The sequence below is a fragment of the Siphateles boraxobius genome, unplaced genomic scaffold, assembly GCF_051911475.1.
Source record: "Siphateles boraxobius isolate OS27281-9 unplaced genomic scaffold, OSU_SipBor_1 13, whole genome shotgun sequence".
Lineage (NCBI taxonomy): Eukaryota > Metazoa > Chordata > Actinopteri > Cypriniformes > Leuciscidae > Siphateles > Siphateles boraxobius.
Window position 1 is genome coordinate 28,776,239 of NW_027508733.1, and position 72,089 is coordinate 28,848,327.

At 40.0% G+C, this 72,089-nt stretch overlaps 1 protein-coding gene, 2 long non-coding RNA genes and 1 pseudogene across 5 annotated transcripts; 1 reads left to right on the plus strand and 3 right to left on the minus strand.

The window, feature by feature from the left end:
• Positions 1-15,065: 15,065 nt before the first annotated feature.
• LOC143736257 (U6 snRNA-associated Sm-like protein LSm3) lies at positions 15,066-18,612 on the minus strand (annotated as a pseudogene). Its single transcript, XR_013203404.1, has 4 exons — positions 18,553-18,612; positions 18,247-18,350; positions 17,657-17,752; positions 15,066-15,409 (listed from the first exon to the last, which is right to left on the minus strand). The product of XR_013203404.1 is annotated as a U6 snRNA-associated Sm-like protein LSm3 (transcript).
• A 4,907-nt stretch (positions 18,613-23,519) lies between these two features.
• Positions 23,520-25,553, minus strand: LOC143736259 (uncharacterized). Its single transcript, XR_013203406.1, has 4 exons — positions 24,818-25,553; positions 24,597-24,719; positions 24,395-24,522; positions 23,520-23,873 (listed from the first exon to the last, which is right to left on the minus strand). It is a non-coding gene; the product is annotated as an uncharacterized LOC143736259 (long non-coding RNA).
• Positions 25,554-25,557: 4 nt separating this feature from the next.
• LOC143736261 (uncharacterized) lies at positions 25,558-49,270 on the minus strand. Its single transcript, XR_013203408.1, has 4 exons — positions 49,171-49,270; positions 46,527-46,626; positions 27,137-27,759; positions 25,558-26,551 (listed from the first exon to the last, which is right to left on the minus strand). It is a non-coding gene; the product is annotated as an uncharacterized LOC143736261 (long non-coding RNA).
• On the plus strand, positions 35,641-41,786 carry LOC143736243 (V-set domain-containing T-cell activation inhibitor 1-like). Of its 2 annotated transcripts, none has more exons than XM_077226964.1 (5): positions 35,641-35,973; positions 38,431-38,474; positions 38,641-38,964; positions 40,401-40,718; positions 40,860-41,786. In XM_077226964.1, the coding sequence occupies exons 2-5, from the start codon at positions 38,459-38,461 to the stop codon at positions 40,943-40,945; spliced, it is 744 nt and encodes a 247-aa protein (XP_077083079.1). In that variant the 5' UTR covers positions 35,641-35,973; positions 38,431-38,458; the 3' UTR covers positions 40,946-41,786. The 2 variants fall into 2 exon arrangements, with proteins under 2 accessions (XP_077083079.1, XP_077083078.1); XM_077226963.1 differs by lacking the exon at positions 35,641-35,973 and adding an exon at positions 36,286-36,446.
• Positions 49,271-72,089: the final 22,819 nt, after the last annotated feature.

A 72,089-nucleotide genomic window follows, 5' to 3' on the forward strand; every position in this document is an offset into this window, starting at 1 on the left:
GGCAACCATTTAAAGGTGTCGAAAACAAGAATTTACCGTAATATTCTCTGAGCAATGTAAATTGCTCTGTTTACGCCGAACGTGGCCTCCAAACGACACTGTTGAACCTAAAACTCCCAGCATGTCTAGGAAAGTCATCAAGTCAGGAATCCCTGGCAAGCGTCCACAGTCTCTCCAGACCCTTGGCAGTCGTGTGTAATAAAGTTGTGGAAAGGGAGCTGTTTTCAAATTGTAAATTCCTTTCAAGTATTAGCTCAAATATGCCCATTTGAGGGTCAACAAAAATGCAGCTGGTGAATTTTTGAGCACAACTGGAATGATAGGAATCGATTCATTTTTTCCACACAAAAATAAGAAAATATTTGTTATTGTTTTCAAAGACGCAAAAAAAAATCATATTAAGGATGTCGATTTAACACGTTAATATCATTAATTAGCTATGGAAAAATAACGTGAATACAATAATTTAGAGACCTAGGTAGATCATCTTACATGTCATAAAGGTGACCAACATGAAGCAGGGAAACGACTCACTTCTGTGAGACCTTAAAATTCAAGATATCAGGGCAAAAATGCCCCTGTATGGGTTTTTGTCTCGTTTTAATATAATATGATTGGCAGTTTTAGTTTGTTATTTAGATCATTTCATTAAAAAAATATTTTCCAAAAAAAAAAAAAACTCTCATCATTACCGATTTAAAACCTCATTGCACTAGTTATACAATTGTAATTGCAGTGTAAATGCATTCATGCCACCTTTGAGCAGCAATAAACGGCCTGTAAATATTTCTAAATACCAATTCAGATGCAGCTTTTAAAATTTGTAATAAAAGTATGGCCGTTGTTGCGTAAAAGTTAAATGTTGAATCAAATAAAATATTTCTTTCTAAATCTGCTTTTTGTAATTTCTATATTTGATGCTTTACTCATTTAACATAATAATGACTTTAAATGATCTTGTGGGGGTAATTTCTCAGCTAAAAAATTAATGGCACATTCTGTAATTTTGCCACTTGACGGCCCTAATTATTATATATCCGCCTTAAAGCTATACTGTAAGTAATTTCTTCACCACTATGTTGTACAAAACTAATTTATTATTACAATGACTTAATAATTTTTTATTATATATTCGGGTTTTGTTTTAGTTTGTATAGCCTAGATTTTTGTTCGGTTGTTTTTATTAGTTTTTGATTTTTTTTATACATTTTTATTCGTATAAAATGTATTCGGCACCACCAAGAATTTGTGCTTAGGGCACCCAAATGGCTAGCGCCGGCCCTGTGCATATGCTTTCTTCAGGCTTTAAATCACACGTCATGTATTTCTAAAGTTCATTTGTGAGTGAAATAAGATCTCTAGCAACGGTTCTTCTTTTGGCCTGTTTCTTTTTTAATACCACCACATCTCACTCAACTCAAAGCTGTTTTTCATCAGGATCTTGTCTGAACACTGGCCAAGATGATAAATCTGATTGTAGGCCTGTGTGTTTGTCTGTTCAAGCTAAATTAAATCAAAGTTTTAAGATACAGAGCAGCAAAACAATCATTAAAACAACAGCATGCCATTGTTTATCAGTTTGCCTGGGAACTGTTTTCAATAATTCACAATTCTAACTTTATGTCTGCTATTTAAGAAGAAATAAAAGCAAGGAACCTCCAAACAATTGTATGTCGAGGAATCTATTTAAATGAGTTTTATGGCTTTTTTTTGTGAGACCACAGAAGCTACTGAAGTTTGAGGCTGCCGAGATGTAAATCTCTGACTTTATGAGGAAATAATTTGTTTACTACATTTCTTTGGATGCGATACTGATACAAACACGGTCTGGACACTTGAACGGTTTCACGCTGACATTTTATGGTCATATTCATATTCAACAGATGAAAAACACATGGAAGGAGCACAACAATAAGAAATGTGTGATAAACTACACGAGCAATGTATATGCATATTCATAAACAAACAAGTGCATCAATAAGTTATGACAACAAATGTTTTTACATTGTTTTAACTCGTTAATATAAGTTAAGCGGTTTTCAACTTTTTTAAGTTATACAAGATTCAGCTCTTTAAAAAAAAAATCTGTTTAATGTAATTTAAGTTGAAATTACCAACACTCCAAGATACTTAATTTAAGGCAGCAACTTTTTTTTTTGTCTTTCTACAAAATCATACTGAACAAAGAGAATTACAAACAAAAAGATTAGACTGTGCCCTTATAGATTATGGGGTAAAAGTAGGTTTAACTGTTTAATCAGCTTAAAATAATCTTAAACAAAAGCTGAAATCAATATTACTACTTTTAGAAGGTTTTACACCATATTACTATATCAAAAAGAGCTGAACATATGATTGGTTGCTTTGCCTCGAACACAAAAGAAGATATTTTGAAGAATTTTGGGGTCCAAACAAAATTGGACCCCAAAACACTGACTTTTTTTTCCTTCAAAATATCTTCTTTTATGTTCCCCAGATGATGAAAGAAGTTATATTTGTGGGTAATCTGTTGTTTTTTTTGTTTTGTTTTTTAAGCTTGAAGAGTTATAAGTATAACTTACCATATAAGGTAATTCTGTTAAATAATGTAAGTGGAACCAACTTCTGAAAAATGATGTCAGAACAAGCAAAGCAAGGGGGATAACAGGACTGAATCGAAATAGAAAGACCAACACGAATTAGAATGCAGCATTTCACACTTAACAGCATTAAACACATCAAATAATATGACTATGTTCAGTATCATATATATAATCAATAATATGACATGGACACACTAGAACACAAATGAATAACCACCAATATCCATTTGCCAGTAATAAAACACTTAATTTCACTCTGTTCATGCAGAGATGAGTAAAGATGTAAATTGACACACCTGTGCAAATATGTTTGTGAGATCATTATATTAGCCTTGGACAGAAATGGACTTTGCACTGACTTGCCAACATCTTTATTTGCACATTAGTGTAACGTCTTACAGTCCGAGTGTCTATGTTTAGCACTGCTATTTCCAGCTTAGGAGGATTTGCTGGACACTCCAGCCAGTCTAAGATTAGAGCCGCGGGTCTTTGATGTCACGTCCCTCGCGTCCGTAAGCCATTCTCAACAGCTCAACGTGCTTTTCACACTGGTTATAGGAAAAACTGATCCTGAAGGGTGTAAACTAAGTGTGGATTCAAAGCCCAGCAGTTCTCAGCCAAAGAGAAAGCTATGCATTAAAGGAATATTCCAGGTTGAGTACAACAAACATATTTCTTTCTTTGGGCTACTGTGAGGCACTTACAATAGCAGTGAATGGAGCCATTTTGTAAACATTAAAATACTCAAGCTGCTTCCGAAGCTGAATACTTCCTTACCGTATAGTATGCGAAAAACTGTACGGCAGCAGAGTAGTATATGTGCGTTTACTCCATGTTGTAATTACAGTAAATATTCTGAAATGTAAAAGGCCTACACTTTTAATTAAACCCGTAATTTTCTGAGAGCGACGACTTGAACCATGTGACTGCTGAACCACCTGGGGCCCGTTTCAATAAGGAGGTTCAACCAACTCTGATTTAAAACTTGAACTCTGAGTTGACTTACCCTGAGATGGGAAACTCTGAGTTTACGGTTTCAGAACAGCTGAGTTGAACTCTAAGTTGACTGACTCTGAGTTAAGCGCGTGCACCACAACTATAAAAAGCCATTATCAATGGAGCGCAGATATTATGACTCACCATGGTAACAGCGCCAGACAAAAAGAGGTCTGCATATTTCTCACCAGCAATACACAAACATTTTTTTTAAGCAACAGGGCAGCAGCGGTGATCGAGAGAGTTAGTTTGGGAGAAAATAGTTGCTCGAGTCAATGCGTAAGTTTACATTTTAATTACTGTTATACGGTGTTGGGTGTAATTACCAAGTAATCTAAATACTGTAATGTAATTAAAGGGATTACTCTTAATTCTTCTGTAATATAAAGTAAAATATGATGTCATTGCATTAAATACTGCATAGACTATAGAACAATTCTCTATAAAACAATAGTGGATTTAACATAACATTTTTTAAAGGTATATTTTTAATGTAACTTTCTCTCTCAACACACTTTGGTCAATTCAAGAATAATTCATGCAATTGTATATTGTTAATTTGAAAGAATTAAAAGTGCAGTTTATTGTCTCTTTTTGTATTGTTCAAGTGGTTGAGGTTGATATGGGATTTAATAATAAGTAATAAGTAGACCAATACTTTCTAGAGATAGTAATTATTACATTAATCTAATTACACTGTTGAAGATGTCATTTGTAGTTAGTAATTAATAACTATTTTAGAGTAACTTACCCAACTGTTATAATATCAGAGGTGAAACTGAACATAATTCAATCAGGTAAGGCTTGAGCATATCATGGATGTAGGCTACCTCTTTTTTTTGTAATGATACATCTTCTGATGCTAAGCTAGGGCACATCATCAGTGATGTTTCTGATCTCATTGGGTGTTTCGGGTCTTTCGAAACATCAGACACCCTCCTTCAGGCTGAGGTTGATCAGGCCTCAGCTTGTGCCCTAGCAGCATTTAACCACGGATCCGCTCTTTTGATCCAGAGCCACCTCGACGCCTTCTCTGCAGCCTCTGTGGTATTGCTGATAGCCCTTCTCCTTCTCTCACCTGTGATGCAGAGTGCAGTGTAAGCCTCGTAGAGGGACTTCGCTGCAAAGCCTCTCCACCCCACCTCCACAGGTAAGCACCTTGCCTTCCAGCCTTGGTTGTGGCAGTCGCTGACGAGGCCATCATATTTCTCCTTCTTCCTCTCAAAGGCTTCCTCCATTCGGTCTTGCCATGGCACAGTGAGCTCCAACATGACCAGGTTCTTTGTTGCCTCTGATATCACGACAATGTCAGGTCTCAGGGTGGTCTCGACGACATGCTGGAGGAACTTATGTTATTTGCCCAAGTCCTCTTTCAGTTGCCAATCCTGTGCCATGTTCAGAAGCCCTGCTGTTGTCCTGAAAGTTTTTCCTGGCTTTTCTCCGACCCTGATGACGCTGATGGTTTGTTTGCAGGGCTTTGACCTCCGGCAGCTGCTGATAGTAACCTGGATGCTCTCTGCAATTGTTTTGAGCACCTGGTCATGCCGCCAGCGATATCGGCCTTCCCCCAGAGCTCTTGGGCAGCAGCTCATGATGTGCTCAAGGGTTCCCTTTCCCTGGCACAGGGCATATCCTGGTGTATCGACCAGCCCCCAGGTGTGCAGGTTGGATGGGCTGGGGAGGACGTCATAGACTGCCTGGACCAGGAACTTGATGCGGTGTGGCTCTGCCCACCAAAGGTCAGTCCACGTGATCTTCCTCTCCACAGCTTGTTCCCATCTAATCCAGGCACCCTGACGTGCCATTCCCACTGCTTTACTGGACCTATCCCCCTCCACCGCCACCCTCACCTCACTTTGAACTAGCTGCCTCCTCTCCTTCCCCCGAGCCTTTTTGAACCGGGGCCCTTGAAAGGTTCCTAGCCCAGCCCTTCCTCTGGCCACTGCTCCCACTAGGACTCCATGGTGCAGCCGTGACTCTGCCTGGTCTACTGCCGCCTCTGCCCTCCATTTCCTGCCGTCTTGACCTCTACACCTGCCCCAGAGATTTTGGGGTCCCTAGACTCACAGAGCTGCAGCACCTCTCTTGCATGCAAGACCTTGAACTCCTCTTCGATGGATTTTAGCGGGAGCTGCAGCTTGCAGGTGTTTCCATAAAGGGCGATACTGCTTAAGCTCCTCAGGAATCCCAGCCATCTTCTTAAGTAGCGGCTGACTCTCCTTTCTAATTCTGAGATAGTGGAGATCGGAAACTCGTACAGAAGCAGAGGCCACAGTATTCTTGGCAGAATCCCATGTTGGTACACCCATGCCTTAAATTTTCCAGGGAGCCCAGTTTTATCGACATTCTTCAGCCACCTCTCGAGCTCCTCGCAGGTGTTTTTGATGTATGTTGTATCCCTGAGGCTGCTGTCGAAGATCTTTCCCAGGCTTTTTACTGTTTTTTCAGACAGGGTCGGGATTTGAGTTCCTGAGATGATAAAATGAAACTTCTCCACCATCCTGCCCTTCTTTAGCACTAAAGATCTGGATTTGGTTGGCTTGAATGACATCCTGGCCCATTCAATCACCCTCTCCAGACCCTTCAGGATCCATCTGGCTCCAGGCACTGACTCCGTTGTCACTGTGAGGTCATCCATGAAGGCACGGATTGGTGGTTGCCGGATTTCAGTCTTTGATTTGGGCCCTCTGTACTCCGGTTCAGCAGATTTCAGCAACATGTTCATTGCCAGCGTGAACAGGATCACTGAAATGGTGCAGCCTGTGATGATTTCCACCTCCAGCCTGTGCCACTCTGATGTTGTTGACCCAGATGAGACTAAAAATATATAAAAACATAATTCAATCAGGTAAGGCTTGAGCATATCATGGATGTAGGCTACCTGACTTTACAAACATTTGACATATTGGTCTAATTAACACAATTAAATGCTTGTTCTCATTTGACTTCTACTCAGCCAACAAAAAGAAGGAAGAGGCTCACAAGGATGGAGATGGAGATGAAGATGCAGAGGAGATGGAGATGCAGAGAAGATGGAGATGCAGAGGAGATGGAGATGGAGATGCAGAGGAGATAGAGATGCAGAGGAGATGGAGATGCAGAGATGGAGATGCAGAGGAGATGGAAATGAAGATGCAGGGGAGATGGAGATGCAGAGAAGATGAAGATGGAGAGGAGATGGAGATGAAAAAGCAGAGGAGATGGAGATGCTGAGGAGATGGAGATGCAGAGGAGATGGAGATGGAGAGGAGATGGAGAGGAGATGGAGATGCAGAGGAGATGGAGATGGAGAGGAGATGGGAGATGCAGAGGAGATAGAGATGGAGAGGATATGGAGATGGAGATGCAGAGGAGATGGCGATGCAGAGGATATGGAGATGGAGATGCAGAGGAGATGGAGATGCAGAGGAGAAGGAAGATGCAGAGGAGATGGGGATGCAGAGAAGATGGAGATGCAGAGGAGATGGAGATGGAGAGGAGATGGGAGATGCAGAGGAGATGGAGATGGAGAGGAGATGGAGGTGGAGAGGAGATGGGAGATGCAGAGGAGATGGAGATAGAGAGGAGAAGGGAGATGCAGAGGAGATGGAGATGCAGAGGAGATGGAGATGGAGAGGAGATGGAGATGCAGAGGAGATGGAGATGCAGAGGAGATGGAGATGGGAGATGCAGAGGAGATGGAGATGGAGAGGAGATGGGAGATGCAGAGGAGATGGAGATGGAGAGGAGATGGAGATGCAGAGGAGATGGAGATGCAGAGGAGATGGGAGATGCAGAGGAGATGGGAGATGCAGAGGAGATGGAGATAAAGAGGAGATGTGAGATGCAGAGGAGATGGAGATGGAGAGGAGATGGGAGATGCAGAGGAGATGGAGATGGAGAGGAGATGGAGGTGGAGAGGAGATGGGAGATGCAGAGGAAATGGAGATAGAGAGGAGAAGGGAGATGCAGAGGAGATGGAGATGCAGAGGAGATGGAGATGGAGAGGAGATGGAGATGCAGAGGAGATGGAGATGCAGAGGAGATGGAGATGGGAGATGCAGAGGAGATGGAGATGGAGAGGAGATGGGAGATGCAGAGGAGATGGAGATGGAGAGGAGATGGAGATGCAGAGGAGATGGAGATGCAGAGGAGATGGGAGATGCAGAGGAGATGGGAGATGCAGAGGAGATGGAGATAAAGAGGAGATGTGAGATGCAGAGGAGATGGAGATGTAGAGGAGATGGAGAGGAGATGGAGATGCAGAGGAGGTGGAGATGCAGAGGAGATGGAGATGGAGATGCAGAGGAGATGGAGATGCAGAGAAGATGAAGATGGAGAGGAGATGGAGATGCAGAGGAGATGGAGATGCAGAGGAGATGGAGATGCAGAGGAGATGGGAGATGCAGAGGAGATGGGAGATGCAGAGGAGATGGAGATAAAGAGGAGATGGGAGATGCAGAGGAGATGGAGAGGAGATGGGAGATGCAGAGGAGATGGAGATGGAGAGGATATGGAGATGGAGTGCAGAGGAGATGGAGATGCAGAGGATATGGAGATGGAGATGCAGAGGAGATGGAGATGCAGAGGAGATGGGGATGCAGAGGAGATGGAGATGTAGAGGAGATGGAGATGGAGAGGAGATGGGAGATGCAAATGAGATGGAGATAGAGAGGAGAAGGGAGATGCAGAGGAGATGGAGATGCAGAGGAGATTGAGATGGAGAGGAGATGGAGATGCAGAGGAGATGGAGATGGAGATTCAGAGGAGATGCAGAAGAGATGGGAGATGCAGAGGAGATGGAGATAGAGAGGAGATGGGAGATGCAGAGGAGATGGAGATGCAGAGGAGATGGGAGATGCAGAGGAGATGGAGATAAAGAGGAGATGGGAGATGCAGAGGAGATGGAGAGGAGATGGGAGATGCAGAGGAGATGTAGATGGAGAGGATATGGAGATGGAGATGCAGAGGAGATGGTGATGCAAATGAGATGGAGATGCAGAGGAGATGGGGATGCAGAGGAGATGGGGATGCAGAGGAGATGGAGATGTAGAGGAGATGGAGATGGAGAGGAGATGGGAGATGCAGAGGAGATGGAGATAGAGAGGAGATGGGAGATGCAGAGGAGATGGAGATGGAGAGGAGATGGGAGATGCAGAGGAGATGGAGATAGAGAGGAGAAGGGAGATGCAGAGGAGATGGAGATGCAGAGGAGATGGAGATGGAGAGGAGATGGGAGATGCAGAGGAGATGGAGATGGAGAGGAGATGGAGATGCAGAGGAGATGGAGATGCAGAGGAGATGGAGATGCAGAGGAGAGGGAGATGCAAAGGAGATGGAGATGGAGAGGAGATGGAGATGCAGAGGAGATGGAGATGCAGAGGAGATGGAGATGCAGAGGAGATGGAGATGGAGATGGAGATGGAGAGGAGATGGAGATGCAGAGGAGATGGAGATGCAGAGGAGATGCAGAGGAGATGGAGATGCAGAGGAGATGGAGAGGAGATGGAGATGCAGAGGAGATGGAGATAGAGAGGAGATGGAGATGCAGAGGATATGGAGATGGAGATGCAGAGGATATGGAGATGGAGATGCAGAGGATATGGAGATGCAGAGGAGATGGAGAAGAGGAGAGGGAGATGGAGATGCAGAGGAGATGGAGATGCAGAGGAGGTGGAGATGAAGAGGAGATGGAGATGCAGAGGAGATGGAGATGCAGAGGAGATGCAGATGCAGAGGAGATGGAGATGCAGAGGAGATGGAGAGGAGATGGAGATGCAGAGGAGATGGAGATAGAGAGGAGATGGAGATGCAGAGGATATGGAGATGGAGATGCAGAGGATATGGAGATGGAGATGCAGAGGATATGGAGATGCAGAGGAGATGGAGAAGAGGAGAGGGAGATGGAGATGAAGAGGAGATGGAGATGCAGAGGAGGTGGAGATGAAGAGGAGATGGAGATGCTGAGGAGATGGAGATGCAGAGGAGATGGAGATGCAGAGGAGGTGGAGATGAAGAGGAGATGGAGATGCTGAGGAGATGGAGATGCAGAGGAGATGGAGATGCAGAGGAGATGGAGATGAAGAGGAGATGGAGATGCTGAGGAGATGGAGATGCAGAGGAGATGGAGATGCAGAGGAGATGGAGATGCAGAGGAGATGGAGATGAAGAGGAGATGGAGATGCAGAGGAGATGGAGATGCAGAGGAGATGGAGATGCAGAGGAGTTGGGATGCTGAGGAGATGGAGATGCAGAGGAGATGGAGATGGAGATTGCCCTGAGCCTGAATGCTGGAAGGCCAATGGCTGAGGGAATTCCTGGAGGGACTTCATCAGAGCCAGTCACTTCCGAAGATTCAGTGCCTTTATCAAATGTAAGAGGTCTACATATGTGTTATTTTTTATATAGGCTGTTCTTGATATTTCCATATATTTTACTTTGGGTTGGGTTTTTTGTTGCTCCCAACCGATTCTGATGGTAATATCTGTCTTTTGGAGCCTCCTGTCCCAACAGAACCCCAGACATTTGTAAGTCAATACACCAGAAATTATGACAAATAGTATTACAAAATGTGCTCAACCAAATGCTCATCTTCACAGGACGATTGGGATGAAGAAACAGTTTCTGCTGCCACAGAGATGCCTACAGAGGAAATGTTAATATTATGTGTCTACACATCAAAAAATCTACACATTGACATTTCTTCACATTATTTGTGGAGTAGCCTATAGAATCTAAGTTTATATCTAAGTATAAACGGATATCCGTATCTCTCCCCCGTCCCCAGAGTGTGGAAGAACAGCAGGAGGAAGGTCCATCAACTTCTGGTGCACAGATGAACACAGTTTGGTGATTGTCAGTGAATGCCACAGTTTAATTCTGTAGAATTTGTTAGAACTACATGATTTTGGGGGGAAAACAGCAATGAATAAATGTACCGAAAGAATGAATGAGGTGTTTAAACACCGCTTCCTCTTTAAAAAAGGGGAGGAGACCGAAATAAACTCTGGGTTTACGGAAGTAAACCTGCTCCTGACCATGTTAGGTTCACAGAGTAAGTTACCATTTCTCTCCCGGGAAACATGTAAGTATCTTCTGTTGCTGTCGAAGGGAAGTAAAAATTTTTTTTACATATATATTTAAAGAAAATACATTCGGATATCTGCATCCTTCTCAAAAGTTTTCACCCCCTGCCTCTTAATGCATCGTGTTTCCTTCTAGTGTATCAGTGAATGTTTTAACCTTTTTTAATATTTGTCTTTGAGTCACTCAATTGTCCTCAGTGTGAAAGGGTGGATCGCATAATCATGCAGTCATTACTGGAAGGGGTTCAAATATGCAAAAGATGCTGGAAAACTGAAGAATTTACGGGACCTTGTATGATTTTTCCGAAGAAGATTGTGCAGTTTCACTGATCAGGACAATCAAGGGACTCAACCATCACAAAAAAAAGAAAAAATCGTAGATCATCCAAGTAACAACACAGTATTAAGTATCAAGGGTGTGTAAACTTTTGAATTATTTTTATAAATTCAGCTATTTTTTGTCTTGTGAACTATTATATAAACATATTTTATGTAAAATATCTTATTCAGGACAGTACTAAATAAAAAATGACTCGCATCCTCTTATATTGCAAAAAGAATTAACATTTAGCAGATTCTGCAACTTTTGAGCACGACTGTATATCAATAATATATTATATAAAGAGTACATGTTCAGTAATATACACGCAGCCTCCGTCATTTTTATATGGGATGCATTTAGTCATGTATGAGCATTCACCTGGAGGCCATTCTTGTTGGATTGTTTCAGGTTCAGCAAACTGAACAAGGGGGGAACGATCACATGGAGATGCTCCAGTGTTTCTCTTATGTAATCGGTGGAAACACGCTTGCAATATGAAACAACACACAAGAAAAGATGCAGAAAACATTCATGCAAACTGCCAGCCTTTCTTTCTCACGGGAATCTGAGTTTAGTTACAGGATAAAGTGAGTTACTGGCAGTATTACAGTATAGCTCTAAAATATTCACCACAAATTCAATTTTAAAAATGCATCCTCAAAAATTATCCTGTGTTTCAAGTATATCCAAGCACAATACATTTAAGAGCATTTGGTAGAAGTTAGAAAAAATATTTAAACCATCTTGAGGCTATGGTTATATTTCTATCCAAATATTTGAGCTAGTATTTGTTGGAGCAACACAGTGTTCCTCTACAGGAATCTCAAATAAGATTGTTGGTTTGGCGTCATATTTTTGTCTGATAATATATATATTTTTAAAAACATTCAATTAACATTGTATTGATAATTAAATGGCTAATATTTCACCTTTTCGTCATCTTATTACAGTTTTTTACAGTCGCTAGGACACATTTCTCCAAATCAACTTTCAGCTCGGCACAGCAGTTCATTTCACTTTCCAAATGCACTAAAACTACCAAATCACTTCATCCATGTCTCAAATCAACATATTCTTCCATCATACTAGCAAAGGTTGACAGACAACAAACACACTTTGTCACCCACAAAACAATGACCTAAAAAACACTAACAACAGGTAGCATTATACAATGTTTTCTTCTGTAAAACAAGCACACCTCTCTACTGTTTAGAATTCACTCCAATATATTTTACTGGAATGAATCAGACATGATGCAGTATGCTTCAATATATTTTACTGGAATGAATCAGACATGATGCAGTATGCTTCAATATATTTTACTGGAATGAATCAGACATGATGCAGTATGCTTCAATATATTTTACTGGAATGAATCAGACATGATGCAGTATGCTTCAATATATTTTACTGGAATGAATCAGACATGATGCAGTATGCTTCAATATATTTTACTGGAATGAATCAGACATGATGCAGTATGCTTCAATATATTTTACTGGAATGAATCAGACATGATGCAGTATGCTTCAATATATTTTATGTCTTTTTTTTTTTTTTTGCACAGACTAATTACAAAATACAAGAATTTGTACACACCATTCACCGATAGAGATACAATAGGAATCAGCTGTGGTAGGTCCAATTGTTTTTGTAGCATTTCATTTTTAGATTCGAAATATATTTCATTACAATATTACTGTAGAAATGTAGCAAATTGCTGTCATATTCAGTTTTGTATTATGTTATTGTTTTGAACATAAGTTTATCAGTTTTGAAAACAGTATGTAAGCATGTGCAAATTGGCCTGTAAATACTCAGAGTTTTGGTGGTTGTTGTGTCGAAGTGAGAAAATAATTAATGTAATTTGAAAGATGTAGTCATTGAATGCATTTTGTGCCAAAGCAATGATAAATGATCCACAGTTTAGCCCACATATACTTCTGTTGTGCTCACTGTGTGAAGAGTTTTGAAAAAGTGACCTAAGTATTGAGAAATGTGTCCTAGCGACTGTAAAAAACTTTAAATCACTAACCCGTTAATTTTTGCATATGACCACCAGTGTAATGTTACAATAACTATATTTTGAGTCACAGCTGGTTTTGTGCATTTGTCAGTTGCTCAGAACAGTGTCCCCTCTGGTCCGGTCCCAAAACTAGCTATATTTGGTTATCACCCCGATCCAGGGGGCTATTTTAGGCTGTGGGAAAAGTTAGGCCATCTTCTTTGGGAACTCTGCGTCACTGTCACGCTAATGGGAAAGACCCATTTCATGGGAATGGGTTATTTTGGTGTTTTTCTCCAAACAACTGCTCTATTTATAAGTAAAGGAAGAATAGCGTTGTTAGTTTTGACCCAAGATACAGTTTAACATCTAATTGAATGTGAATTTGATGGTAATTGTTGGGCAGGTTCAGAGTACTCTCGACATAATCACACGAGATTAATCACGTCTATGATAACAGGCATGAGGATGTGGAGGAGAACAACAGCGCCTCCTGCTGGAACAACACATGTTTGTGTTGAATGTAACATTGGCTCCCTCTGCTGGTCACACCCGAGTATAAACAATAAAAGCAGTTAAATTCGAAGTAAAATAAAATATATGTAATATTATAATACTATTTATATAATGAAATGCAACAATAACAGTGCCCCCTCACCCTTCTTTACTAGCAGCTTGTTCTTTAAAAGTTATTAAATTAAGTAGTTTAATCCGTTTGAATTGTATTTTTTCTACAATTTCCCTAACAATAAAGTAGGTCATACCAGCGAGTTCAACTAAAAGCTTCATATGAAATCATGAGATAAATGAAAAGATTACCGATAACTGAAAATAGGCAGTGGACTGATCATGGGTCTTTCTTCATAGATATTCAGGAAGTAGGAAGTCAAGTGATGTCATCACCAGTGTGATTTTTATTTTAAACATGAGATACTTGTTAAATGGTAATACCAGTGACACAACTCCAAGGGACCACTACTTCCATGATATATTTTATCATATTTATTCGGCATAAAAAATGATGTCATTTACATCATTTAGTTTTTGACCTCAAAATAAAGCATTTTGACTGGGGATGAGCAGTTCTGTCTGTGATGCTTGGAATTCTATATAATTCATTAAAAAACAAATATTGCCACATTGATGGCTCAAAAAGGTGTAATTGTTCAAATAACAGTGTTTCATTATAAAATGTAAAGAAACTGTAACCCTAAAGTGTTTTTCAAGTGTAATATTTCTGTAAAGGCTAGGGACAGAAAAATCGAAATTCCCAATGACCCTGATAACTAATAATTATGTTTAAATCAAGAGAACAAGGAAATGCAGCTTCAGTTTGGAGTTTAAGTGTTTGATATCACATAGATCTACTCATATTGTGTGATTAACAACTACAAATATTAATTATAGAGCTATTAAGCAAATTTGATTAGAGACGATAACCACCCTTTTTTGTCAATCCCCATGTCTCACCCCAACCCACGACCCAGCCCTAGATCGTGACAAAACTTATTACGGTTTACAGATAAACTCACCTACACTATACTATTTACACCATCAAATTATACTAGTCACAAACAATACCAAGTAGTACACAGAAATGCATGCGTTTGGTATTTAGCCTGCATGGTGCATCATGATCATCTGACCGATTACCATGGTTGATCGTTCCTTACAAGAGCCCCTGAAAGACATGGTGATGGTTATAAAAAATAAATAGTAGAAGTTATCATGAGCATTGTAATGTTAGAAACGGATGCCATAACAAATGTCAGTAGACCGGGAGGATTTCAAAACAAGCGGTTGATTCATAAATCCGTAAGATCTTACCTTCATGCTGTGGAAATACAAACTGTAACGGTCACTTGGAGCATTTACAGTAATTGGAGGTACAATGAGAACTGCGCATGTGCACATTTCATAATTTCTGCAAGCAAACACAGCTTTTCAGGGGAATGCAGTAGTTTTGCGAGAGAACGCGAATGTTCTCATAACAGGGCTCCTCAACCTTATGACCAATGATTTATAAATGATGTGCTTATTGTGCATAATATTAGGCCAACACAGCAGATGTCTGGCAGAAAGTTTTCTGCATGACAAATCATAACATGAACTTTATTACATTAGTGAACACAGCAGTCATTTGAAAAAAATCGAACTTCCAAGAACTTTAATGACAGTCAAAAAACATATATGGCGCAAATGAATTGCCAATACGGGTTTTCCAAACATAAAACGAAAGGTCGACTTGAAAAATAAACAGATTTACAACTCTGCGGTTCCAAACGAAAACGTCATCCACTTAAAAGTCCACCCACTCGAAGAATTTAGAGTCCAAAACTTAATTCTGTAGGGAAGTTATTTATCCGACCCTCAGCGGCGGCGCCACTAACACCACTCCATCGCCTCGCACAAACAGCATGGGGATGTTCCGCTTCGTTGACTGCAAAACAAACGGGTTACGCATGTCAACACAATGATAGATGGCTTCAGTTAAATAAAATAAAATTAGGTGTCATTATTTGGGGGGAGGGGGATAAGGGCTGCATCCGAAAACGAATTGCTTCGCTGCCTTGTCTGGCTATGACTGGCAGCGTTTGGACATTAACCCTTTATGAGGCAAGTAACCATATTTAGTCACCTCCGCACACATTCAAAATGCCCTCCCCCTGCCTCCATTTGGGGTTCTAGAGTCATGTGGTTTTCTCTCAGCCAATCAGGGGAGATCAAGCTATCTGACAGATATTGACATCAAGGCATCTGACCAATCAGCAGTGGCCTGGAGCACCTCAAACACAGCCATCTTGCAGAAATCATAAATATTGCTTTTTTGAACCTGCCTTCTCCCACAGCAATAGTAATAACATCATAACTAAACATGGTAAGTTGATGTAACTCACAAATTATTTGGTTGAATAGTTGTGTTAAAGATTAAGATTGTTGTTATTTGCATAGCATTTGTAAAAATTAGCTTAATGTTTGGCTGAAAACTAAATGCACCATATTTGACCATATGCCCCGTTTACCTAAGACTAGCAAGTGTCCATTTTTAGACATATGCCTTATGAATGTATGTTTTTTTTATTATAGTTAAATGGCATAAACAGGTGCTTATTGTTAGTGTGAGGCCTAGTTCTGTGTGAATTGATTTTAATTACTGAATATTGGTTTGTGATAAAAACACAATTATGAGCAAATATAAGCTCATGACCATAGGTTAGAGTAGGAACGTAGATCGACCGGAAAATCAAGAGCTTCGCCTTGCAACTCCTTCTTCACCGCGACAGACCGGTACATCAACCGCATTACTGCAGAAGCTGCACCGATCGGTCTTCAATCTCCCGTTCCATCCTTCCCTCACTCATGAACAAGACCCCAAGATACTTTAACTCCTCCACTTGAGGCAGGAACTCTCCACCAACCTGAAGTGGGCAAGCCACCCTTTTCCGTCTGAGAACCATGGCCTCAGATTTGGAGGTGCTGATTCCCATCCCAGCCGCTTCACACTCAGCTGCAAACCATCCCAGTGCATGCTGAAGGTCCTGGCTTGATGGGGCCAGCACGACAACATTATCCGCAAACAGCAGAGATGAAATCGTGTGGTCCCCAAACCTGACATCCTCCGGCCCCTGGCTGCGCCTATAAATTCTGTCCATAAAAATTACGAACAGAACCGGCGACAAAGGGCAGCCCTGCCAGGAGTCCAACATGCACCGGGAACAAGTCTGACTTATTGCCGGCAATGCGAACCAAGCTCCTGCTCCGGTCGTACAGGGACTGGATAGCCCTTAGGAAAGGGCCCCGGACCCTGTACTCCCAGAGCACCCTCCACAAGATGCCAGTATCAGTACCTCAAGACAGAGATGTCTCTAAATAAATGTTCCTTGCAGTTTGTGCCTATAATAAATAAATGTTCCTTGCAGTTTGTGTGTGTTTGTGTCATTTTTTTTTTTAAGGTTCGAAACCTCACAGAACTGATTTTTTTAGACAGACTTCTAAGGCAGCGTAACAGTTTATTGTTCTACAGCAAAATAGAGCGAGCTTTGGTGAAAGCTAAGTGAATATTTAATTACTACAATAATAATCTTTTGCTAGAAATGACATCAGAAGTGAAAAACGTTGATCAAAAATGTACATTTACACACAAACTGACGACCAGCCACAACTTTCAGACGCCATATTTATATTTTTAGCTCAACTGTCACAGAATGGAAAGCACAGGATAGTGGGATATCAGAGGCAATGAAGGATACATCTATGCTGCCTTCAGAAACCGATCAGATGAAGGGATCTCAGGAGACAGGGAGGGAAACTAACATTGGATTCGGATGTGCCTTGATGTCTTCCTACCTTTGAATGCTTCCTCTGAAGGCAGCATTGTTAAGCTTTCATACGCAGCCGGTGTGATGAAGAGAGGATTTTATTTGTACATACTTTTCAATATTAAAGATTAGGAGTGTCCCAATCCTACATCAAGATTGGCGTTAATATCTTACTCATTTTCCTAGTTGCTGCTGTTACATTGATTGATATTTGCTGTACTTTCTGTTTATCAACAATATAAGGTTTATTATAATTTACTTATGCATTCTGATGCAACGGACTGAAGTAAAAGCCTTTAGGATTCTTCACTGACATTCAATTTGTATAAATAAATAGAACATAAACAGAGGAAAGGAGCAGCAGTTACCTTATAAATCTCCTCATACGTCTCCTCATCGATCTCCACAGTCGTCACGGTCTCTTCAACATCGCCGAGGATCATGTTTAAGTGCTGGTCATAGGCCTAATGTAAAATATTATATATGTTTGATATCACATAATCATGCACAAATAAACAATTTCTAATTCTGGTGATGCAAAACATTGGCTTTGATGTTTCAAATCATTTTTGTACAGCATGGTGTATACATACTGTACACACACACACACACACACACACACACACACACACACACACACACACACACACACAATGCATTATAAAATACGATATCATATCATATATCATATATGTAGTTTGTTGTATATATACTGCTGAGCATGAACTTTGAGCCAGTGTTGTTTAATAACGCCACTGGAACGTTAAAAACGGTTTTGTTTATCGTTGTGTTGTATTGTTGAAATACAAAAGACTGAATGAATGAATGCTGTCTCTGTGTGTGTATATGTGTGTGTGTGTGTGTGTATATGTGTGTGTGTGTGTGTGTGTGTGTGTGTGTGTGTGTGTGTGTGTGTGTGTGTGTGTGTGTGTGTGTGTGTGTGTGTGTGTGTTCTCACGTGCAGTCTGCCTCTCTGTCGTTCCTCATCTTCACATAGATTCTCTCATCCAGACTCAACCGAATCAGATCCAGAGGCTCTTCAACAGTGTTGGTGGTTTGTTGCTGCAAATTAAGTTTCAGTAACATATATAGGCTTTATTATTGTAATGGATGTGAGCAGCCGTCTGAGACCTGCAGAATATAAACTGCCGCCCTCGACGTGCTCGTGTGTTCAGAGAGAGTGAATGAAAACACCAGATATGTTTCAGCTCCGCTATTATAGAACAATTAAAAACATTCTTGTAAATGCAACAGAATATCATACCTGCTCAGCTTCGTCCGCCATCTTTCAAAGTTACCCAAACTGCTTTTCGTTTGTCTCCCCAAATCATTGGGCAATACTATGAAGCTGCAGACTCGGAGCCTGCATCTACAGTCCCCCACCGAGAGTCCCGCATTCTCAGACCCCTTGTTTTTCGAACAAAAGCGCCTCCTGCTGTTCGAAAGATCGTATAACACCCGAACACAGAGTACAGCGCACGCTTATCCAAATGCAATCAAAAACAACAGGATGCAATATTACGTTCTCCAAATAAATGATCCAATAAATATTTGCGTTCCCTGCTTAATGCATGTGCCAAAAAAAAAAAAATCATTGCGATGGAAGGGATACAATTACAAATTGAACTATCTTCTGAAAAATAGTATGTGATATTATATTGCTACAATGTTTTTTTTTTAAAAAAATTTATTCAAATTCCAATTTGTCTTTCAGTTCAACCTATAATGGTCTAATTAACATTACCATGCTAACATTACAAAATCTGTTTTTTGATATTTTGGATGCGAAGCAAAACAAATCAGAATAGACAAAACACCAATTATAAACAATTCTGTACTTTATTTAATGATCACCTAAACATCATCTTGCTGTAAAGAAAAAAGGAAGAAAAAACTGTGTTCGTGACTTTACTTTTCGTCTTCAATTGCATTAAAAAAAACTAATTTATAAGTCGCTTTGCATAATCATAAAATGATATGTTGCTGGGTTCGGCAGGGGCGACTCCGTCGATGTATGGTGTACCCTGGAATAGCCTACAGTATAGGCCCGATAGCACATGTCTTATGATGTTTCAAAAAGAAAGAAAAAAAAGAAAAAAGATGTTTGCAAATGTTACCTTCATGTTGCACTGCTCTGTTGAAGTGTCCCTTGAGATGTGTTTGAACTGTGGACAACTTTGTGGGTTTGAAATATATGGCGACACAAAATGGGCAGTGAAAATCACTGCAGCATTTATGACATATCTACAAAAAGTCCAAGGTTAAAGGCTAACGTTAGCTATCAAAATATTTTCGGGGGGAAGAGGGCGAAAAAACATACATTAACGGCTCAAATCTTGTTACAAACTATCTTTACAAATATTAAATGGACTATTCATATGTTGTATCGATGAGCTAAATTAGTTTTATTAAAAAATAAATCAAACGAGTAGGCTACTACGATTCGCCAAATAAAATTGAAGATAGCCAACTCACGTTTTGGCTGAAGTTCTTCACATGTTCTTCACATGTTTATCCGATAGCCTACAATTTGATACGAGGCGGCGGCGCTGTCTCGAAAAACGAGGGGTCTGAGAATGCGGGACTCTGGGTGCAGGGGGACTGTAGATGCAGATCTCCGAGTCTGACACGGATTCTGCATTTTCAGGACCCCACTTCTAGGACCGCATTTCTAGGACCCTAGGTTTTTAGTGACAACGCCACCTATCGAATTAGAGGACCAGCGAAGATGAATGACATTCAGAGTGTGAGTATCAAATGCGAATCAATTTTTATTTGTTTAACTTTAAAAACAATTTTGATGCATTTCATTGGAAAGTTAACGTTGCCAACGTGCTGGTGATTTGCTAAACAGTCTTGAATGCATAGCCATCATATATTAGCCTCTAATGCTGGAAAATGATAGCACGTTCATTTAACGGCACTGTTGCATGATAAGCCTGTGTTGACTTATTTACAGCACAATAAACTGTAGCATGTTTGTTCTGAAAGCTTGTTTATTACTCATTGTTTTTCCATTTTAATTCAGTTAAAATAATCTTAATGTTTTCACTGTCACCTGCTCACAGTCAGCCTGTTTAACGTTACCCACAATACATGTTGTGTACGTCTCTTCATTTTGACATGGTTTTATAAAGTTGGTTGAGACATATGACATTTTAATAGTCAGACATATCCGAGAGGCCATTATAATAATTGAAATCCCACGTGTTAGATTGTGTCATTTACTGTATACTGTACTCTATATGAAGTGCTATCAAGGACACAGCTCAGGGTAGGCAATAGTATGACAAAAGATAAATAAATAAATTGGTTAAGCACTAGGCTTAGGCCAAATTTATGTCTATTTATTTATATGAAATTAACTTAAAAATGTTTTTCAAGAAACGACATGAGTGTTTCTAGAACCTTTGTTCCGAGAACATCAAAATCATTTTTTTTTTCAAATCTTTGAACAGTATGCAATAATTGTATTATGAAAATTAATTGGTATGGAGATTGATATCATTATTTTTATCATTATCATTACTCTGTGGTAACTAAGATCTTTTAAATATGAAATTTAAAATTAGAGAGTAGAACATGGTCAACTAAATGTTCCTTATTTAAATCACTTCTCTTTCTCTCTCTTAGGAGTCAGTGATGATGTCGTCCATGTGTTTGTCCATTCATTGAAGTTCTGTCTATGTGGTTCAGGTCATGATCAAATTTGTTTTTTTGTGTGTTCAAGTTCAGTGGTTATATATTATTTTGTAAAATATTTTGTGTGTTCAATTTCAGTTTTTATATATTATTTTGTAAAATATTTTGTGTGTTCAATTTCAGTTATATATTATTTTGTAAAATATTTTGTGTGTTCAAGTTCAGGTGTTTTACATTATTTTGTAAAATACAAAATCTTAAATCTACCCCCAGAGTCATCCTTGTCTTCCCTCTGTACTTGAAAATGTGGTCCATAGTGACTGAAAAGACTATAAAATGATTCCTTGTTTATTTTACTTGAGTTATTATATGCTACTTAGACCCAATAATTTCTCAACATTCCTAGGAACCTGGTTTAATTGCAATAAAGAAAGTAGTATTTGGGTGTAATAAAACTTGAAAGAAAAAAAACACTCTAATGTAGTTAAAACTGGGTGGAAATATTGCATTGGTGGCACTTTTTCCGGTCCTCCAAAACTAGGGTCCTGGAAATGCGTTCCTGGGACTGCGGTTCTCCGACTCGGTAGGTGGCGCTGTCACAAAAAACTAGGGTCTTAGAAATGCGGTCCTAGAAGTGGGGTCCTGAAAATGCAGCCTCCGGGACTGCAGACAGATAATATTGGAGTCTGCAGCTTCATACTAGGCTACTCTCATTGGGCGGCAAATTTACGTTTTCTGTTAAACCCAAGTGTTCCTCCAGAGGGCGCGTTGAGGCCCAGAAACACGGATCCGCCTTTGAGTCGCATTCAAATCTTACAACACTTTGTGTCTTATGTGAGAAGTGTGTACAAAACCTACTATAACCTTTTAAATGTATCCGTTCTAACTACTGGTAGCTGACATATAAATTAACATTTGCTCAACCAATCTCTCTAAAAACACTTTTAAAAACACGTGTCCAGTAACCTCAAACGTCTATGATTGGTCAATTCTGGCTAGCGTAGAGAAAAGTATCAGGTAACAGTGACGCCGTTTGCCGTTACGTGCGCCCTGATAATTTCACAGAGAAAAGTTTAAAAAGATGGATTATTCAGAATCTAAATATTAAGTGGATCTTCTACCCAATCACTACATGGTTTAGTTTATGCCATTCTCACGAAAGAGATTGTGCTCTTGTAGCCTATTGCATGCAGGAGGCAGGAGACATGTTTCAACCTTCATTGGTGGTATGCATTCTCGAGGCTAGCTAATTACTAATTAAGCAATCAAATGTTTTATGAACGAAGCGAGTAATTAACATTTTAGACAAAAATTAGCAGCTTGTATAGCCTACTTCTATAGGCTTGGTCAATAGATATTGAGGGGACATTCTAAAACGCTTAACACAGGGAGAAAAATTATGCTTAATGTATATGTAATGTATATCTTAATGTATATGTTAATGTGATGTATAGCTGGTGTATTTTTAAAAATTGTTTTAACTAGGAAACTAGTATTAACGATTATTCCAATGGCACATGGAAGCAGCACAATTGTGAATATATAGCATAAAGCCCTTTTCTCTCGATGCACAAAACATCTTAAAGAATTTAACACATAGGCCAAATCTTTTTCTTTTTTTAAGAAATCTGCGAGAACATGATGTACAAATGATTTAAATAGAACAAATCTTGGTTTACACCCTCTCATTTGAAGTAGGTGAGACTTCGTGGTTCTTTTCTTGCAAGGTGTAAGACCAGTGGAACATTTTACAAGAGCATTTCTAAACACATTGCAGCCCTTCCTCACATGAGGTAAACTACTTTAGAGGTGCTAAAGCCACAGAGGAGTGCAGTTAAACAAGTTCTGAGGTTGTTTACCCAGTGATTTTTATTCATTCAAAATGATGATTGTAACACAAAGATGATTGTAACATAACACACAGGTTCCTAAAAATAAATAATGCATATAGTCCTCTTTGATTTCAAAGTACAAAAATAAGTAAGTTAAATGGACAGTTCACCCAATAGCAACGTTGTTTCAAACATATGACTTGCTTTCTGCTCTGGAAAACAAAATGACATTTTAGCATATCTGCCCAGTTTTGTATAAATGTGATGTGTAATTTTTCAGTCAAGCTCTAAAATCACAAATAAAGTACCATAAACTGTTCTCCTCCAGTAAATGTAACAAGTGGGCTATATTTATATTCTTCTGAAGCTGTACAGTATCTTTATGTGATTAACAGAAGGAATTTGAAGTTCCCCTAGCTGTCAAATCTAACGCTTGAGAACCGTCAATGTGTTTAAGATCATTAATTTAAGTTTGGAACGACATTTCAACATTTTATTTCAGATGACCATGTTTGTATTGTAACAGCTTTATTGAACACATATCACAGCATGTGTATGTTGTGTTTATAGACACACACACACACACACACACACACACACACACACACACACACACACACACACACACACACACACACACACACACACACACACACACACACACTATATATATATATATATATATATATATATATATATATATATATAGGACAGTTTGCAAGTTATCACAAATAAGCATAGCAAACAAAACATTTCTAAAGCAAACTGCATTTTGAGGTTCAAATCTAAATGCATGAACATTACAGCATTGTCCATTACGCAAACTCAATGACAAAATGACAAGTAATTACTAATAACAGATATTGTTAACTATATTACATCTAATATGAGCAAGTATTAACCATAACTTACAATTCACTTCAATATGCTTATTCTAAATGTCCCTTGCACAACACTTCGGGGTCAAAAATAGCGAGTGAGGAAAGGAAACTAAATGGTGTCAGATTTGATGATGTGTTCTTGATTCTGGCAGCTCTAGAAGCGCATATGTGCTGTCAAGTTTTCTGGGCTGGAACCTTTTACATGGTGTGGAAAAAACTCCTGTAGTATACTGAAAAAACAAAACAATAAATTTAATCTCAATTCAGATGTGTTACAGTTTTCTTTAACACGTAATACAAACAAGTCTGAACTGCCAGAAAGAATAGTAGCTTTAACTGATAAAGATTCTCATTGATGGTTCTAAAAAGAATCTTTAACATCCATGGAATCTTTCCATTCCATAAAAGGTTCTTAAAAGTGGGAAAGATTCTTTAGATTATTCTAATGTTCTTCAATACACTACAATAACATGATTATTTTAAGAACTGTACACTGAAAGGTTATTTTGGGAATCCAAAATGGTTCTTATAAGGCATCACTGTGAAAACCCCATTTTGAAACCATTTAAGATTGTTCAACTGGTACTTCATTGACATTCATTGTATACAAAAACAGTTCTTCTCCAAAAATGTCTTCTTTAGTGTTTTACAGAATGAATAAATAAATACAGTTTTGGAATGAACTATACTTTTAAAAGGTGCATATTAGTATCTTAACTCATTTTAATTGCATTAATCATAGTTGTTTTACCTGCACTTGACTTGAGTCTTGTGGTTGATCAGGATCCATAACTTGAGGTTGTTGTAGGTTTGTATCTTGAGATGGTTTCAGGTTGTCTTTGGTTCTCTTGCTTCCAAGAACAAATACCTTTACTAGTCCTTAAAGTGATTTTCAGATTAAACATTAAGTCTTCCCATCTTTACAGAAAGAACATCACAATCAAAGAGCTCACCTATGATCACTATGATCAGAACAGCATTCAACAGAGCAGATATGAAGATAATAATCTGCCAATGTGTCTGATTCTTCTCAATGTTCTTCACCGCTGTATGATTCTGGATCTCTGGAGTCGGTACTGTGTAATCATTGAAGGGGTTTATTATTAATATTTCATATTTATTTGTCTAACAGTGATTAAGTGTTTAGCTTGATGATCACCGTATGTTCACTCACCAATGATGTGTAGTCTGGTGCCGTTGCTGTATATTGGAGGAGTGTCTGTGGTCACACAGTAATAATCTCCTAATTCATCAATAGTGATATTATTTATGAACAGGCGATGATTACTTTGCACTGAATATTTCTGCCTAAAAGCTTTACTGTAGTGAAAAGTAGCTGAAGTTGTGGAAGAGAATAATATCAGAACCGGAGAATCTGGAAGTTTCAGTAAAAACCAATAAATCTCCTTTACACCAAAATCACAGTTTATAGTCACATTTTGACCCAAATCTGTTAGTTGATCTGTTAAAGTCTCCGCAGCTTCACACCATATGAGCAGATCTGTGAAATAAAAACACACATACACCTTTAACATGATTGTGTCATTAAAACATTATGTAAATGCTTTAGTTGATACACAGCAGATAGCCTACAAAATATAAATAAAGTAAACTCACAGAGATGAAGCTGCATGATCTTCATGATGTTAAAACACTTCAACATGATGCAGTCTCGATTTATGCTGTGTTTGAGATGAAACTTTCAATGGGGAAATTTCAGCCACATCAAGAGGAAGTAGAAGTCATGTTTGCACTGACCACATTTTGTAGATTATTCCACAGTGCATTGCCTAAACTTTACACTATTCGTATGTATTTGCAATCAAATTAGCTTTCAGTGTGCAATTAACTATTTTATAGTTGTACGTTAGTTATATCAATCGTTCTCAACAGGCTTTAATTCAAAACCGAGACTTTACAGTGGCAACCCAACACTGCCAGTTTATTGTATAAATAAGTAAATAAAATCAAACTCTGAAATGTGTTAATATGAATGCATAGATCCACAAATGTGAAATTGTGAACATAGAAAAGCTGAATAAAGGAAAAAATAATGTTTTGTTTGGTTTCTACGTTTCTTGAATGTAGGTGGGTTATTGCTCTCTGCATCCGATACACCACTCATTGTGGTCAACACACACCTTGCTTATTCTCATTGCAGGCGAATGTGTAGGTAATTTTTTTTTTGTATATAGTTCATGGGTTTCATAAGTATAATTGATTCTTTAACAAAACTAAGATTGCTCTCTTTTTAAAGGAGACACTCAGAAGATTATTGTTGAAGTGTAAAAAAGTTATGGAAGTTAACGTTTACTGTGAAGTAAATGTCCTGCACTGAACACATTTTTTTTTTCAAAATAATTTAGACTCTAAAATCGAATCCAAATGTCTAACCAAGTTGTATTCCGAATTCCAAGTCGAAATCACAAGAACTGAGGTTCCTGAGAGAGATTGTATATGCCACCAGTTGACACACGCACTCACTGAAAGATTTCTGATGCGGCCTCTTATCACAAATGAATACCCTACAATTCTGTCATAGTATCACTTCTATCAAAAAACAATGGCCAAATATGGAACCTTGAGTCCCAGAGCTTTCCAACAATATGAGTTTTGTCAAGATTAGAAAAAGGTTTGAGGGGGCGCAAGCAAGTATGGTCCTCGACTCACAGAAGTGGACTATTGGAACGTTCTGTTATTTTCATCGTGGTATGTAATTCAGATGAATAGTTATTTGGGTGGTGGATAACAGAATTTTTTGTTTCTCTTTGTGTTTTTCGTTATTTCTGCTCTTTTTTGGGCTAAAGTAAGCTAAGGGACCGTTTACACGTAGGACATGGTTATTTTGAAAAACGGAGACATTTCCCTTCGTTTGTGCCCTTCGTTTACACGCAAACGGAGAATTCGCCTCTGAAAAAGTTTCTTTCTAAAACTCCGGCCAGAGTGGAGATTTTGGAAAACTTTGTTTGCACGTTTGCATGTAAACTGATAAAAACAGAGTTTTAGGCAGCCAACGTCACAGTATGTGACAGAACTTGCACCTGCGTCAAAAGTGCGACCTATGTTTACATTTTCATTCGTCTTTGGTGATCATGGATGCATTCAGAGTAGCAGTCGCATTACGGTTGGTGCAAACCCTTTCCGTCTGTTTGCATTTGCTAATACGGCTGCTCTATTATGTCAAGGAGCTGTTTTTGCTACTTTGTTCAAGTACGCCCACAAGCCGTGCGAGTTATTCGTGTATTGCAGTTTGGCTGGTGGTTATGTTGCCCGCATACTCTCTCCCATGGCCGAAACTGGTATTATGACACCTGTCGGGCCGTGGCTAGTAATTTAACATGCTAATTCAGGTTGATATCTCTGCAGCACTATAACTTGTAAATTTTTTAATGACATCATCGCCCTTATTTCTTCTCATTCTTTTGATTCGTGCAGCTCATTATTTGGATTTTTATCCCTGAATTCTTACACATGGCACCTTTAAAGAAGTCACAATGTAAAAATGTGATTTTGTGCATTTTGTTGCAAAAATGTGTTTTCTCAATTCAGGGTATATACAGAAATACTGGAGGTAAATTCAATACCTTTTAATACCATTTTTAATACCTTCTCAATATTTTTTAAAACCAACACGCCATTGAGTTGCAGGTTTATATGGCAATACGTTTCTAACCAGTAAACAGAGTTTGAGATTTATAAAACTACACCCTCTTGCTCAATAGAACAATGCAGATAAGGAAAGTCAACAGAATAGATTGAGACTCAATGACTTTGGAAACATCTTGCATTTTTTTCACCTTTAGAATAAAATTAATATATGAAATAAAATGTTAAATTAAAGCAGAGGGACCCAGTCAGACTAGTGAAGTCCTCTCGCAGGAACATTGAGGAACAGGAAGTGCATTGCTCTCAGAAGCTTTTCCAGTGACCATGTTGTAAAGCCTGCCTTTATAGCGTTGTGGATGGTGTGAAGACCACAGTGACCACCTGAGCACCTCCATAGAGCTCTGCATGCTCCTTCTGGAGAAGCTCCACCAACTTTAAATTCACATTGGGGCCATCCATATGCCATCCATAACTGATAAAAGCTGCCTCATATTCAGTTGTGAAACATTCCTGTGAATTGACACAGACGAAAGTTTGTTGATAATAAAAAAAGACTGAATATTTATTCTTGAAATAAATGGAATTTAGCCACACAGTAAAGTAGGCTTCTGATAACACTTTAAATAAGTAGTACTTTAGAAATAAAATTATTTTGTGGTGGTCCATTTTCCTAAAGCAGATAGAAATGTCATTGAACAAATATGATTCCAAGACCTAATTTACATTGGGGCTATTGACCCCATTAATATTTACATGCAGGTACTCATATATGGGATCAATATCCCACCAAATATTGCCGCCATGGATAAAAAAATAATAAGCTTGAAATAAAAATTTAAAAACACATGTACAAATATATTGCACAAACTAAAAAAAAAAAAAAAAAAATGATCAGAATAGCAAACAACGTGGTCACGGATCAAAATATAATAAGCAATAATAAAAAAATAACAAGCATGAATAAAAACTTTAAACACATTCAAAAATATTTTTCATAAAACTTAAACTTATGCTAATGTTTTCTTTAAAATTATGTTTTCCTTGGTTTTATTACTCTGTACTTTGTGCTCTCTTGCATTTTGTGCTCTCTTGCATTTTCTGCTCATACTTTTTTTTGGTCGCTTGTGCTGTTTTTCTCTTCGCTCTTCTTTCTATGTTCTGCGCTTGCTCTTCCAAATGTTGCAGTTCGAGTTTCATGTAAATTAGGGCGGGCTTAAGCGTCACCATTGGTCCACTAGTTCTAGATTGACAGCTCCTGTTCAACCTCCTGGCTCCTTTGAGAAAAAGAATGATAAGGTTGTTTCTCCCCTGCAACTGGCCAGCCACAGGAGCATGGTGAGCTGCCATGGCTGCCACATACACTTTGAGCGTGGATGGGGGGCGACCCACATCCAAAAGCTCTTGTAAGAAGGAGAGCACCACTGACACTTCGCATGAGTGGGGCTCAAAGTGTCTGGCTGAGCACCAGCCAGCGAATACTGACCACTTCAGAGCATAGATGCGTCTTGTGGACGGTGCTCTAGCCTCAGTGATGGTATTTAAGCCCTTTTCTGGGAGGTACCCGGATACCCGTTGAGGGGCCATACATGGAGGGTCCATAAGTAAGGGCGAGGGTGCCAGAATTGTCTATTTGCCTGTGTGAGGACGTCCTTCCTCATTGGCACTGGCCAGTGGACAGTGTCCGTTATCCGTGCCAGCTCTGGAAACCACACTTGGGTTATCCAGAGGGGGCTACTAGGAAGATTGAGCATCCGCTCTCCTTGATCAGTCTGATGACCTGAGGGATCATAGAGACCGGCGAGAACGCATACAGCGGGCGTCTGGGCCATGGGTGGGCCAGCACGTCTTTGTTCTTCGAAAAGAACGTTGCGCAGTTAGCTTTGTTCCTTGAGGCGAAGAGGTCGATCTCTGCCCTGCCTCACACACTTTATATCAGACAAACCGTCTGTGAGTTGAGACCACTCGCCTGGTGGAGTGTTGTCTCGAGACAGCATGTCCGCGCCCAAATTTTGGACTCCCGGGAAATACGCAGCATGAGAGGAGGGAGAGCAGGTTGGCATGAGACCAAAGGAGGAGCTTTCTGGCCATGACATACAGGCTGCCTGTTCTGAGGCCACCCTGGTGATTTATATAGGATACCACCGACATGTTGTCCGTGCGGACCAAGACGTGGTCTCCTGAGGTCTGGCAGAAATGCATTCAGGGCTAACCAAACTGCTCTCATTTCCAGGCAGTTGATATGTAAGCTCTTCTCCGGGCTCACCCAGAAGCCGGAGACAGGCTTGGCCTCATGCAGCGCTCCCCAACCTTGGTTGGAGGCGTCTGTGAAAATTACTTTCCTCCTGGAGGCCACACCCATAATTATTTATTATTTATTATTTACCCGACTGGTACCAGTTCTGGGCTTTTCAAGGGACCAGAGCTCTCACACAGCACTGGTTCACCATAATGTGCAGGTGGCCTGACCACCATGCATGGGCTGGCACACGGCGCTTTAACCAGTGCTGAAGGCTGCATATGCAGTAACCCTAGTCGGAGTACTGACAATGCGGCAGCCATGAGACCGAGAAGCCTCTGAAACTTCCTGAGGGGCGCGCGCACTCTGGTGTGAGCTGCGCTCTCATCGTTACAGAGTCGATAACTGTGCCCAAAAAGATTACATTCTGGCTGGTTAACAGTTTGCTCTTGAAATAATTGATAGTGAGACCCAGACATTCCAAATGGCTGAGTATCATGGATCTGTGTGTCAATAATTCGGTCCTCGACTGAGACGACATAAGCCAATCGTAGAGATAATTCAGCATGTGCACTCCCCGTTGCCTCAGGGGAGAAAGCGCTGTGTCCATGGACTTCGTAAGTGTACGTGGTGGCAGGGACAGACTGAATGTTAGGACTGTGTATTGATAAGTCCACCCCTCAAATGCAAATGTCAAGAATGGCCTGTGGCTGGGCGTTATCTGAATGTGTAAAACTGTACCACTGCTTTTTCCACTGTATAACAACAATCCCCCGGGCGAACCTTCATAAGGATTTGTTTATAAGAACTGGTTCGATCGCCCCTTTTGCTAGCAAGTTTTGCACTTGAGCCACGCTGCTTCTCACCGAGGTCTCGACGACCGCCTGAAAACGTGGGGGTCTGCGAGCGAATTGGAGTGAGTAGCCTCACTTTATAATGTCCTGTTTTCAAGGCTTGCTCTAGCTCCTTTGGCTTGATTCGACGGCGAAAAGCTTCAGTGAGGATTCAGAGACATGAAGTGTCACTGAAGTTGAGTAAATCTGATATATTGGCCGAAATGAGCGATCTTTATAGGCTTAGGCCACACCCATTTAGGCACGCTCTGACGTACTCGGCGCCAAGTCAGTTGATTGGGTCGCACGTCTGATGCACTCGGCCATTGGATGTGCAGTTGCCGCAGCACAGCCAATGAGCGAGCTAGACACCTGCTGTGTTCGCTGTGCAGCTGCACTGCGTTTTAAATTATTGCATCAATATTTCGAGGAAAAGGGAGTTTCCCGACTGCGTGTTAGCTATGCAATACGAAGTGACAGTTCTCGAAAGGGAAACTTCTTCGTTGCTCTGGTTGGTTGTAGCGCTATCCTATTGCGTGCAGAGGGAATTTGAAAGACAACCGTTTTAGTTTTTAAAAAACAATTCAAAAAAATTAATACCTCTTAAAATAGTGATTAATTTTAATGGACTTAAAGGGTTAGTTCACCAAAAAATTAAAATTATGTCATTAATGACTCACCCTCACGTCGTTCCAAGCCCGCAAGACCGTTCATCTTCGGAACACAGTTAAAGATATTTTAGATTTAGTCCGAGAGCTTTCTGTCACAGTGGCTGTGCGGTCACAGAAAGCTCTCGGACTAAATTTGAAATATCTTAAACTGTGCTCCGAAGATGAACGGAGGTCTTACGGGCTTGGAACGACATGAGGGTGAGTCATTAATGACATCATTTTCATTTTTACTAATTTGATTTACTACCATTTAATAATTTTTAAAACCCCACGGACACCCTGTCAATTCCATTAGAATTTTAAATCAATTGAAGACTGTTTTGAATATTACGCGGCCTTAAGTGCTCCAGCCCATTTGTGATGATCATATTTTTTTGCCTGACCCGTCAGATAAGCTATGCCTTATCTAATGGCGCTTTTCCACTGCATGGTACGGCTCAGTACGGCTCAGTACGGTTCGGCTTGGCGCGGCACGGTTTCGGCACGCTTCGCTTTTCCACTGCGTGGTACGACTTGGCTCGGCGCGGCATGGCTCAGTTCGCTTTAGCTCGGTTGCTTTTCCACTGCAGTTAGTACCGCTTCAAAGTGGGTGGGATTATGACTGATCGTAGTTTATCCGCTCCTCTGCAACCAACAAGAGGAACGTCTGCGCTTCTCGTCCACTGACCACGATTCAGCCATTTCTTTTTTGGAAGTTTTTTTTCTTCAAGCAAGTAGTTTTAAAACAGGTGCTACAGCGGTGGCTGTTACTGGCTATTTAAATCTAGCAGGTTTGATGTCTCGCAAATACAATGACGCTGGTAGTGACGATTCTGTCTGTCTGACCAATAGTGATCTACAGTGCTTCCACGTCACATTTTAGTATCGGTACGGTACGCTTGAAACCTCAACAGAGGTGGTACCATTTAAAGGGAGCCAAAGCGTGCCGTACCGAACCGTACCGTACCATGCAGTGGAAAAGTGCCATAATAAGTCCTTTGCCTCTGTCTAGAGGCAAAGGACTGAGCATGGTTAAGAACTTCTATAAAGATGGAAAATTTGCCACTTTAGAGCACTTTCCCAATCACAATTTTTCCAATATCTACAGGTGCGCCATTACATAAACCTACTCAAACTGAACAGTAATAAGTCAGAACTCATGGTGGTGGCCCCTGCACCACTACTCAGGAAAGTTGGTGACCTGGCCCTGGTTGTGGATGGCTGCTGCGTTTCCCCTTCTCCTGAGGGCCGCAACCTGGGCGTCATTCTGGACGCCACTCTATCTTTCCGGTCCCATATTAACAAAATCACCAAGGTGGCCTTCTTCCACCTCAGAAACATCTCACGACTCCGGCCTTCACTCACAGATTCAGTAACTGAGACACTCATTCATGCCTTTATCACCTCCCGTCTGGATTACTGCAATGGTGTCCTGTCAGGACTGCCCACCAAGGCCCTTAGCAGACTGCAGTATGTACAGAACTCTGCTGCCAGGGTTCTAACCCACACAAAGCCCTGGCAGCATATCACACCTATCATCCAACAGCTACACTGGTTGCCAGTCAAGTCACGCATCACCTACAAGATCCTTCTGCTCACTTACAAATCTCTCCATGGACTCTCACCAAAATACCTCAGTGACCTCCTCCATCCCTACACACAGTCTCGTTCCCTGCGGTCCTCTGACAAGGACCTGCTGGTCATCCCCCGCAACAGGTTGCGGACTTTTGGGGACAGGTCTTTCTGTGCAATTGCTCCTACACTTTGGAACAGTCTACCATTCCACGTCCGCTCTGCCCCATCCCTGCCCATGTTCAAAATGTACCTTAAAACATTTCTTTTCACAAAATCTTTTGACCCTTAATTCCTCCCCCAGAACCACACAGACACACACACACTTTCGTTAAGCGACCTTGGGTACTATGAAAGGCGCTATATAAGTCCAAGTTATTATTATTATTATAAACATTATTTTACTGAGTTTCAGGAGTTGCTTCAGTATCATTATATGTATGACCTTTTAAGTACACCGCCGAAGGCCAAACACTTAGTGACACAGTTTGTTTCCTTGTTTTTATCTAATTTTTCATTCTCTTCAGATCAAATCAAAGTAGCATGGGAAAAGGATACTGGAATTAATATCTCAAACGAGATTTGGGAAGAAAGACTGAAGCAAATTCATACCTGTTCTATTAATGTAAGATTACAATTTAGTTTTAAGTGTTGCATATTACACTATACCAAATCTAATCAATAAAATGTACCCTTCAGTTTCCCCGTTATGCAATAGATGCAAGAGCTCTGATGGGATGCATGTTCATACTTTTTGGTTTTGCGCTGAGATTTCTGAGTTTTGGAAAAAAAAAATTCTGTGGTACTCAAAAGTTTTTGGAGACGATATCAGTCCAGATTTTTAGTTAGCTTTGTTTGGATGTTCTGACCATATTAGCATTGACATTCTCAGACACTAATATGTTTGCTTTGGTATGGAGGGGGCTAAAAGGGTGATCTTGATGTAGTGGAAGTCCACAGTACAACCCAGCTTTCATAAATGGCTGGCTGAAATGGTTGCTGCCCTCAAGCTCGAAAGGATTCGTTTTTCTAAAGCTGATGCTTCTTAAAAATTGTATAAAATCTGGGGCCCCTTACTTGGGTATCTTTTTAAGAGTTGAAATATGTTTGGGCACATATGTAATATGGATAACTTCACTCATTTATCCCTTCACTCCATTGTTAATGTTTTGTTTAAGTTTGATTAAATATGGCTTTAAGGTGTATATGGCTTTAAGGTGTATTATAAAATCGTGCACAAAATGTAGTAAAATGTGAAACGACACCGCCCACTGGCGGAGGAGCCCGCTAATTAAGTTTTAAAATACAGTCTCCATGGAAACGAAATGTCCAATTTCAAAATTATTTTAATAGGATACATTTTTAACGTTTAAGCTTCCAAATGATACCTAATTTATGCAAACTAAAATATCTGATAGGGGAAATGGGAAAGTGTAAGCACTCTGGTGCGTTATTGTAGGTTATTACTTATAATACAACTTAGAAGCACCCTGGTTAACACTGTAAATAAGTTATTAATAATGGCCTCGAGAGGGTGACAAAGCTTTGATAAGAAAAATTTGCAACCATTTGCTCTCTTTTAGTTAACATGCCTGCATGTTTGAGTTAACAAATATGTAACGCATACAACAAACTTAATGAATGTGAAAAGTCTTATTTTTCATATATCTGACTCACTTTGCATGACCCTGTTATTTCCACTCTGTGACTTCTGATTTATGAAAGTGAAGCCGTTTTTGGACAGGACTGCTTTTATATTTGGAGGTGGTGATGTAATAATGAACAGATTCTACATCATTTTAGCCACCCGAATCGTCCCTCTCAATTGTTCCAGATGTTTTCTGGACTGCGTGTTCATGTGCCGGTGAGGTTTACAACTTATTTCATCTTACACAAAACTAAATTTCCCCATTTCTATTGCGCCTATAGTCGTAGATTTAGATGATGCTACAATATTCATCACTAGGCTGGAATTTACTAAGCTCAATTTCATTTCAAAAAGATCAGATACATAACGGATTTGGACCACATACCCAAGGCTACGTCCACACTGCAGGCTGAAATGACCCAATTCCGATTTTTTTGCCCCTATGCGACCTGTATCTGATCTTTTCATGACAGTCTGAACGACACAGATCCGATCTTTTCAAATGCGACCCAGGCCACTTGGGTATGTGGTCCAAATCCGATATGTATCCGATCTTTTGAAATGCGACTTCAATCTGATCGGCCAGGTCACATGTATCCGACCCGCACGTCATTGATATGCAACAAAAGTCATACTTCTGCGTTGAAGTAGGCGGGAATGAGAAGATAAACAACTATGGCGGTCACATTTAATTGGAAATGTGAACGGCCTTGCAAAAAATTTGATTTTGACAGCACAGTGTGAACGAGGCCCAAGTGGCCTGGGTCGCATTTGAAAAGATCGGATCTGTAAAATAGGGGGGAAAAAATCGGAATTGGGTCGTTTCTGGCTGCAGTGTGAACGTAGCCTTAATTACATCCCAGGAGTTTCATCGATTCCAGACATCGACTATCGATTCCAAATGCCTCTGAATTGGAGAATCAACTTTTTGTGGAATTGAGTCCCTGCCCTGCTCCATATTTCCGTGCACAAAGATAATTTGCTGGAGCCGTTTCCTCTGACATCTGAAGCTTGTGTATGATAGTTGGAGCGCCTGAACAGAGGAAAGCAGCAGCCTAAAGGAGACTAGATATACCGAACCTAAATGTATTTAAATCCAAATTACATTTGATTGTTTTTAAAGGCTTTAAATAAAAATAAAAAATAGTATTTGTATTTCAAATAGGCCCTGTATTTCAAATACATGCATCTGAAATACTGCCTGAACTGGCTATTACAGACATTCGCGTAAAAACATAACGGTAACACTTTACAATAAGGTTAATTTATTAAACATTAGTTAATGTATTAACTAACATGAACTAACCACGAGCAATGAGGGGGTGGGTTGTATACATTTTTGTCATTGGTTGTTGCATTAAATCTTACCCAGATACAATAGTGCTATTTTCTGATTGGCTATTGTGTAGCTCGACGAACAACACCACGAGAGGAGACGCGCTTGATTCCTGCAGGTTCCACAGTGAGAGCGGCGCGGCCAGAGCTTTTGGCGCTGCGGTGCGGCATATTAAATTTACAAATAGTTTTTCAGCTTGAGAAATACAATGTGTGGCGGGAGAGCGTGACAAAAGACCTAAATGATTGACTGACACACTCAATGCGTGACACTTGAGAGCCCTGCGAATCTGCGCTTAAAAATGCGTAAAGAAAATTAGGGACGTAGCCTTCACCTTCTGAACCGAAACAGATTGTAGGGTCATTCTGTGATGTTGATCAGAGCTCCTCCATCCTCCGAGAAGAGATAAATATATGTTGCGACCTATGGTAGCGACAGCCGACAAGGAGGTAGGAGAGAATCTGTTCAGTTTGAATGGAAGTCAATGGAGGATTTGCATCAATACGCGGAATAAACTACTTTTCTGTTGTCAATGTCACGTAAAAAAATATCCTTGTCAGCCAGTCTTTAACATATTTGCTATTAAATGTCGACTTTGGAGAGAAATGTATCTTGAGTTTACTACAAAAAACAACTATTATGAGAAAGGTCAGGGACGATTTTGCAACAGGTTCGAATTATTTTACGGCACTACCCATTTCTGTACTTCTCATGGTACTTCTACAGGATATGAAACGTTTCTAGCTGTCGTAAAACAATTTACAGTTACACGCTCTGAACATCTCATTGATGCTGAACACTTCCCAATCAAATCGCGTTTCGTCTTCTTTAGCCATTCTTTTATAAATGCGCCAGACAATTTAAGGAACATTTTAAACATCAGATATATTTGTTATTTAACCTTTTAAGTCATGATCATCAGGTATGTGAACTATTTATTTTCATGTCAAACTGCATTATAGATAATGGTACTTGGGCTAAAGCTTAGGCTAAATGCTAACTGCTTAAACAAACAATATAAACTATATCATTGTAGCCCACAGACCACCTGATACTGGACAAAGATAAATAAGATAAACATTTAAATTATTTTTTAGTGAAGCGTAAAGGAGGGAAAGTACTGACAGTTTTTAGTTTATTAATATGTTCGAAGACTTGACTCCATCCAGACTCCTGGAGGTGTTGGAGAGTAGCAGCTAACACGACTAGCTGCTAGCATGTTTAAACTGTGCAGCTGTTTCTACACACACACACACACACACACACACACACACACACACACACACACACACACACACACACACACACACACACACACACACAGATACTGTAACTATAAGAATGTCCACATTAATGTGGATAAGATAACTTTTGTTTCGAAACTACACTAGCACAATGCTATTTCAAGCATTTTCCAAGAGTTGCTTTTCCACACAGAAACATCTGAAAATGCTACATTCACCTTATTGCGTATATGTTGAACATCATAAAAGCGAAAAATATTAAAAATAATTCTGAATGATGTGGACGTAGAAATTAGCTTGGCATTATATGCAGCTTCTGACATTGCTGAACATTAGCTGAACTTTAGCAGTTTCTTGCGACCTGGCGCTGAATTAAATATAATCTAATAGCTTGTGAACATACAAATCCAAACACAACATTTGAGCATATTATAGATTTTACAGACAACAAATAAGAACAAACTATTGATAACTCACCCGACACAAGTTAAAAACATGCGTAATGAATGTCTCTTGACTGGCCTACTCTATCTGTCCAACACCTGTTGCATAAACCTCTAAGACTAGTCTTACCAGTTAGACATCAAATTTGTTTCTTTTAGACTGTTCATAGCTTTTTTAAATCAGTTACATAAATACGTAGATTGACCTAATTTAATTCCGAAAAGTAATACTGACTGCCCCTGACTAACTGCTAGTGGGTCATACTAGAACTTAAGACACTGCCTTAACGTAATGGCTATGTTTATGCAACTGGCCCCTGAGCTCTAACGACCAATCAGAGGAGCAGAATAGACCAATTACAACAGACTGGGCCATCTGACCAATCACAACAGACTGAGCCATCTGACCAATCACAACAGACTGAGCCATCTGACCAATCACAACAGACTGAGCCATCTGACCAATCACAACAGACTGAGCCATCTGACCAATCACAACAGACTGAGCCATCTGACCAATCACAACAGACTGAGCCATCTGACCAATCACAACAGACTGGGCCATCTGACCAATCACAACAGACTGAGCCATCTGACCAATCACAACAGACTGGGCCATCTGACCAATCACAACAGACTGAGCCATCTGACCAATCACAACAGACTGAGCCATCTGACAAATCACAATAGACTGAGCCATCTGACCAATCACAACAGACTGGGCCATCTGACAAATCACAACAGACTGAGCCATCTGACAAATCACAACAGACTGAGCCATCTGACCAATCACAAAAGACTGGGCCATCTGACCAATCAGAGCAGACTGGGCCATCTGACCAAACACAACAGACTGAGCCATCTGACCAATCACAACAGACTGAGCCATCTGACCAATCACAACAGACTGGGCCATCTGACCAATCAGAGCAGAGTAGGGTCACAGAAAGGAGGAGGTTAAACAGACTGAGTCCTTTATCAAACCGTTTCAGAGATTGAGAAAGTAGGAGTCAGTGTCATTCTGTTTGTACTGTTGAAGCTTCTGTCACCAAAACAAATTCCTTGTATGTGTAAACATACCTGCCAATAAAGCTCTTTCTGATTCTGATTACAATAATGCACTAACCAAACAGGGGACTTAAACGGTTTAACAGCAGGAATGTGAATTTTATTTTCACATTGCTAAAAGTAAATATTTCAATTCTTTCTGTGTTTACAGGTGCTGCATTGTTTCACTTCATCTGCTAATGGTGATTAATGAAGGTGAGCACTAAGAATCTTTACAGGGTCAATGACATGTAAAAGTGTCCATGATAAAGAAAAGGAAACATCTTTAAACTATCTAGTTTAAAACACAAGCATTAATTCATGTTTTTGCATTAAAACCATGTTTGTTTATTATTGTACAGTAACTTCTCTCTGTTTTCAGCGTCTCTGGTCACTGTTGAGGGTTTAATCGGAGGTTCTGTCGTTTTACCGTGTTCGTCTGAAGAACCTCAGCTTACAGTTCAAGACATCAATGTGCAGTGGAGATACCATAACAAACTGATAGTGTTTGACATTAAGAATGGTAAAGGCTCCGGAGAAGCACAGAATTCGTCATTCAAGAACCGAGCTGAAACCTTCCCTGAAGAGTATAAGAAAGGAAACCTCTCACTCAAACTCAACAATCTTCAGTACAGTGACACAGGAAAGTACCAGTGCTACATCACAGAGGAATCAGTCATCAGGACTGTGGAGCTTCTCATCGAAGGTTTGTGGTATTTTTTTAGTGACACAATTTTAGGTCCATTTTAGATATTTTATTCACGATAAGTAATTTCAATGTACTTCTTATCTAACTTACTCTAATTAGAGTATTAGTAGACTGTAGTTGCCGCTTAGGTTAAAGTTTGGTGTTAGAGTTCGAGTTAGTAGAATAAGTTGACATTTACTGTAGATGCAAAGTTAGTTATAGTCTGTAGAATGTCTTTTTTCCTAATTTTAATTAAAGTCACATGTGCAAAGTTCTTAGAAATGTAATTTTTCTAGTCATGTTGGTTTTCAACAGCTTTATTACTTTTTTTGTATAAATGTGTAACAATCAAGTAAATATAACAGTTTATATAACTATTTTGATATTTTCAAGTTTAAATTATTTTTTACACGTCATGAATGAGTAATTCAGTAGGTTTTTTGAAACGTCACACAACATAACATTTTATAACCTGAACTAACCTTGCCTTGCTTTAAAAGTCAAAATAGCCAATATTTGTGTAGGGCTCGGCCAGGAAAACTGGTTCCAAAGCGGCACCAACTCTTTGCTGGACTAGAACCAGAGAACCGTTCTTTTACCACGTCATGCTTACGTCGGGGGCTGGGGGCGGGTTTAGATGTGTCCTAAACATCTTTTCTGACCGCAAAGCCAGGAGAAACATTTGCAGAAACACGATGTAGTCCGCCATTGTAATTGTTATGCTTGAAGTTGGCGCAAGCGTTTCTAGCTTTTTTTTAATTTTTTTTTATTGAAAACATTATGTAAGCAAAGAAGAAAACAGTCACAAAATAGAACAAATAAACGGAGAGAAAAAAAAGACAAGACAGGTGTACATAACTAATCAGAAAAGATTACATATCAAAGGAAAAGATTAAAAGACTTACATATTTCAATTGTTTTTAAAGCCTTCTTGGATCACGAGTTAGAGATAATCCCAAAGTAATGTTGTACTTGCAAGCGTTTCTAGCTGAGACGTAAAGCGACGTACACAGTGACGTAACGACGTCGTTCGCTGGGCGCTCTAGAAGTGGAAAAACAAACAGGTTCTGAGGAGGTTCGCAAGTTGAACCAACTCCGAACCAACTTTGAACCAGCACCAGTTCCGAACCCGTTCTTTTTTGGTGGAAAAGGGGTATGTGATGCAATTCTGGGTTTATTTTGTTTTGTTTTCCTGCATGTTTCACCACATGATATTAATTTGGTGGACAAACATTTTTAAAATATTAAGCAATGAAATAGTTTGGACATTTCTTTGTTTCAGAAATGTAAAACCACCAGCAGAGGTGTATTCAACTTATTTTGTGTAAAAAATGCATTTTAGATGTGGTTTTGGTTTGGGCTTCTGAATTTGAATATGTTTGGTTGCATAATGGATTGATATCTCAGTCAACAATCATTCATTAAACTTCTTTGTTACTTCTCTCTGTTTTCAGTGCCTTTGCCAGACAAGATTGTGGGTTTTATTGGAGGTTCTGCCGTTTTACCTTGTTCTGCTAGAGAACGTCCACTTACGACTGAAGACATTACAGTCAGTTGGAGACACAATAAGACCCTGAAAGTGTTTGACATTATTAAGGGTAAAGTCTCAGTGGAAGAACAGGATTCAGCATTCAAGAACAGAACTGAAACCTTCCCTCAGGAATATCTGAATGGAAACTTCTCACTCAGACTCAACAATCTTCAACGCAATGATACGGGAATCTACAAATGCTACATTACGAATGAATTACTAATTCAAAGAGTGACACTAGGTTTGTGAAAAAGAAGTTTGATTCATTTAAACTAATAATGTTAAGATGATTTTAATTGAGAATGAGATCATTTTTGAGACCTCTTTAAAACACAATGAAATGTTTTACTGAATCTAATGCAATTGTCTTTGTGTCCACCAGAAATAAACCAAGGAGCTCAATCGAGATTGGAGAAGATTTTACTTGTAGTGCCTTTTCTTTCTGTTCCCATTCTGCTCTTTATGTGAGTATTGGCAGAAGGAACTACAGTCTAGCAATGTGTTTCTTTTCTTCAATAACCTCAAAATGACCTGCTGAGATCGCCACATCTGCTGAGAGACAGCTGGAGACGTTAAGCCACAATCTTAAACTGATGACACTGCAGTCTACAGTAACAATTCAGTTATTCCGCTCTTATGTTATTGTATATTTTATTAATTTTATAATTGATATTATTTTATACTCATTGTTTACTTTTGACTATCTTGCCATGAAGATAAACTTGATGCTGAGAATGCCGTTAAAATATACTTTTTTATGCTTTCAGATGTTTGTTTTTTTTGTTGGTGTCTTTGTTTTCATTTGTTTCACAGTTGTTTACATTTAACTGTAAGTCATTAAGCTTCTGCATTTAAGATACAGATAAGTTGTGGAAGATTTATTGTGGCAAGCAGAGACCCTTCCTATCAGAGCTACACAACTCCTTGTCCAAGAACTTGTTTTCTCCAGACTGGACTATTGTAATGCTCTCCTGGCTGGTCTTCCCGTATCTACTGTCAAACATCTGCAACTGATCCCGATGCTGCAGCGAGAGTGGTCTTAAGCCAAAGAGGGCACACGTTACACCTCTCCACAAAATTGCACCTGTTGCTAGTTCAAATTCAAGGCACTGATGTTTGCCATCAGAACAACCACTGGCTCTGCTCCCTTTTACCTAAACTCATTACTCCAGTCTTACGTGCCATCAAGAAAGTACTTGTGTTCTGTAAGTGAACCACGTCTGCTAAATCTGGTGAATTGTTACACTAGATGAGGAAGTAATTGAACGAGTATCAGTAAAATTTGTCCTTTAAACAGAAAAAAAAAAAACTTAGAGTAAAGTTGGGTTTCTATTATAGAAACAAAGGCTGTTTCTCTTTTAGTACAAGAAAAGCACTCATTCAAACAATTATGGTGATATTTTATACATGCATCCCAATCAATCTTCTTTGAAAATGCTGGATTCAGTATATCATGCAGCACTAAGACTTGTAACTAATTCAATTTTCCGTACTCATCATTGTAGCTTGTACGAGAGTGTTGGTTGGCCATCTCTGCACCATCGCAGTCTGGAGCACTGGTATATTTTTGCTTTTTAAGGCGATGCTTTGTTAACGGCCTTCTTTCTTGTGTTCTCTTCTGACTCCTAAAGTCACTACCAGGAAATGTAATCAAATCATTTATGTTATTCCACGAACGCGAACTGTCTTCAAAGAAAGTGGCTTTAAAGTTTTTGCACCTTTTTCCTGGTAAAAAAAAAAAAAAAGTAGATTCAGCTAAAATTTAACCATTTACCGACAATGAACCAGTTTAAAGTTTAAGTACTAAATGCACATGTGGTGTTACTGAGTGTTGCTGGTGATTATGTTGAGATGATGTTAAATTGCCAAATGTCTTTTTCTGTCAAATGTTTGTAAAATATTTTTATATTTAAATTTATTTTTTTTAATATGGAACTACTATTCTGCTGTCTTTGCAAGGACTCCCTTGAAAAGGAGATTTTGAATCATCTCAATGGGAATATTTCCCATGCCCCTATTATAACTATGTTATTCTATTCTATTCTTTATGAATTCTACTGAGAAACCACAAGAAAAAGGTGAATAAAGACTGAGTGTCAATGTTAAAAAAATATTATGTTTTGAATTATGCTGTATAGTTGTGTTTTGTGGTGTGTTAGTTATGAAACCCAAAAATTACTTTATTGTTAATTGTTAAAAAAAGGCATTATTTTATTTTAAAAAGTTAATTGCATTTTATTGACAAAATATTTTAGATTGTCTTGTATTTTTTTTTATTAGATCAGATAACATTTTTATCTGTCACAGAATGTTGTCACAATTCACTTCAATTCTTTCGGGGTAAATCAAGAAAAAATTATACACTTTATCAATGAAACAAAACCACATAATTGTGCTAGACGTGTGAAATTAATATGGGGGAAACAAAATCTCTGAATCTCAAGTGGATTTACACAAACTGAGAAAGTGTTAGTTTGTTATAAGTTAGAATTAGTTTATGGAACATTGAGTCTCAGACCTTTCCAACAATATGCGATTTGTCAAGATTAGAAAAAGGTTTGATTATTAAATCATGTAGTAAAATGTGAAACATGACACCACCCACTAGGGGGAGGAGGTTTTAAAATACCGTTTCCATGGTAACACAATGTCCAATTTCAAAATTATTTTAATATGATGCATTTTTAATGTCTAAGCTTCCAAATGATACCTAATTTATGATAATAACTAAAATGTGTGATAGAGTAAATGGGCAAGTGTAAACACTCTGATGCCATATGTGTTATTATAGGTTATAACTTAAAATAAAACTTAGATGTTTTGCCTTAAAAATGTTGAAGACCCCTGGTTAACACTGTAATTAAGTTATCAATAATGGCCTCCAGAGGGTGACAAAGCTTTGATAAGAAACACTTGCATTTGCAACCATTGGCTCTCTTTTAGTTAACATGCCTGCATGTTTTAGTAAACATTTGTTAACATTTACATTACCATAAACTTAAGCATCACGCAAGGATGGCTATAAAAAGGTATTACTGTACAGAGAGAGAGAATATATTTTTGCTTTCTTGGTGGCACAACAATTAAAAGCAGTCTGATGACTTTATTTACATGAAACTTGCAGTTCAATAATCTTGCTGATATTCTGATTACTAGATTATTCTGATTATTAGTAGATCTTCTGATTTGGTGAGATCAACAGTGAAATACTCGTCTGAAGAAATTGGCGCACTGATCATACCAAAACTCCTGAGTTTGCACACCTTTCTGAACAATTCATTAAAAGAACCAACTCAGAATTATGTAAATATGTTATAAGTACAACAAACTTAACAATTAATGTGAAATTTTTCAAATTTCTGACATGGCCATTCTGTCAGGGTTCTGTCTAGTCTTTTTCTTGGTTTTGTGACAGAGCGCGCCTGTTTTGTCTTGTACCGTGTAGCACACAGCTTGTGTTTAACACTAGCTGTGTGCTTTCATGTTATGTTTTTTGTGAACACGTGGCTTATGAGTGTTCTCATTGGCTGCGTGTTCATGTCTCGTTTTGTGTGAGCACATGGTTAGTGATGTGTTTTACTGGCCATGTGCTTGTAGTCATGTTTGGTATGAGCACATGGCTTGTCATGTGTGTTTCCTTGTGCCATGTGCTCTCCTGTCGACTGTCTAGCCTTGTCCATCTTGTTACCTGATTATTGGTTAATTTGCCTCACCTGTCCTCCCTCATTAAGGCCAATTTATAGAGGGAATGCACGTGACGTCACTGTTGGCCGGAGTGACTGCAGTTACGCCCACAAGTGGCAAAAAGACTGAGCGGCAGCATTGGTTTTCAGTGTGAATGCTGCGGAAAAACACACAAAACGCGTCTAAAACGGGAAAGAGCTTTGAGACTGACTGTACAACTAGATTTGACAAGAAATATGAGGAATATTTTTACAGACTACCTAAAGCTACAGAACAGAGAAGCAAATAGATCGATGCAATTCATAGAAACCACTGGACTCCAGGCAGCGAAAGGTGGATTTGCAGTTATCATTTTTGTGTCAATATGCTGAATTTAGTGGTAAAATCATTCTCTATATATTGTATTGTTATATATTGCAGTGACAACTCAATCAAATATTTACCACTGTATATTCTGTATAATTTGACATTTTTAAATAAACACTGACAAAAAACTATACAAGTCTTAAGTCTCTAGACGATATGATGATATATATAACATTGATAAGTGATCACCTGGATTTAGACCTGCCTATTTTGTATTTATATAAAGCATTCACAGGCAAATTTGCTGTATGTATTTCCCTGGTGTCGAAATCAGGCACATATAAATGTCAGGAAACACGATTCCTGGCTGCATGTTAATATCCATGGATCACTGGATCTTTAGTAAGTTGTAAGGAACACTATATTGAGTCCAATCTTTAGTATAAACTGATAATCGTTTGTTTTACTTGCGTTTTCGCAGTTTCCCCTATTAAATCCAGTCACGCAGCAGCTCTTCTGCCACTCAGTCCGGCTGAGGGGGCGTGTTCCGGCGGGAAAGTGACGTTAATGCATTCCCTCTATACTTCTGCGTCGGGTGCGTGCAGTAGGTACGGCATAGCATACACAGACGTTTACCATACGGCGTATCCTGACGCACAGCTCCTCAAAAATGTAACACACCGCGACAACGCGGCCCGCAAGATCTGTGATTAGTTGGCTTGGTTGCATAGCGTTTCCTCCTGCGCATTTCCGCCGTGTTCTTATGCACCACCCGCCATTTTTAAATTCAGAAGTTCAGTGAAAGTTCAGTGCAGAAACATGGAAATGGACCAAGTGACCGAGCGATTGGTTGAAGAGGTGCGGAAATACAGCCATCTGTATGCTTTCCTTCAGTCGCCATTGCTTGTTGTAGCCTAAACTCAAAACAGCCGCGAGGAATCTAAACACAGTGGAACATTAAAACCCTCACCCACCAACTAGCGTTTCGGCGCTGTAACAGCAGAGCAACACAGACATAACGCAGAAGTATAAATGCTCACGACGGCGTCGCCTACATGCGTAGCCTACGGCGTACACTCAACGCAGAAGTATAAATGGGCCTTTACCCTCTTTTGTTTGCTGTTTTTATTCTCCCTGTGTTTGCAGTCCTGCGCTGGTTCGTCATCTAAGGTCCCCTCATGTTTCCTGTTCCTGCCAAGTCCAGTTCTTGTAAAGTCTTGCTGCCTGTCTTGTTTCCCCCACGGGGTAGGTTTTGTTTGTTTTAGTTTTATTTTATGCTTAATAAAAGCTCATCACTCTGCATTTGAGTCCTCACTACTTTCATCAACTCACATCCTGACACATTCTCACTTTGCATGACCCTGTTATTTCCACTCTGTGACTCAGTTAACATTCACATCCTGATTTCTGAAAGTGCAGCCCCATTTAGACAGGACTGCTTTTATATTTGGAAGCAGGGTGATGTAATAATGAACAGATTCTACATAATTTTAATCCCACATTACTGATTATCCAAATATTACACAATTTGCTATGGTGGTTTGACTTTGATTACACAAATTATTAAATTTTCCTCAATAAAATACTCATAAGTTCATTGAGGCTTGTCGTATTTCGCAGTTTTTAATAGTCAAATTTGGACTTAAAAATGCGAAAGAAAAATAGGGAAGTGAACTGGAACAGATTTTCGGGTCATTCAGACTGTGATGTCGATCAGAGCTCCTCCGAGAAGAGATACAAATGTGTGGCGGCAGCCGACAAGGAGGTAGGAGAGAATCTGTTCAGTTTGAATGGAAGTAAATGGAGGTTTTGTCTCAGTACGCGGAATAAACTACTTTTCTGTTGTCACGAAAAACAATTATCCTTGTCCGCCAGTCTTTAACATATTTGCTATTAAATATTGACTTTGTTGAGAAATGTATTTTGAGTTTACTACGAAAAGAGAAAAGTCAGGGACTATTTTGCGTCAGGTTTGAATTATGTTACGGCACAACCCATGCACTTCTATAGGATCTGAAACGTTTCTATCTGTCCTGAAACTGAAAGTGTTATAGTTTACCGTTGCATGCTTTCAGTAGTGTTGAACATCTCCTCGATGATGCAAACTTCCCAATCACATTGCATTTTGTCTTCTTTATCCATCCTTTTATAAATGTGCCCTTTTAAAGATCAAAGACAACATTATTTGTTATTTAACTTAAGTTATTTAAGTCATGATAATCAGGTATGTGAAGTAATTTATTTTCATGTAACTCTGCGTTATATATAAATAATACATGGTACTTGGGCTAAAGTTTGGGCTAAAATGCTAAATTTACTGAGAAAAAGATTACAATTTATCCTTATTGATGTGGACTTAGAAGTTATCTTGGCATTATATGTAGTTTCTGACATTCTATAGGCCCGTGCAGTTGCAACAAACCCAATGCAATACAATCCGTATTTTTTCAAAAACATGTGTCATTATTTTACTTCCATAATATTATCTCATAGGAACGTGATAATATGTCGTGGACACAAGATCATTTTTGTTGAGGTAACAACATCTTCAAGTCATGGCCATGCGATGTGAATTCATGGCCTTGTGACTAAGTCAACCAAACATGTCCCTTCCTGGTCACCATACATACGTGGCAAACGTGTCTCTTCATGCTCACGGTCAATAGAGTAGCCCATCCTTTGCAAGGTTTGTGCGAGATGGAACAGAATGGAGAATACTTATACCCAAGCTTTATAGCCCCTTTTTGGACTAGATTAATTAATGGGTATAACACTCTTGTAAATGTCAACAGTTCTCTTTTCATAAATCCTGCATCATTAATGATACGCAAATATGCCCCAATATTTCCCCAAGTGAGCCTACTTGCACAGACCCTGTGCAAAGTCAGGGAGGACGGTGGCTCCCTATTGGTTCCCAGGACTCATGCTCCTCGCGACACCCCCTCCCTGGACCTGCTTTTCTCAGAGACGGGGCACCCTATGGCACCCGTGCCCGGACCTCTGGAAACTCCATGTCTGGTCCCTGGACGGGACGTGGAGGTTCTAGGTGACTTACCCCAGAGGTACTTAACACCATCAGTTCGGCCCGAGCACCATCTACGAGACACGCATACGCCTTAAAGTGGTTAAAGACGGTTAAATTCTCCTCGACCCCCCTCCATACACTCTTGGGACCTTTCCCTGGTGCTTCGAGCACTTCAGGATGCTGAAGTGAGCCTTTGGGCCGGGTGACGACCACATTGTATTTAGACCCCGGCCTGGATATGTGCCCAATGTTCATACCACTCCCTTCAGGCACCAGGTGGTGAACCTGCAAGCGCTGCCCCTGGAGGAGGCAGACCCAGCCCTGGCTTTTCTTTGTCCCGTTCGCGCTTTGCGACTGTACATGGTCTCAGGCCCTCAGATCAGCTCTTTGTCTGTTACGGAGGCTAGCAGAAGGGAAAGGCTGTCTACAAACAGAGGATGGCCCACTGGATAGTGGATGCCATCAGCTTGGCTTACAAAGCACAAGGCGTGCCCTGCCCGCTCAGGTTACATGCTCACTCCACGAGAGGTGTTGCATCCTCATGGGCGCTGCCACTCTAACAGATATCTGTAGAGCTGCGGGCTAGGCGACAACCAAACACGTTAGCTAGGTTCTATAGCCTACGTTGCGTTTTGGCCTTTTTTTTAATTGGCCATTTTGATTTTCTTTCTTTTGCAGACCTGGCAACCCATATCCTATGATTCATGATTCTAGCCCCTCTTTTTTGCCAGACTTCCACAAACCGTTTATACTTTATATTTGTAAATAATTTCACCTCATATGTCATGATCATCAGGTATGTAATCTAATTACTCTTGTTGAATAGGTCTCACAGAATTAGGTATAAATTGAAATCGAAAAAGCAGTACATTCGAATTTAGGGGAAAAGCATATGCTTGCTAAATACTAATGCATTTGTACTACTACATTGGAAAAAAAAAAACAGTTTAAACTCTAGTATCATTTTAGCTTGGAAGTCAAGCTTTGAATGCTAAAAAGAGATTTTTTTTGTAACCAGTATTGGAGTGTAAAGAGAAAAAAAATGCTTAGAGAGTATGCTGGAGTAGCATGACTAACAGGTTTGAACTTGTAGGGTACAACTAAAGGCACATGCTTTCCCTTACTACTCCAGTGTATGATTGCAGAAAAAAAAATACACACATATATATATATATATATATATATATATATATATATATATATATATATATATGGCTTGTTTAAAAATCAAATAAATGTGTAAGGGGGGCCCCGGATACCCTAACTACGGCCTTGCCCACACAGTGTTAATATAAATACTTAGCTAAAGTAATATGTTTTGCATGATCAAAACAATCACTTAAGCAAAGTTTTTTCTGCTCAAGAGCAGAGCTGAAACCTTACAGCAGAACTAAAATAGTAATCATCAAATGCAGCCTTACAAACACAAACACATTTCTCTCTTCAAAAAATGTCCACAACACCACACAATTATTTATAGCCTGCCCTATAACATTAAAAACATGTTTCTGGCAATGTCAAAGCAACATGATTATTGTGACACTTAGAAAGAGAGGAAAACACATATGTGGGGGGAAACAAGATTTTCTGGAAATATAGTATGATTTATTTGAATAAACATTTAAAAAATGTAACCATGCAATGACCTATTCTAAAACTAATAAAGATATGTACCTACCGAACTGTGACTGGAACCTGTTATCAATCATGTTTGTTCTACTCGCAATTACTAGCGAAATCCACCGTAGCTGATACTCCCACAGAATCACTTCCTCAATAAAAAACAAAAAAACGTTCCTTAGTCTCCTGTGCAAATTGTCCCTCCCACACAACAGTAAATGTCTCTCTATTTATATTCCTTCTCAGTGGTTTTATAAGTGACATATAAAGAGTATATTCTGTCAAGTCATTCCTGGGTCACATTTCACACCAGAATCAGAAAGAATGCCGTTTTGTTAATTAAGATTTGTCTTTATTCATGTCAATCTACATGCTCACGAGTTGCAAAACAAATTTATTCATTAGTTAATCTTTTCCCACAAACTTCACTCTGTTGTTCCGCTCGTGCTGTTTCAGATCCTGTTCATGCATTCCTACATGGGAAGATTGAAACAGGTCTAAATAATCTGCTTGTTATGCATATTCATAGAACAAACACTGTCAAAATTGCTTGAATAAACAAATGATCAGATGATCATAAGGCATTGTACTTCTGTTTACCATGTAGATGTTTTATCTCAAACCATATTTGTGGAAGTTTTGCTTATTTCAAGTCTGAAATGTGTTAACACAACTGAAGATGAACTGGAAATTCTGTGTGCTGTACAAGTACACAAGGAACATTATTTTGTAGTAAAACAGTGACTAAGGCTATGTTTACACGGAAACGATCTGAAGAGAAAACGCAAAAGTGGCGTTGCGTTATCACTTTTTATTCTGCGTTTTTACCATTTAGACGGGAATGTAACGGTGGAGCGTTTTTAAGATTTCCACTCTGGAGGGTGGTTTCACTTTTTTGCGTTGTTAAGCCCCAAAAACGCCGTCACCATGTAAACGAAAGGTATATCTCACAAAATAATTTTACGTTTTCATCTGCGAGTGTTCTCGTGTGAACAGGGCCTAAAAAAGGCAAGACAAACAGTATCTGAGTCCTGTATTAAAGTGTGATGAGAAGGTGCTTGTACGCATAGGCTATACGCATACACAATGGCAATTATGCCTACTTTAAAGTTACAACTGCAATTACAGTTGCTTGCATAAAATGCCCCACGAACATTAACATGTTTCCCATGCGATAGGCTACAATTGATCTCCATAAATAACATTTTCTCAATTCTGCGCATATATTTTCACTTACCTACATCAATTGAACGCTCGAGTGGGCCTCGCCCGAGGAACCTCCTCGAAGTCGGCTGGTTTTTGTCGGGGCTCCAGCAGGCCCCTCGTCACAGGCCTGCTCCATTCTTCCCCGAAGTTCACCTGGAGCTTACCAAGATGGCACGCTTCCCTACTCCGCAAGGACAAGCTCTTCCATGTCCACAACGCTCTCCTCTGTGGACAGAGCGGTGTAAAAGGGCTAAGAGTCGCTGCCGCCCCTCGAAGAGGCCATTTATATTGCAGTAAATGGGCCCGCTGCGCTGCCCGCGCGACTAAACACAAACGCTGTTTCCACAGCGACCCCAAAAAGGCACATAAAGTGCATGTTTCAAGCACACAACACACAAGTTCCTGGCCCCCTTCCACTAGGTGGCCCCCACCAGTTGTCACTATGACCAGTTTTACGAAATATTCTTTTTTTCAAATTGCATGAAAAACCACCTCATGCGACCCCAAGCCTATGGGAGTTTTTATAAAATTTCAGATTTCCTCTGGGTGTATTTTCAATTTGCTATTTCAATTTGCGCAATTTGAAGGTTAATGGAAATGCAGCTAATGATAGAGTGATATCCTGCTAGTTTGGGGATGCCCTTTATATACTCCTTTCCTGAATACCTCTCGATTAACAATCATCACGGGGGTGATTACCGTGAACGTTTTTTGACGTCAATGTTTTTTTTCCCTAGGGCCCGTTCCAATGTCCATCCTCGTGTCCCGACCCGAGGGCGTCTGAATGCCCCATTGGCCACACACACACACACACACACACACACACGCGAATTTGTCATTAAAACATCATTCAATATTAGTCTGCAAAGCACATAAAAATATTCATGAAATACAATGAACTCACAAAGATGAAGCTGCATGATCTTTAGGATATTAAAACACTTAAGCATGATTCAGTTTTGGTTCTTTCACACAACTTTAGATAAGAAACTTTAACCAACAGTCAATTAATTTTAAATAGGTTAGTTCATTAAATGAATAACAATTAATTTCATATTTTATTTGACTCAATTGTTTCCTTCGAATATTGCATACTTTAGTTAAATATCCAGTTTGTATCCAGCCTCTCACGGAGACTTCAGATGCCCCAACGCCTGTGAAGAGACGACTCGACGCCTGTGAAGAGACGACTCAAAGCCGGCGATATGTTATGCCATAAATTAATACTTGATTAACTAACTGTATTTTTCTATGTACATTTCCGAAATGCAATTTCTGTAAAGCTGCTTTGAGACAATGTGTATTGTGAAAAGCGCTATACAAATAAATTTGAATTGAATTGAATTGAATTGAATTGAATTGAATTGAATTGAATATAACAACATTTTCAGGGGGCATTCTGTTACAAGCATAAACATGTTTAAATATTTGTTTTTAATTTGAACAATGTGCTGCTATGAACAAGTATTTTACTGATATATGTAAAGTAGTGTTTACTTCAACAAGCTGTGTCCCAACACATTATCAAAACCTTTAAAAAAAAAGATAATTTACATTTATTATTGAAGTGCACAGGTCAAAAATATGCAAAATGGTTAACATGAGAAGCGCTGAATAGAAAAAAAAATATTTTTTAGTTCTCTTGTAGTTTGATTGTGACTTTCATGTCAGCAACAAAATATAAGGAAATCTTTTTTTCTTTTAAAGTTAATAATCCTATGTATACCATCAAAATTATTAAATGGTAAAATGTGGTAATTGTGGCATTTCATTAATTACATTTAGCATCGTTTTTCTTACAGGTACCTGAACATACTATACGGTTCATTTTGGGGTACAACCCACTAAAAAGCTACTGTATATTTTACCATTGCCATTCATCTTAATGGCAGTCACTCAGAAGTTGCTGGAAGAAATAAGATCCTGAGCTGAGCTGAAGTCTTGACTTCCCAATTTTGAGGGTTTGGTGGTTTTCCTGAGTGTTTCACAATAGTCATGGGAAACTGCGTAATTAAAGGGGTTCAATAAAAATTGTTTATAGTGTTTTTTGTCAGGCAAAAATACTACATGTTTTCACTTGGTAAAAGTTTAAACCGCCTGTCTAGATGAATGCAAAAGTTTCTGTTTATCTTCAACTGACCGTTGGAACACTTAATTTACACGGAAACACTATATGTTAACCGCGAACACGCCGCAAAATTAATAACAATAATAATAAATAATAAATAAACGTTAATGTATTTATTAAGCTTTGATAATGTGAAAAATGAAAGATAAAGTAGCACAAAACCACATTGAATAAAATAATAGATTCAGACGTAAAAAAAAAATGAATGTGCCATAATAGAATTTACAGTGTTCTCTGACTGAAAGTAAAGATGCCATTCAGTCAACAATCATTCATTAAAACTTTATTGTTACTTCTCTCTGTTTTCAGTGCCTTTGCCAGACAAGATTGTGGGTTTTATAGGATGTTCTGCCGTTTTACCTTGTTCTGCTAGAGAACGTCCACTTACGACTGAAGACATTACAGTCAGTTGGAGACACAATAAGACCCTGAAAGTGTTTGACATTATTAAGGGTAAAGTCTCAGTGGAAGAACAGGATTCAGCATTCAAGAACAGAACTGAAACCTTCCCTCAGGAATATCTGAATGGAAACTTCTCACTCAAACTCAACAATCTTCAACGCAATGATACGGGAATCTACAAATGCTACATTACGAATGAATTACTAATTCAAAGAGTGACACTAGGTTTGTGAAAAAGAAGTTTGATTCATTTAAACTAATAGTATTAAGATGATTTTAATTGAGAATGAGATCATTTTTGACCTCTTTTAAAACACAATTAAATGTAATAATAAATTTGAATATAATGCAATTGTCTTTGTGTCCAAAATAAACCAAGGAGCCCAATCGAGATCGGAGAAGATTTTACTTGTAGTGCCTTTTCTTTCTGTTTCCATTCTGCTCTGTATGCGAGTATTGCAGAAAGAAGTAATGTTTTTGTTCCTTTGTGGGTTCTCAACACAGCTGAGAAACGGCTGAAGACGTGTCCGTTAGCACTAGAGTTAAACCACCATGATTAAACCGCTGAAACTTGCACTGCAGCCTGCAGTAACAATTCATTTATTCTGCTTTTTAGCTAAATTTATATTTTATTAAATGTTATATATTATTGCATTGCCATGAAGATTGCTTTGCTGCTGACATGCCGTTAAAAATGATAAACAAATGTTTTTAGCCAAAATACCGAACTCGCTAGAATGCACACTATTAGGAATCTGTGTTGCAGATTTGGCACATTTGTGAGAAGGAACAATTTAGAGTCTAGAAACTCATTGCAGCTAAAGAAACAAGTCTCATGAATTTCAAATCTGGGAAGGAGGAAATTATTTTTAGATGATGCTATGTAATTGTTATTTAGTTGAAACTTAAAAATGTGAGGTTGAGGACGTATGAAGCGAAACATCTAGATTCTGCTAACAGATGCTGTAAGGGCATCATTTCCAAACACAACTCGTCCCGTCGAGACCACCCTTTCAGGGTCTCGTCCTGTCAAGACCACCCTTTCAGGGTCTCATCCCATTGAAACCACCCTTTCAAGGTCTCGTCCCGTTGAGACCACCCTTTCAGGGTCTCGTCCTGTCGAGACCACCCTTTCAGGGTCTCATCCCATTGAAACCACCCTTTCAGGGTCTCATCCCATTGAAACCACCCTTTCAGGGTCTCGTCCCATTGACACCACCCTTTCAGGGTCTCGTCCTGTCGAGACCACCCTTTCAGGGTCTCATCCCATTGAAACCACCCTTCCAGGGACTCGTCCCGTCGAGACCACCCTTTCAAGGTCTCGTCCCGTTGAGACCACCCTTCCAGAGTCTCGTCCCGTCGAGACCACCCTTTCAAGGTCTCGTCCAGTTGAGACCACCCTTCCAGGGTCTTGTCCCAATGAGACCACCCTTTCAAGGTCTCGTCCCGTTGAGATCACCCTTCCAGGGTCTTGTCCCAATGAGACCACCCTTTCAGGGTCTCGTCCCATTGAGACCACCCTTCCAGGGTCTTGTCCCAATGAGACCACTCTTTCAGGGTCTCGTCCCATTGAGATCACCCTTTCAAGGTCTCGTCCCGTTGAGACCACCCTTTCAAGGTCTCGTCCCGTTGAGACCACCCTTTCAGGGTCTCGTCCTGTCGAGACCACCCTTTCAGGGTCTCATCCCATTGAAACCACCCTTTCAGGGTCTCGTCCCATTGACACCACCCTTTCAGGGTCTCGTCCTGTCGAGACCACCCTTTCAGGGTCTCATCCCATTGAAACCACCCTTCCAGGGACTCGTCCCGTCGAGACCACCCTTTCAAGGTCTCGTCCCGTTGAGACCACCCTTCCAGAGTCTCGTCCCGTCGAGACCACCCTTTCAAGGTCTCGTCCAGTTGAGACCACCCTTCCAGGGTCTTGTCCCAATGAGACCACCCTTTCAAGGTCTCGTCCCGTTGAGATCACCCTTCCAGGGTCTTGTCCCAATGAGACCACCCTTTTAGGGTCTCGTCCCATTGAGACCACCCTTCCAGGGTCTTGTCCCAATGAGACCACTCTTTCAGGGTCTCGTCCCATTGAGATCACCCTTCCAGGGTCTTGTCCCATTGAGACTACCCTTTCAGGGTCTCGTCCCGTCGAGACCACCCTTTCAAGGTCTCGTCCCGTTGAGACCACCCTTTCAAGGTCTCGTCCCGTTGAGACCACCCTTTCAGGGTCTCGTCCCGTCGAGACCACCCTTTCAAGGTCTCGTCCCGTTGAGACCACCCTTTCAGGGTCTCGTCCCGTCGAGACCACCCTTCCAGGGACTCGTCCCGTTGAGGCCCCCCTTCAGGGTCTCGTCCCGTCGAGACCACCCTTCCTGAGCTTCTTCACGTCATGCCTGCCGTGCCTGTGTCTTCAGACAAGATGGCCGGCGCGCCTGAGTCGGCTCCGGAAAATACAGTGTTGATCCTGGTAGCCACGGCTGTTTTGTGTGTGTGGGCGGCACACACATCGGCTCCAGCCCGTGAGCCCTCAGCCAAGATGGTACAAATGGTCCCTCCCACACAACAGTAAAGGTCTCATTACATTCATTATCAGTCCAACGGTTTTATAATCGACATATAAAGAGTATATTCTGAAAAAAGTGTCACATTTCACACCAGAATCAGAAAGAATTAAGTTAATTTGTCATTAACTACATCTCAATCTAGATGTTCACAAGTTGTAAGAAAAATGAATTAACAAGTTAATCTTTTCCCTCAAACTTTGCTCTGTTGTTCCGCTCAAGCTTCTTCAGATCCTTTTCATGCGTTCCCACATGGGAAGAATGACACACAAATTAACAAATTAACTCCACACCTCCTCAGTTTATTGGTCCGCTACAATTACAACAAGTGCTTCGGATAACTTGCTACATTTCCATGCATATCAGTAAAAATCGAAACCTTACATGAATGGCACGACCTCGGGGCTTGAATCTTTGATTTGTCCCCTTACATTTAAGAGTAAACAATCATTCTGACCTCCTCCCAAAAATACTCTTTTGATAAGCATTGAATATCGTGTGGCACAAAACTAGAAAGTCTACTTTCTAACACAGCCCCAGAATCAGATCATCAGTTAAAGGGATAGTTCACCCAGTCAGTATTTACTCACCCTCATGTTGTTCCAACCCCGTAAGACCTTCGTTCATCTTCAGAACACAAATTAAGATATTTTTGATGAAATCTGAGAGCTGTCTCACTCCTTCATAGGCTGCTATGTAATTTAATCTACAGACTCAGAAAAGGTAGTGAAGACATCAAAAAATAGTCCAAGTGACTACAGGCTCAACCTTAATTTTATCAAGCGACGAGAATACTTTTGTAGCCAAAACCTCCCAAAAATAACGACTTTATTCAACTATTCATTTTCTTCTGTGTGGGCCTCTGACGTGAGTTCACGGGAGCGCCACGACACATGCACGAGAACTGAGAAGATGACACAGATGGGTCTCGATAATTAGTGATCGACCGATATTGATTTTTTATAACCGATACCGATACAGATTATTTGCATGTGTATGTGCCCGATAACCGATATGCAGAACCGATATTTATTTACTGTTATACTTCTGTTTTTGGCACAATTATTACAACACAAATGAACTGAACTGAACAAACCATTTTATTTATAAGAATCACTCCCTCCTTGCATACAAAAAAAACCTTGATATTTATACACAAATAAATAGAGGGGTCTGAGTCCAAAAAATAAAGTGCACTTTGTTTAAAAATAAAAGCTTTGATGAGGTAAAAAATAAAGCACAAAAACTATTCTAACATATTTGGATATGTTTATTTGTTTTCATAAATGGTAAACTAATCAAATTACAATAAAAACATTTATATAATTACATTATATAATTTATATCTAAATTACACATATCATTTATAAGCATCAGCAGCAACAATGTTAACAATAGGCAAAATAAATGTTAAAAGTCTAATGTTTTCATATGGAAAAAATAATTGACAGGGGAGTCATATCACCTTTGCAGAAATGTAATTCATTTTAAACAGTTTTAGAAGGTTTATGTGCCGTTTAATAGGTTTAAACTAAGAGCGAGGAATAATTCACTGGGTAATATTAATTCACTGCATAATATTAGCTGGAATAGCCTATAACATCAGGAAAGTAACAAACAAAACAGCATATACATCATTGCATTTTCCAACTAGTATGTTATTAATTATTATTAATATTTTTGTCGGTCTAGATCATGAAATGCTTTATGACAAAGTGCTGTTTATCTATGCATTTACACATAACTATAACATTAGGCTATACGTTACTCAACCGTGATCGCGCGTGCAGATAATAAATAATTAATTTCCACAAAGCGGTATATTTAGATGTGTATTAGCGAAATAATTGCTATGTAGTAAATGATAATATAATCTAGGGTGTTTAAACAAGATAATCTTGTCAAAAGTTTAATTCAGTGGCCGTGCTTGAGCATTCCTGATCATCAACCCAGTGAGTGCTCAGCAATATGAACGAACTTTTTTTTCGAGACTAATGGTGAGCAAATACAACAGATAGAGAATTGAATTCAGCGCTTTTATTTTCAACATGCACTCATTCATGTCTGTTTTATTTAATTAGTGTAAAGTTACGTCTTTATTGGGGAAGGACGTGACGGATTACGCTACGTGGCTCAATGAGTTCGTCTCAATTTTTTAGAACCAAGCTGCATAAATAAACTATATCAGGAATTTATGTCTCAAATCTCATTTCTGCATGTCTGTTATGTTAAATAAAGTTGAATAATTAAAGCAAAGCAAGTAGAACATATACTTTACCTGTGCACAGAGTTGTTATTGACTGATCTCCTCAGACGCGGGCTGCAATGGCGGAATTCTCAAAACGGCCACAAGATGGCGCCGTTTATCGGAAAATCCGATATTACAAAACCGATTCCCGATTATGGGAAAATGCTTAAATATCGGGAAAAATATCGGTAAACCGATACATCGGTCGATCACTATCGATAATATAGTGTTTAAAATGGTTCTAAAATGTGCATTTCCTGGATGTCCGAATCGTGAGAAACCAACGAAAAAATTTAAAAGTGCCTTACCAATGCTACAAAATGAATGGCTTACCTTTCAAACTTTCCCATCAAATGATCGTGTCATCTTCTCAGTTCTCACGCACGTGTCGTAGCGCTCTCGTGAACTCACGTCAGAGGCCCACACAGAAGAAAATTAATAGTTGAATAAAGTCGTAATTTTTGTTTGTTTTTTGGCCACAAAGGTATTTTTCATCGCATGATAAACTTAAGGTTGAGCCACCGTTAATCAATTTTAACGATGTATTTACTTTTCTGGGCCGCAGATGCAATTACATAGCAACCTATGAAGCAGAGAGACAGCTCTCAGATTTCATCAAAAATATCTTATTTTGTGATCCGAAGATGAACGAAAGTCTTACGGGGTTGGAACAACATGAGGGAGAGTAAATACTGACAGAATTTACATTTTTGGGTGAACTATCCCTTTAATTAGATGAAAGCTCCATGAACTGCACTGAGTGTGTCAGATAAGAGATAATGTGCAGAGCGGTGAGCAAGGATTGAAAACCACTTAATTTATACAGTGGAGATAAAGATTACTGTATGCTCTGAGCTCTACAATAATAATAATGAAACAGATTTATTCAGAATATGTTTGAAAGCTGTATATGTACATTTAGCAGACAACTTACAAATGAAGGACAATAACAAGCAAGGTATCATAAGAATACGGTATCAAATTTTTATTTCACTGTAATTGCTGCAGCTTCGTCAGGGTATACAATTAAGTATATTCTCCTTACAATAAGAATGAATGGAATATCAGTGAATGGATTTCAAGTGTTTGAGTTGGGATTGATAGATATATCTATATTATTTTATGTTCTTACATATTCTTTTATCATTTATTGATATTAAACTTCATTTGAATGATGTCTATAGGCAACATCGCGCAATATAATAGGCTATAATATATTAATATAATAATTTCTTAGTTCCGCCCTTACTTTGCAATTCTTAATTAAAAATAAATATTATTATAGGCCTATCCATTTCTGACTATTCCAGGTTGATCTTGCAGGTTGTTTATGTATTTAACTCGTGGCCACGAGAAGTAGATTTCATTCCCTCAATATGAAGTTGTGCCCTTGAGAAAAAAATATGTTGTTCTCTCAACGTAGGATCTCGAGGCCACGACATAATATCACGTTCCCACAAGTTAATATGTCGTGGCCATGACGAAACTAAGTGAACCGAATATGTCCCCTCCCAGTCACCATACAATTCAAAGAAACTATCATAAAATACTAATCATTACAATACATCTAAACAACACAATATAATACTAATCATGACAATTTATATAAGCAATAAGTAAGTTGTCTTGTGAAACAACAAATCCATGAAAATATAAAATAACCCCCACCTCCACTCACTGACAGCAGCTCAGAGATCCACTCGGTCAAATTCAATAAGGTAGACCAAAGTCCCTTTCTATATCTATTGGGTAAACGTTGCATAATGGCAAGTAGAAAAACTGGTTTAATTCAGCCATATATGTTTGAAGAGGAAACTAATTCAGAAGAAGTGGCAGAGTGAATTATACAGGGTCATCCTCAGGTTGATGTAGCCTATCAGAATAGTAACGCGTGTTATGTATTGCTCTCTACAAAGTCGGACACATAACGGTAATTAATATGATTAACCTTTTGCTTGATTGTTATCAAACAACTAATAATGTGTTATTAATGTTACAAAAACGATGTTCCCGTTCGCCGTCTCACAGCTAAAAAACAGCATCCTTACCAACGCTTTGAACAACTCCGAACGTCAGTGGAGAACGACTTATAGTTCATCATAACATCGTCATATACATCATACACCCGCTATATAGCTAAATCTACCTGATTTTTCATTTCAACAGAAAAATATAGGCTACCTTCTCTTGAGACCCCTGCTTCACAGCATAATAATGACGATTTGCTAAAGCCCGCCGGCACGTTCACTTGATTGGATACAAGGTAGTTTGTGAAGTCATAAACACCAGCGATTTCAAACTGAATATTTGAGACTGTCTTTGGTTCACTGCAGATTTGAGGGGAAAATATTTAGCAATGGTGATGACTTATAAATTGGCTCATTGTGTCTCTTAAAGCATATTAATTACACAACATAGACATATAAACAACATTAAAAACTTGATATAACATATATGTGAAATTATACAACAGATATATATATATAACAAAAATATATAACAGAAATTATGAAATATAACACAAAATTTGAAAAAATTATGAAAGATTTATAATTTATGAAAAAGCCATTGCCCTGAAACAAATGAAGAAATTCTCCGATTTAAAAAAGAATAACTAATATTATATGTAAGTACACTTTGTATTAATAATGTGTATCACATCCTACATTGGCTGTAGACAGTAGTGCTCTGCTCCTGACTAGACCAGGTGTTACTGGAGCACATGAAGAAATCAACTTCAGCACACTGAAAGAGACCATATTATATATAGTATGAATGGCAATATACAGTCTTTGAGACATAATGTACTGTCAGTCGGTCATAAACATTTCAGATCACTTTGATTATTTAGATTCTTAACAGATTCTTTAGAGTCTTTAGAGTAACAGACATGAAATGGATCGTCCTACACCATAGAAACCGCTTTAATATTGAACATAACTCTGGATCACAGTGTCATAGAGACAAAGGGGCAGGCTCATTTTATTCAGACGGCCAATCAGTCTCTCAGGATCATTGTGAAGCTATCAAGCCACGCCCTAGCAACCATTTAGAGCTCCTTAGCAACAAGTTCCATAGACTTCCATTGAAACAGATCAAAGGGATATCTCAGGATAAGAGTCATAGAAACATGAGGGTGGGCTCGTTTGACTCGGGGCAGAAAACAGCCAATCTTGAATCACCTCAACACATCCTAACCCCTCCCTAGCAACCATTGTCAAGCACCTTAGCAACAAAAATCCAAAGAGGGATATCTTCCATTCTGAATGTCACAAAGGCGTGGGAGTTGGTTTTTATCATTCATACTGACAAGAAGCCTTTGGAGTTTCATGATTGGCAGCTGCCAAGCCACTCCCTAGCAACCAAACAGAGTACCTAGTTTTAAGAACTCTATAATAACTCTATAGTGACTATCTCTTACTATATTATAATAAATACATGCTGACATCACAGACCACTGAGTAAGGCATCAAATCGTGCGGGCTATTGAGGAGAGGTGTGCTACATCTTTTCTAAGAGATCGGGGGTACGGTAACTATACCCCAGGGGCAAAAAAGGGCCCAAAAAATCCCATAGACTTAACATTGCAACAAACTTTGACGAGTCATAGCTCAGAAATCAGGGGCCGTATTCACAAAGAATTTTAAGGCTAAAAGTAGCTCCTAACTGGCGAATTTAGTAGCAACTCCTAAAAATAATGGGCATGTCACTCCTAACTTTAGGACTCCTAATTTTTTTCACTAAGAGTAATTCACGAAGCATTTTAGCCCTAAAAGTAGCACCTAAGTCTGGGACAGCTTAAAAGAAGTCGAGAGGACTCCTAACTCACTAAGACCTATTCACAAAGGATTGTAGCGCATATCACCGCCTCGCAGTCGTCCGGGGTCCGCCACACAAGCGGGAATGCTGCATTGATCTGCAAACAAATCCTCTCCTATGTCTCACGCTTAGTTTTACTTGATATCCCAGTGTCGAATTTCCCTTTTATTTTTAATTTCTTTTTTTTTTTTTTTCAGCACCAACTGGGCCAGCAGCAGTAACTGATCCTGCGTCCAGTTGGGCTTTCTTTTTCGTTTTGGCGAGTTCATAATCCACCGTCATTCAACTATTACATTACTTCAATAGGAGCAACATTTACTTGCTTTAAGTAGTCTATTTAGGCTATGGAAGGTTGTTTCCGCCACAGAATGAAAAATAAAAAAGCTAATTGCGACTTTTTATCTCACAACTGCGACTTTATTTCTCACAATTCTGACTTCATATCTCGCAATTGTGAGATAAAAAGTCGCAATTATTTTAATTTATTTTTATTCAGTGGCGGAAACAAGCGTCTATACTAATAGGATGTCAATTAACCAAGCAAGTGTTAATGCAAGTGTCGTTTTTCATTATTAGGCAAGTGCACCCAGAACACCCTAGCAACCACCTAGCAACATCATAGCAACCAACCAGAATACCATGGCAACCGCCTAGCAACACCATAGCAACCACGCAGAACACCCTAGCAACCGCCAAGAAACACTATAGCAACCACCCAGAACACCCTAGCAACCACCTAGCAACATCATAGCAACCAACCAGAATACCCTGGCAACCGCCTAGCAACACCATAGCAACCATCCAGAATACCCTAGCAACCACCTAGCAACACCATAGCAACCACCCGGAACACCCCAGCAACCGCCTAGCAACCACCCAGAACAGCCTAGCAACCACCTAGCAACGCCCTAGCAACCACCCATAATACCCTAGCAACCACCTAGCAACACCATAGCAACCACCCAGAACAACCTAGCAACCGCCTAGCAACACCCTAGCAACCACCCATAATATCCTAGCAACCCCCTAGTAACGCCCTAGCAACCATCCAGAATACTCTAGCAACCGCCTAGCAACACCATAGCAACCGCCAAGAACACCCTAGCAACCGCCTAGCAACCACCTGAACACATGAATAAGCCATATCTCAGCACCAGAACATCGTACAGACATGTTTGTTGGCTCGTATGCAATCATGTACCACACCCTAAAAACAGAGTGGTGAGTTTTGCCACTGCAAGCACCACTTTACATTTTCTTCTGGAAATGTACATTCTAGTTAATTTTACATTCCTAAAATAATTTTGAAAATAATTCTTCCAAGCTTGATTTGTCTTCTGACAAAGTGCAATTTGAAAATGTAAAGAATATACATTTTTTAAATACTACAAAAGAAAGTTTAACACCAGTGTCTATGGGGCCAAACCAGTAAAACAGCGTTATCTAAAGGAGATCCTGCAGTTGCTCTGCTGCCCTCTAGAGGCGGTAAATGGAAGTTTCCCACTCAATTTCACGGCTGGACGGCGGCTGTCACTCGATGAGACTCTATTTTTGGGGTTCTCTGAGAACATGATCATTCAAACATCTCGTACTGTGAGCGTTATCTAAAGGAGATCCTGCAGTTGCTCTGCTGCCCTCTAGAGGCGGTAAATGGAAGTTTCCCACTCAATTTCACGGCTGGACGGCGGCTGTCACTCGATGAGACTCTATTTTTGGGGTTCTCTGAGAACATGATCATTCAAACATCTCGTACTGTGAGCGTTATCTAAAGGAGATCCTGCAGTTGCTCTGCTGCCCTCTAGAGGCGGTAAATGGAAGTTTCCCACTCAATTTCACGGCTGGAAGGCTCTGTCACTCGATGAGACTCTATTTTTGGGGTTCTCTGAGAACATGATCATTCAAACATCTCGTACTGTGAGTGGATACACAAACCTCGACCACACAGACAGCCGTCCCAGTCCACCAGATACTCAAGGCGGCCACCACGGATTTGGAAGTCCAGGATCTCCTTCACAGCGTAGATGGGTTCCTCGTCATAGATTAGTGGTACGGGGCCTCATCACTGGGACCAGGCTCTGTGGAAGGAACAGAAACAGAAATACGGTGAGGTTTCAGTTGGGATACGTGGCATGTGGGGTGAATTATGTACTCTGCAGGGAGCATGAGTTCATATGTGACAAGGTTGATTTGTCTTACAACCAGGAATGGACCGATGTACTTGGGAGTAAGCTTACGGCAGGGCAGACAGATGTCCCATGTCGAGAGCCATACTAGCTTAGCTCTTGTCTCTGCGCACTGCCCACTGAAGATGGTATTAAGCTTTGTGCCACTCCCTCTCACTCTCAGTGGTTGATGGAAGTAACATCAGAAGGCTCACCTGACCAGGGTAATAATGGAGGCTGAAAACTGTTCATGCATTGAAATGGAGTGAGATCTGTTGTTGGCTGTTGGAGGGAGATCTGGGCATACTTGGCCCAGACGAGGAACTGGTTTACAGGATGCTATGTGAAAGTTTGAAACAGAAAATAGTGGTTTACCCCTTTCCACTTTCTTGGTAAAGAAAACACATTTTTACTCAAATTAATCCAAATGGATTTATTGCGTTTTGGAACCAAACTCTTCATCTGTTAGAAGCAATATCTTCAGGAATGCCTTGTTGACTCACAATGTATCCAAGGAAGTGGGTGGATATTTGATGGAAGCTACATTTCTCAGCCTTGAGAAACAGCTGGTAGTTGTGGAGCCGCTGAAGGATCTCTGAAACGTGGTGGCGATGTTTGGCCTGGCTCTAGGATTAGATAAGGATGTCATCATGTATATTATCACAAGCGGTTCATGAAGTCCTGGAATACGGAGCGAGCATTGACTAGGCCATACAGCATGACAAGGTATTCATAGTGCCCTGATGGAGTGATAAAGGCGGTCTTCCACTCGTCTCCCTCACATATCCGGATGAGGTCGTATGTGCTTCGAAGGTCCAGCTTGGTGAAGACAGCGGCTCCACGAAGTTGCTCCAAGGCAGCCGGGAAGAGGGGAAGTGGATCACGGAACTTGACTGTGATTTTGTTTAATGCCAGTAATGGCCGGTAATCCATGCAAGGCTGCAAGCCTCATCTTTCATCGCCACAAAGAAAAAGCATGAAGCAGCAGGAGAAGTGGAGGAACAGATGTAACTTGTATCATGTTCAGTGGGAGAACTTCTAACTTCAGACCGCCGCCCTGCGGTTCACTCGTAGCTGAAATATGCTTAACCTGTCCATGAACAATCAGTATACAGTTCTGAGAACGAATTTTAACTTTCAAAGCATTTATTTCTGTATCTTTTTCTTATTAAAATCAAAACATTTTATGCAAGGCATCAGGCGTTTCCATCACGCGAAAAGACTGACGCGTGACTCTCATCATTGGGCCCCTGTATGTTGCTTTGCTATAAATTAAACGATATACTGAATAATAACATATTTATAGATCAAATAAAATGTACACAAACCTCTATTTTACTGAAGACATGCAACAATTTGACGGAGCTGGACTGCTCTCTCCCGAAGAGGTCGCAAAAAGCCTGCGATAAATAACTCAACCCCTGGCCTGGGTTGTTACATCTGATCCAGTATCTGGGTAGCACAAAAACTACCCAAACCAAGATGGGTTGATATGTCTGACCCAATGGCAGGGTAATACAAAAATTATCCAAACACTGAAAAAATAACCCAAAAAATTTACACAAAAGGCTCAAACAAGGATTTGGGTAAAAAAAAAAAAATCCAAAATTTTTTAGTGTAATAATAATCCAAAGCAGTTTTTACTGATCCTCTAGACCTGTTGTTTCTCTTGCCTCTTTAAAAATATGTAATGCAGACCTCTTAGTGTCAGGATACAGGCACGGAGACTGAGGTAAGTGAATCCAAACACAGCTTTATTCAATGTGACAAGTGCAAGGTGAGTATTCAGAGTTCAGGTGCAGATTCGGTGAAGATCACTCCGTGCGGGGCAGACAACAGGTGAGCATGTCCTCTTCAGGTTAGTTGATGTCAAGCAGTTACAGTTCATTAATACTTGTCCGTTTTAGTCCGTGATAGCTCGGCGTGAACACATGAGGCTCAGGAGGATACAGGATCTCGGGAAACATGGACTAAAACAGGATCTCTGGAGACAGCGGAACAAGGGTACAGAGGTTAGTGTCTCACAGCTGAGTATACGTTACTTTGCAGAATAGTGATGCATCAGAGACTTCAGGAGGCAATGGATAACGGTCTGTTCCTGTTGGAGGCTTGACAATGACTGAACTCACAGTGAGTGTTTTTATGCACTGGTTGATGAGGTTTGCTGATTGTGAACAGATGCAGGTGATTAGAATTCTGGGGAGAGTGATCGTTGTGTGGTGAGGGATGTTGAATCTGATTGGTTCCTGAGAATATATATATATATATATAAATGTTTTGTTAATGTTATTATTATTTCAAATTTTTGGGGGGGGGGGGGGGGTTCATGGTGTTGCTTAGTGGATTCTTATAAAATTTGGTTTGTGCATATGCTTTCTTCAGGCTTTAAATCACACGTCATGTATTTCTAAAGTTCATTTGTGAGTGAAATAAGATCTCTAGCAACGGTTCTTCTTTTGGCCTGTTTCTTTTTTAATACCACCACATCTCACTCAACTCAAAGCTGTTTTTCATCAGGATCTTGTCTGAACAAAGGCCAAGATGATAAATCTGATTGTAGGCCTGTGTGTTTGTCTGTTCAAGCTAAATTAAATCAAAGTTTTAAGATACAGAGCAGCAAAACAGTCATTAAAACAACAGCATGCCATTGTTTATCAGTTTGCCTGGGAACTATTTTCAATAATTCACAATTCTAACTTTATGTCTGCTATTTAAGAAGAAATAAAAGCAAGGAAACTCCAAACAATTGTATGTCGAGGAATCTATTTAAATGAGTTTTTATGGCTTTTTTTGTGAGACCACAGAAGCTACTGAAGTTTGACGCTGCCGAGATGTAAATCTCTGACTTTATGAGGAAATAATTTGTTTACTACATTTCTTTGGATGCGATACTGATACAAACACGGTCTGGACACTTGAACGGTTTCACGCTGACATTTTATGGTCATATTCATATTCAACAGATGAAAAACACATGGAAGGAGCACAACAATAAGAAATGTGTGATAAACTACACAAGCAATGCATATGCATATTCATAAACAAACAAGTGCATCAATAAGTTATGACAACAAATGTTTTTACATTGCTTTAACTCGTTAATATAAGTTAAGCGGTTTTCAAATTTTTTAAGTTATACAAGATTCAGCTCTTTTTAAAAAAAGAAATCTGTTTAATGTAATTTAAGTTGAAATTACCTAAACACTCCAAGATACTTAATTTAAGGCAGCAAATTTTTTTTGTCTTTCTCCAAAATCATACTGAACAAAGAGAATTACAAACAAAAAGATTAGACTTGAAGACCCTAGAGATGTTCCCTACTCCGCTCAATCCAGAGGGTTGTTATGGGGGACCGCACTGTGGTTGCAGCCGTTGTGTGTGCTGACGCGCAATACACTGTATTAACACCAGACAGAAGATTCACGTCACCAGATGGAAAGAAGCGTAATTGGATGGAGAAGCATAGGTTACTGTAAAGCTACGTCTTAGTTGGTGATTATCTTGGCGAAAGCCGAGTACAAATCAGCATGAAGTTTTAACATCTACTCTCGTGTAATGGAAATCATGAAGATCTGGATACGTCCAGTGACTGCGGTGAATAGTGCTGCTGGCAACAAGGGAAAGACCTTTTGACAGCCTGGAGAGACAGCTGACAGGAGGAAAGAGACCCCAATGGGGCTGGTAAGGGTTAGCTACCCTTGTCGGCAGTATCCAGCTCTGTGTTTACAGGATGCTGGAGACACCCGCCCAAGGCTTCTGAAAAATTAAAGAGGAAAATACCCCTAGAGTCTGCGAGAGCAGGGGCGGAAGATGACTCAATGGTGGACAACATGGTTAACGATTTTGGAATGGAAACGGGTATGAGTATAGAGAGTACTTCACAAAAGACTAGTTCAGGTTCTGCAGTTAGCAAAGCCATTGAACTCCAAGCTTGTGTCTGTGGCTGGAGCAAGGCGACAACGGTCAGGGGTTTGAAGATTCATCAAGGGAAAATGAAATGCTTGAGGAAGAAGGGACAAGGGCCTCGCATTGATCAGTACTTCTTACGAAGTCAGTCAAGTCAGTCGAATGAAATCCAGCGACAGGAAGCAAACCACAGTTCGCAGGATATCAGCACCCCTGTCATAGAGGAGAGGAGGGTTTGCACAGTTAGTGATGAACACATTGATTCTTGTGAACCCGGTCAGACTAACCAGCATAAGAGAGAAAAGAACCTCAACGGGCATAGGCCTGGAGTTAGATGGCCAAGAGCTTGTGAGAAAACTGCATGGGACACGGTAAACACAGGTCTATGCTTTGCATTAGAAAGATTAACTGGTACAGTTGAAAAGAAGCTGGATAAATTTGGGGACATCATTTACGCATATGGAAGTGAGAGGTTTGGTGTGGAAAAAAGGAAGGAAAAAGTACAAACTACTCCTGGATTGTCTAGACGGCAGCAGAAAATTGAAGGGTTAGTTAGAGAAAGGAGACAGCTGAGGAAGCAATGGAAAAGAGCGGAACAAAGTCAGAAGGAGGGACTCAATCTCTTACAAAGGGCCATAAAAGATAAGCTTGCAACATTACGCAGAGCTGAGCGCCTACGGAAACGCTACAGAAAGAAGGAGCGTGCGAGGGCTAATTTCTATAAAGATCCATTCAAATTCGCAAAGAAGTTATTCACCAGTGAGAAGAATGGCACTTTAAAAGCATCTAGGGTTGAGCTAGAGAGATATTTGGAGGAAACACATACAGATGCAAAAAGGCATAAGCCTATGTCTATTCCGTCAGACATCCCACCTGTCAATCCACCAGAATACCAAATGGAGGTCTGTGCACCTAAGTGGAAAGAGATAGAGCAGGTTGTGAGAAAGGCAAGGGCTTCATCATCTCCAGGGCCTAATGGAGTTCCGTACAGAGTGTACAAGAGTGCTTCAGGAGTTCTACGAATTCTGTGGAAATTGATAAAAGTGGCTTGGGAAAAGCAGGTTGTACCTAGAGCATGGCGCAGAGCAGGGGGAGTCTTTATACCCAAAGAAAAAGATGCTACAAGCATCAGTCAGTTTCGCCCTATTTCACTATTAAACGTCGAAGGAAAGATTTTCTTCAGCATTATTGCTCAGAGATTGTCAACCTACCTATTAAAGAATGGCTTCATTGACACTTCAGTTCAAAAAGCGGGCATTCCAGGATTCTCAGGATGCTTAGAACACATCAGTGTTATCTGGCAACGAATTCAATCAGCTAAAAAGGAGAGGAAGGAGCTCCACGTGACATTCCTGGATTTGGCTAATGCATATGGTTCAGTGCCACATGAGCTTCTTTGGGCATCATTTGATTTTTTCAGGGTACCGATGTCGATAACAAATTTAGTGAAAGCCTATTTTGGAGATTTGCAATTTAGTTTCTCAACTCCAGAATTCAGCACTACATGGCAATGCTAAGAGGTTGGAATAATGGCAGGATGCACCATTTCTCCACTGGCTTTTACCATGGCAATGGAAGTAATCATTAGGGCATCAAAATGGGTAGTAGGAGGAGAGCGCTTGGCTTCTGGGATGCGACTACCACCAATCAGAGCATACATGGATGACATGACAACCATGACTACAACGGTAGCCTGCACTAATCGGTTATTGGGTAAGTTAACAGATAATATTGAATGGGCACGAATGCAATTTAAGCCCTCTAAATCAAGGAGCATCTCCATAATTAAAGGCAAGGTAGTAGATAAAACATTCTTCATTAATGGTGAGGCAATACCAACAGTTTCTCAGAAGCCAGTGAAGAGTCTAGGGAGATGGTACGATGGGGATCTAAAGGACACAGTTCGAGTGGGAGAAGTTAGACGACAAGCAGTGGAAGGGTTGAAGAGCATAAACAGCTGTGCTCTACCAGGCAAACTGAAACTCTGGTGCTTTCAGTTTGGTCTACTGCCAAGGTTGCTGTGGCCACTGACTGTGTATGAGGTTTCTTTGACAACAGTGGATAAGCTGGAAGCGTTAATAAGTTCATACATCAGGAAATGGTTGGGAGTTCCACGCTGCCTCAGCAGAGTGGGACTTTATAGTAAAGGAGTATTGCAGCTGCCAGTCTCTGCTTTAACCGAGGAGTTTAAGTGTGCCAAGGTCAGACTGGAAATGACTTTAGCAGAGTCACGTGACAAATGTGTAAGGGAGACAGCCCCTGTGGTAAAAACTGGTAGAAAGTGGTCAGCAAAGAAATCTGTAGTAGAGGCAAAGGCTGACCTTCAAATTGGGGATATCGTGGGACAGGTACAGCATGGAAGAGGGGGTTTTGGGCTCAGTTTAGCTCCTCCTAAATGGCACAAGGCAGGCCCAGCCCAAAGCAGGAAGCTGGTAGTCAACGAGGTGCGAAAGCAGGAGGAGAGGATGAGATGTATAAAGGCCATTTCCCAGGCCAAGCAGGGAGAGTGGATGAGATGGGAGAGTGTGGAACAACGCAAAATGGGCTGGCAAGACCTTTGGTCAATGGAAGAGAGTAGGATCAGTTTCCTTATTAGGTCAACATATGATGTTCTCCCATCACCGCAGAACCTAAACCTCTGGGTAGGAGAGGATCCATCTTGTCCTTTGTGTTCATCACCTGCCACATTAAGGCACATTTTGACAGGATGTAAGGTGGCTCTTAGCCAGGCTCGGTTTACTTGGCGCCATGACCAAGTATTGCGATGTTTGGCTTTAGCATTGGAAGGCAAGCGTAGTATGACCAATAAATTGCCGCCTGTTCTAGCAAAACATTACACGCAGAAGACAATATTCCTCCGCCCAGGCGAGCAACCACCAAGAAAAGGTGCTAACACCAATTCTCGCCCAGGACAACTGGAAGCTGCTAGGGACTGGAAGATGCTGGCTGATCTTGATCAACGGCTTATTTTTCCACCTGAGATTGCCACCACTAACCTACGACCAGATATTGTTTTGTGGTCTGGATCAGCACGCATTGTTCAACTGATAGAGTTAACAGTGCCATGGGAGGATGCGGTAGATGAGGCATATGAGAGGAAGAAACTGCGGTATGCTCATCTAGCAACTGAAGCAGAACAGCGAGGATGGAGAGTCCAGGTTTATCCAGTGGAAGTGGGTTGTCGTGGTTTTGTGGCACACTCTACAACCCGGTTCCTCAGAGACGTCGGATTCAGTGGCCAAGAGTTGCGTCGTACAGTAAAGAACTTATCTGAAGCAGCAGAAAGGAGCAGCAACTGGCTGTGGTTGAGACGGAAAGATTCTAGCTGGCTGTGTACAGGCCGCCATGCTACGGTTTCGTAGAATTCTTGAAAACTTGAAAGGTCTGTTGGTTTATTTGTATAGGTTGTATAGTATTTACAGTCATTACGTTCCTGTGTATATTGCGTGAATGACGGGTGGTTGGGCAGATATTGTGTTTTGCGGTAGGTGGTATGCCATACGGAACCGTTGCCACTGAAACTGCATATTAACGCACCAGTGGGGCTCGACAGCCTTAGTCAAACGGGTTGGCGCGTATGGTTGGGTTGCGGTGAGATTGTGGTTAGGTCTCAGCAGCAACTGTTGGTTTATTTGTATAGATAGTATTTACAGTCATTACGTTCCTGTGTATATTGCGTGAATGACGGGTGGTTGGGCAGATATTGTGTTTTGCGGTAGGTGGTATGCCATACGGAACCGTTGCCACTGAAACTGCATATCAACGCACCAGTGGGGCTCGACAGCCTTAGTCAAACGGGTTGGCGCGTATGGTTGGGTTGCGGAGAGATTGTGAGATTGTGGTTAGGTCTCAGCAGCAAGAGGGAAGTAGAGGTCAGTAAGCTGGGCTGAGTTGAGTGGGGGACGGAGGGGGGTGACTCTGGGACGCCAGAGTCACTGTCGAGCCCTCTTGAGGTGTCGTGGGCTAGTCGACGAAACACTGAGGACGGAAGGTGCCCACTTGAAGACCCTAGAGATGTTCCCTACTCCGCTCAATCCAGAGGGTTGTTATGGGGGACCGCACTGTGGTTGCAGCCGTTGTGTGTGCTGACGCGCAATACACTGTATTAACACCAGACAGAAGATTCACGTCACCAGATGGAAAGAAGCGTAAATGGATGGAGAAGCATAGGTTACTGTAAAGCTACGTCTTAGTTGGTGATTATCTTGGCGAAAGCCGGGTACAAATCAGCATGAAGTTTTAACATCTACTCTCGTGTAATGGAAATCATCAGGCTGTGCCCTTATAGATTATGGGGTAAAAGTAGGTTTAACTGTTTAATCAGCTTAAAATAATCTTAAACAAAAGCTGAAATCAATATTACTAATTTTAGAAGGTTTTACACCATATTACTATATCAAAAAGAGCTGAACATATGATTGGTTGCTTTGCCTCGAACACAAAAGAAGATATTTTGAAGATTTTTTTTTTGTGGGGGGGTGAAAACTTTAAAGGTTAATTGTACTTAATTTGTGTTCCGGTAAACATGTAAGTATCTTCTGTTGCTGTGGAAGG

Bases quoted from the DNA above. Each gene is read 5' to 3' on its own strand.
- LOC143736243 (XM_077226963.1), top strand. The intron at 38,475-38,640 runs GTGAGCACTAAG...CTCTGTTTTCAG, and splicing joins GCTAATGGTGATTAATGAAG to CGTCTCTGGTCACTGTTGAG. The intron at 40,719-40,859 runs GTTTGTGAAAAA...TGTGTCCACCAG, and splicing joins AATTCAAAGAGTGACACTAG to AAATAAACCAAGGAGCTCAA.